The following is a 72089-nucleotide window of genomic DNA, read 5'->3' as shown; positions in this document are numbered from 1 at the left end:
AGAATGATAGTCATGCTTTGTAAGGGAATGAAGTATTCAAAAATTAGCCTTGAAGATGGTGGGGAATGCTTGCAAAATTCTTTTTATTAATATGATGACCGGGTTATTAGAGCTGAGCTTTGGGATAGCATATATTAGAGGAAAGGAACACTTATTTTTTGATGAAAAATCCAAATATCTCCAAAGTGTTACCTTAAGCCAAGTTGTCTAGGAATATCTCAAAGATCTCAACCTTTTGTATGTGGTGGGATATCTGATAAGACAACAAGATAACAGAGTAGAGGTATAAAGAGAAGATCCATTGTAGTCACTTTATCAATTGGGGACTCTAAAACTGTTAAGGAAAAAATTATGGATACTATGATTAAAATTGTTGTTCCTGCGGTTATTGTTTTCTCCCTGTGCAGTATGACTTTGTTAAGCATGAGTTTTGGAAGCACAAACTCAAGAATGCTCACTCGAGAATGATATTTCAAGTACTTGAAGGAGTATACCGTCCATCTCATAATTCTAAATGCAACATCGTTTAACTTTGGTGAAGAAAAGATCAGTGCTTGTTTGGTGGAGTTGACTACTACTGAACTCATCCATTTCCAACCTTAAGGACAAGGTTGTTATAAGGGGATGGAACGTAATAAAAGGAGATTATAGGTTAAGCTTTATTATTTATAGGTTGACCCTCATTAATTTTACCACTACAGTTTAGTCCCACTTTATAATCTATTTTCATTAGTACCCTATTAGGTTTTTATATTTTATGTAAACAGAGCATTGTAGGTCATTGTAGGTCATGAATGTTAAATGAAAATCTAATTTTTTATCTTTTAATTTCTTTTCTCTTTCTCTTAATTTCTATTTCACATTTCAAACATAGTCAAAAAATCAATAATTTCTTTGTCATATAATTTTGGACTAAAGTTAAACAATTTACACATATATAATAGGCACATATTAATAATATAAATTTAATACAGAAATATTCAAAATATTAATATAGTATTATTTTAAAATAACATGTTCAAATTATTAATGACTAAGAAGCATATAGAAATTGTATTAACACAAGAGGAAACTTGTCTCCCTGTAACTTTTTTTTTTCCTTTTCCTTTCTTGGAGAACAACTCTATTAGTAAGAAAATGAAGAACAAGGAGGGAGAAAGAAAAGTTGCACATTTATGAATTGTATTTTCGCAAAAGAAAAAGGTCTTCTTCGAGTTGATTGACAGCACATGAGAAAATTGAATCCATCCATTGTTGTAGAGAATCTTGTTCCTCTGCAGGTGCTACGTTACTTGAGGATTCAGTAGCAGCTGATACTGTTGAAAAATTGATGGATTCTTCAACTTCTAAAGAAAGTGTAGGGCTGTAACAATTGGACATAGTTTTACAACTTTTGTTCCATAAATCCACGTCAAAATTTTCACTCAACATGTTGTGGTACGCATTGTTTGACAGTGAAAAATCAGTAGCATTTTCAGTACAATTCTCTGCTTCATTGCTTTTATCATATGTCTCTGTTTTATAATGACGTATTGGTAAGTTAAGTTCCATGATTGTATCATCTGGTTCTTGTTGGTATTTTTCTTGGTCAATTGGCTTGTGAGTTAAAGGGTCTATTCCCACTTGCTTTAATTTCTTCTTAATTCGAGTATTCCAATGATTCTTGATTTCATTGTCTGTCCTCCCTGGAAAATGTGATGCTATCTTAGACCACCTGCACAAAAAATATTTAAAGGGTTAAATATGAAGAAATTTAAAAAAAAAAAAAAAGATTAGGCACGCTAGTGAATTTTGAATATCGAACGGTTAAAAGAACAAAGGTATAATTGACAAATGAATAAAGACCTGTTACCAAGACGAGCATGAAGCTGTATAATTTGGTCTTCTTCAGCTTCAGATAGTGCCCCTCTTTTGAGATCAGGTCTCAAATAATTAATCCATCTCAATCTGCAACTCTTTCCGCATCTTTGCAAACCTACAACACATTCATGACATGTAAAAAGTATCATCTTTTAGGGGCTATTATAGAGACACCTTTGAGCAGTACATAATTAAGTAATTAAAAGTATATATTGTCTAACTGCTTAAACTTTTAGATGAGATGGTCATACGGTTCAATATGTTGATAGAGGTCTTGGGTTCAAGGCTATTAGAATTACTACGTGCTTGGCTCAAGAAAACAGTTTGACCGACATATGAGGATCGAGTGTGTTGAAAATACTATTATATAAGTACTCGGTTAAAAGTGTACTATCTCTAATAGCTTATACATAAATATCTGTTTGATCAATTACCCTAATTGTGTATAACAGTTGGATTCTTAAAAATATGTGGACATATATAGAGAGAGTAGAAATATATATATAGAAATTAAACCTGCAAGCTTGGGAATGGTTCGCCAACATTGGATGCCATTATTGAGAATAAAATGGACGAGCTTATGGTCTTCTTCTATAGTCCATGGACCTCTCTTCAATCCAACTTTATCACAACAAGGCTGCCTTCCCATTTTTAACTAAAAATTCTACAACAGAAATGGAGAAGAGATGTAGTAAACGGAGGTAGAAGCTCAAACATACATATATAGGTACTAATTATATATACTTACTTTCCTCAACATATATATTAAGTACTATTATTGCAATCGTTTGTTTATATTCAAAGCAAATAAAAGATACCGACAGATAAGCGAGGGATATATAACAAAAGGGATATTCTTGCTTAAGAGGGTATAAATGCATGATTGAATGGGGAATAAAAATTGTAAAGGTAAGTGTTACATATAATTAATAAAAAGTGGCCAGCCACCATCACTATCAACATTGCTATGGCAGCTTCTTAGCTAATCATTTGTATTTAAACAATTGACAAAAGTCATCTTCTCTTTCTGCTTTTTTCTTAAAAACTCTAAGGGGTCGATTGGTTTATTGGTTTAGTTATGCATAGATTATAGTACCGTGCTTGTTTAATTATGCGATGAACAAGAATACCTAAACTGTTATGTAGAGATTGTCTAATTTAAGGTATTTTCTCTTTAAATACTCTTATCCACGTAGTGTTAATATAATTTTATCCTATGTACATTCTATCTTGTACAAAATAATACATTATTCTTGTATAAGTTACATCAAAATTAATTAGTAATAAAATGTAATTGGTAATTAAATTTCATATATCTTAAGCGGAGTTTAGCGTCGAAAATCAAATGATGTACTCCATTAGTCTTATTGTCAGAGATTATATTAGTTGTACAGAACTGGATACCGAAAATCAAACGTCCTATACGTAAATACAAAATTTTATAGGGAATTTACATTTTCTTATTGTCACAACCCAAAATCTCAACCTGTCGTGATGACGCCTATCTCGATACTAGGCAAACCGATAATCTCAATAAACCCAAACTTCTCTTTAAGGTTGAAAATATAATATTTAAATACAATACAGACACTCCCCAAAACTTGGTGTCACTGAGTACATAAGCATCTAATATGAATACAAGTCTGAAAAATATAGTCTATAATAGTCTGAGACCAAATACAGTAAAACAAAGAGATAGAGAAGGAGAGACGAGATCTGCGGAACATGGCAGCTACCTCAAAATTTCCTGAAAATCAACCGCGCGAAAGGATCAACACCCACTATGTCCGGGAACACCTGGATCTGCACACGAAGTGAAGGGTGTAGTATGAGTACAACCAACTCAGCAAGTAACAATAATAAATAAGGAGCTGAAGATAGTAACGAGCTACATAGTTATGGTTCATTTCCAGTAATTCCAGCAAAGAATAGACATGCTATCAAATCTGGCAGTTTAATGTCAAATCAATTTTTATACAGTTCTTGTTCATGTAATCCGTATATCAACAATTTTTCAGAGATTTCACAACAATGACAGATAGCAACTAAGTGCAACAATAAATAAAAATCAAGTACAACCTCTTAGGACAATAATCACTCCCTGGGCTCCCAGCCCGCATCACTCACTCTCAATGGGTACCCGCTTGTACAGACTCCGGAGGGGCTCCTACAGCCCAAGCGCTATAATCTGTACGGACAACTCACGTGCTATAAATATAAATATCTGGATCCACACGGCCAACTCACGTGCTATTGCTATAGTATAATATAAGGATCTACACGGCCAACTCACGTGCTACACGGACAACTCACGTGCTATAGTATCAATATCTCACAATCAGGCCCTCGGCCTCACTCAGTCATAAATCTCTCCAGTCTCTCGGGCTCTCAATAATCATGAAATCAGCCCAAACAACAATGATATGATGTATCAATAATAATAACAAAGACTGAGATAAAATGTGTAAGTAAAAACTAAGACTGAGTATATATAGCATTTAGCAGGCAATTCAACAAGTACGCAACCTCTCTGGGTCCCAACAGTACTATCACATAACCTAAACATGATTTCTAACATGATTTACAGTCAAATTTTATCAACACATAGAGAGCATATAGCTAACAACAAATTATTCAACTTTACAGTTTTCCGGGACGGACCAAGTCACAATCCACTCGATGCACGCCCACATGCCCGTCACCTAACTTGTGCGTCACCTCCAAAATATTCGCATGATATCAAAATCCGGGGTTTCATACCCTCAGGACCAGATTTAAAACTGTTACTTACTTCAAGCCGTGAAATTCTTATTCTGCAATGTCCTTTCCTCGTGAATTGGTCTCCAAACGCCTCGAATCTGGTCATAATTAATTCGTTTCAGTCAATAAAATTCATTGGAATTAATTCCATAAGAAAATAATGATCTTTCATAAAAATCCGAAAATTAGCTCAAAAATCGCCCGTGGGGCCCACGTCTCGGAACTCGATAAAAGTTACAAAATCCGAAAACCCATTCAACCACGAATCTAACCATACCAATTTTACCAAAATTCGACCCCAACTCAACCCTCAAATCTTCAATTTAAACCAAGAGGGTTTTCAAATTTTCCCAACTCAATTCACCAATTAAATGATAAAAACAACCATGGATTCGAGTAATTTAATCAATATTGAGTTAAGAACACTTACCCTGTTGTTTCCTCTGAAAATCACCCAAACATTGCCTCAATCCTAGCTCCAAATCGTCAAAAACTAAAAATGGGACGAAGTCCCATTTTCAAAACTTAAACTCTCTGCCCAGACATTTGCCCTACGCGATCGCGAACATTCCCACGCGATCGCGAAGAATAATTTTCCATCGCCCAGATTTTACTCTACGCGATCACGGACTTTCCCACGCGATCGCGATGCACAACATCACAGACATACACGATCGCGGACTAGTCTACGCGATCGCGTAGCACAAAACGCGTGACTTCTACTCCGTTCCACTTACTCTACGCGAACGCTACCTTTGTCACGCGTTCGCGAGTCACAAAATTCCAGAGCTACGCGATCGCATCCCGCTTCACGCGATCACGAAGAACAAAATATCACTGCCTCATATTAACCCTACGCGATCGCAGATATCGGCACGCGATCGCGTAGAACAAAAACCCCCACTGACCAAATAAGCCTACGCGATCGCAAACGCATTCACGCGATCGCGTAGAAGGAAAACATTATCAGATATCAGAAAATTTCAGCAGCTATTCAAGTCCAAATTTTTAATCTGTTAACCATCCAAAACTCACCCGAGCCCCTCGGGACCTCGATCAAATATACCAACAAGTCCTAAAATATCATACGGGAACCCTCAAATCACCTCAAACAACGCTAAAATCATGAATTACACCCCAATTCAAGCATAATGAACTTTGAAATTTCTAATTTCTACAAACGACTCCGGAACCTATCAACTCACGTCCGATTGACCTCAAATTTTGCACACAAGTCATAAATGACATAACAAAGGTATTTCAATTTTCAGAATCGGATTCCGACCCCAATATCAAAAAGTCAACTCCCCGGTCAAACTTCTCAAAAATTAAACTTTCGACATTTCAAGCTTAATTCCTCTACGGACTTCCACATAATATTCCGGACACGCTCCTAAGCCCAAAATTACCATACGGAGCTATTGGAATCATCAAAATTCAAATCCGAGGTCGTTTACACATAGGTGCATATCCGGTCCACTTTTCTAACTTAAATTTTCCATTATGAGAATAAGTGTCTCATTTTACTTCGAGTTCCTTCCGGACCCGAATCAACTAACCCGATAAGTCATAAATCAATTACAAGACATAAATTGAGCAGTAAATGGGGGAACGGGGTTATAATATTTAAAACGACCGGTCGAATCGTTACACTTATATCTCAAATTAAACCAAATAAACCCTAATTAAGGGAAAGCAATCTACCATAATATCAACAGGTGTAGGTCACTCCGATTTCATATTTAGAAATTTCTAGGCGTATATATCAACTGCCAAAGTTTTTTCTTAACTAAAGTATCTTTTATTTTAATACTCAAGTGGAAGAGATGCCCCTGGTCCCTTAAAAGCTGGCTAGTTTTGTCGTTGAGGCCAACTCCTTTTTCCGTCCATCCAATATAATTCAACGTACTCGTACTAAAGGTGAAGATACAGAAGATACACCATATAATCATTGCAATTATTATGTTTAATGCTTTTGTTAGTTAGGAATTTATTATGGTCTGTTAATTTTTTATGAACTTCAATCCTTGACTCTCGAAAATAAACAAATCCAAACATTAGGGGTGTAAAACAAAATTGATAAATCGCACAAAATCAATAATCCGAGTCAAACTGGAGAAAAAAAATCCAATGTGATTTGATTTGGTATTGAAAAATAAAACCCGACCATAATTGGTTTGATTTAGTTTTAACTAAAAAAGTCAAATCGAAATCAAATCAATTCGATAGTACATTTATTTTATACATATAAATATTGTTCTTTATAATGAAAATGCATAACTTAGTTTATCGTTTTCTTTAGTCTTAGTTATGTAATTAATATTAGTACTTATTAGCTATACTTATTTTAGCATGATCTATATAATATTGTTAGATTATGTTAATTTTTATTATGACTTATTAATAAGCAATATTTTTTTTATATAATTTTATTATTTTATCTTTGTTATTGAATATTTTAGTATAATGCTATGACTTATCTCATATTATTGTGTTAGTTTCTTGGAAAACACATTATATAGTTGTATTTTACTAGGATTTAAAAAATATTTGGAGCACAATTTACATATTTTATGCTATGAAGATTTTACCGAAAAACAAAACCCAAAACCCGAAAAAATCCGAGAAAAACCGAGATTGAAAAACCCAACTTTATCGATTTGGTTTGGTTTATAAATTTAAAAACTAGACACCATTGATTTGATTTGATAATTGAAAAATCTGAACCAACTCGACTTATGTACACCCATATATCAAACATGACACGTAAAGTGGAAGTGAATATGCCTTCCCAAATACGATAAGCACCAGTGACAATTCTCGGCGCTGGTTCGGAGTTCAAATAAGAACTTAGACAACGTAACTAAGGAATCTTGTATAATGTGGAATTTCTTGTTCACTTAAATTGACTAATATAATGATCGTTTTCATCTATTAACCATAAATGCGGGAACCATTTTTGATAAATGAATTGATCCAAAAATTGAAGTGGAGTTCAGTTTACATTAGATTGTCTAATTAAAATTTTACACTAGCAGTGAAGATTAATAGGTTGGAGCAAACAATTTGCTTGATTTTGTAGGTAATCCACATTTGCTATAAATAATTATTTTAATTTGCTTATAAGTGGATTAATAGTGTAATTACACGTCAATACATTAAATTTAAACCCAGAAAATAATGATATAATTATTGCATGCGACAGAAGGGTATTGCCGCTAAAGTAGAAGATGAGGAGAAGATAAAATAGAACGGCTGAAAACTTGACTTTACTTTTTTTTTTTTTTTTTTGACTTTACTAAAGTTAATGCTACGCATACGGAGGAAAAATCATAAGGAACAGAACCTGGTGGGCTACAAAGAAAATTATTTTTCCCCCTGTTTTAACTTCTATATTTTTCATTTGTTTATCAAGAAAATAGAAATTTTCCTACCTTTCAATTTTCTATCCTTCTTTTCCCTATATATTTGCCTATTAAGAGTGTAGACGGTCGAAATAGATTTCGGCTTTCGTGTGATTGATCGAGGTCAAAACGTAATAGATCGGAGTAAGACTTCGAGATGGGTTCCGAAGATGGTACAAACAAGCTTCGAGCCTGAGGGACCGATCAATGTCGAGCTCGATATAATTATCAAGCTCGAATCCAAATCGAACTATGATGCAAAGTAAAGTTATCGAGCTTATGATTCAGAGACCGACCAACACTGACCCCGAATCAATGCAAGGATCCGAGTCAGAATCGAGCTCAAGTCAAGATCGAGAGCTCGAGTCAAGACCGAAAACTCGAGTCAATATCGAGCTCATATACAAGAGCCGTTGCAATCCCACTAGAGGAGAGAACCCTTACAAGAATTATGAAAAAACTAATTTATCATGGATCTCCCACTATATATTTTTAATTATATCTAAAGTAAGATCTCTCTACTATAAAAGGGGATGGTTATTATTTCTCTAAGGACCAAGTTTTTGCTTACATTGTAATTCAAACATCATATTCTCCTATAGTGAAGAGTTGTTCTTTTAAGCTTCATAAATTGATTCAACCCGTTCAGTCCTAAAAATCATCTTCTTTGCAACCTTGTTTACTTTGCACTCTTTGCAATCCATATTTGATATTTCTATTTATCCTTACGGTTTATATTAAGCTATACCACATATCCTTAGAACTATGTACAAATATAACTCTATTTATTTTTCGGGTAAACAGTTTGACGTCCACCGTGGGGCTAAGGATAACAGTGGTTATCTCATACGAATCTGCAAAAAATATACCGTTTTGCGCTTGTTTCCGAAAGTATCTCGGTTTCAGATTAGCAACGACTAACTACCAATCAAATGGCCTTACCTATCGACAACGAAGCTGGTCTTCAAGATGAGAACAACAACTTGATACCCAGTGCCAAAAGACCACTTGTTAACGCTGTTGGAGCTCGAATCGGAGTACCGATAGATATCAATTCATATGTGACCATTGAGGCGAACGTACATTCTGAACCTGAAATTCATGGTGGCACTCGGTCTGCAGCTCGAAACACCCATAACGTCGAGGAAAACGGTGTCAGCTTGCGCATGATTTTCGAAATATTGCAAACTCAACAGGCAGCGATAGCTCAGTTACAGAGCCAAACCTAGCTACCGAGCAGGCCGGAGCCCAATCCACTTCGAGAAATCGCTCACAGAACGGAGCCATCCATAGTGAGGTCAAATGAGCAAGAATCGGGGACTACTTCCGAAATTGCTAAAATGCTCGAGGAGCTTACAAAGCGAATCGAAGCCAACGATAAGAAAGTAGAAAAGTATAACTCCAGGGTCGATCAGATCCCGGGAGCTCCACCAATGATAAAAGGGTTGGATTCCAAAAAATTCATGCAAAAATCTTTTCCCTCGAGCGCAGCCCCAAAACCAATCCCCGAAAAATTCCGTATGCCCGAAATTCTCCAATATAACGGAAAAATCGACCCCAACGAGCACGTCACTTCTTATACGTGTGACATCAAGGGCAATGATTTGGAAGACGATGAAATCGAATCTGTGTTGTTAAAAAAAATTGGAGAGACCCTCTCGAAGGGAGCAATGATTTGTTATTACAACCTACCACCAAATTGCATCGACTAATTTGCCATGTTAGTAGATTCTTTTATAAAAGCACACGATGGCGCCATAAAAGTCACAACAAGGAAATCAGACCTTTTCAAGATAAGGCAAAAGGATAACGAGATGCTGAGGGAGTTCGTATCTCGTTTTCAAATAGAACGAATGAATCTGCCACCAGTCACAGACGATTGAGTTGTTCAGGCTTTCACTCAAGGTTTGAACGAAAAAAGTTCGACGGCTTCACGGAGGTTGAAGCATAACCTGATCGAATACCCAGCCATCACGTGGGCCGATGTGCACAATCGGTACCAATCAAAGATTAGGGTCGAAGATGATCAATTGGGGTTTGAACCCGCTGCTCGAAGGGATATTAATCGAGATACTGACCGTATAACGGAAATCATAGAATCAGTGAATTGATACATAACCTCGGACAAAATAACAAAAGAAGTGATCGAGGTCAAGGGTCCCGGGGGCTAATGATCAAAAGTAGGTTTAACAGGCCTGTCGGATCTAAGGAAGCGCCTCGGTTATCGGAGTATAACTTCAGCATCGACGCATCCGCCATCGTGTCGGCTAACGGACACATCAAAGACACTAAATGGCCTCGACCAATGCAGACTGATCCTGCCCAGAGGAATCCCAATCAAATGTGCGAATATCATGGCACCCATGGCCACAGAACGGAAGATTGCAGGCAACTAAGAGAGGAGGTAGCCCGGCTATTCAAAAAAGGGCACCTTCAAGAATTTTTAAGCGACAGGGTGAAGAACCATTTCAAAAACAGGGATTTCGACAAGCAGAACAAACAAGAAGAATCACAACACGTCATTCACATGATCATCGGCGGTGTCGATACCCCTCAAGGGTCGGTGCTTAAACGCACTAAGACATCGATCGTAAGAGAAAAGCGATCTCGAACTCAGGATTAAGCACCCATAGGAACTTTGTCCTTCAATGATGAAGATGCAGAAGGAGTCATACAACCTCATAACGATGCACTGGTAATATCCGTACTTATGAATAAAACTAAAGTTAAGCGTGTGTTAATTGATCCAGGTAGCTCGGCCAACATCATTAGATTGAAGGTCGTAGAACAGCTCGGTTTACGGGACCAGGTCGTACCTACAACCCTGGTTCTAAATAGATTCAATATGGCATGTGAAACCACTAAAGGCGAGATAGTTCTACCGATAAACGTGGTCGGAACCATCCAAGAAACTAAGTTCCATGTAATCGTAGGCGACATGACGTACAACGCCCTTTTTGGAAGGCCATGGATCCACAACATGAGAGTTGTACCTTCGACCGTACACCAGGTCCTTAAATTCCCAACATCGAGAGGAGTCAAAACAGTGTACGGAGAACAACCTGCCGCAAGAGAAATGTTTGCCTTCGAGGAAGCGAATCCAATATCCTCGCCTTCGCCAGTAAAGGGATCGGGCTCAAAAGGGGAACGAAATACCAAATAGCAATCACAGACATTGACCTTAACCCGACCAGATAATCAGAAGATCGATGAAGATGATGATCAAAGGATCCCCCGATCCTTCGTGATTCCTGATGATTCCGATGCTACCAAATCAACGATTGAGGAATTGGAGCAAATCACACTAATCGAGAACTGGCCCGAACGGAAGGTATACCTCAGAACGGGATTGACCCCCGAACTCAGGAAAAAACTTATTCAATTTCTTATCGATAACATTGATTGCTTTGCCTGGTCTCATTTAGATATAAGAGGGATCTCAACGGACATAACGACACATCGGCTAAGCTTGGACCCTAGGTTCAGACCGGTGAAGAAAAAGAGAAGACCCCAGTCCGAAGTAAAGCACGCATTCATAAAGGACAAGGTAACCAAATTTCTCAAGATAGGGTCCATTAGGGAGGTAAAATATTCCGAATGGTTAGCCAATGTAGTTGTAGTGCCTAAAAGAGGGAACACACTTAGAATGTGTGTAGATTATAAGGATTTGAACGAAGCATGCCCCAAAGATTCCTTTCCGCTGCCCAACATCGATCGCATGATCGATGCCACGGCCGGCCATAAGATCCTTACTTTTCTCGATGCCTATTCCGGATATAATCAAATTCAGATGAACCCGGAAGACCAGGAAAAGACTTCGTTTGTAACCAAATATGAAACATATTGTTATAATGTGATGCCCTTCGGGCTAAAAAATGCAGGAGCTACTTACCTACGCCTAATAAATAAAATGTTCGAAGAACAAATAGGTAAATCAATGGAAGTTTATATTGATGACATGCTAGTTAAGTCCCTGCGCGCAGAGGACCATTTGACCCATTTGCAGAAAATGTTCGAGATTTTAAGGAAATACAACATGAAGCTCAATCCCGAGAAATGTATTTTCGGGGTCGATTCGGGTAAGTTCCTCGGTTTAATGGTGTCAAATCGGGGGATCGAGATTAACCCCGATAAAATCAAGGTCATCGAAGATATCACCATAGTGGACAGCGTGAACGTAGTACAGAGGCTAACGGGATGGACAGCGTGAAAGCCGTACAGAGGCTAACTTAAATTGACTAATATAATGATCGTTTTCATCTATTAACCATAAATGCGGGAACCATTTTTGATAAATGAATTGATCCAAAAATTGAAGTGGAGTTCAGTTTACATTAGATTGTCTAATTAAAATTTTACACTAGCAGTGAAGATTAATAGGTTGGAGCAAACAATTTGCTTGATTTTGTAGGTAATCCACATTTGCTATAAATAATTATTTTAATTTGCTTATAAGTGGATTAATAGTGTAATTACACGTCAATACATTAAATTTAAACCCAGAAAATAATGATATAATTATTGCATGCGACAGAAGGGTATTGCCGCTAAAGTAGAAGATGCGGAGAAGATAAAATAGAACGGCTGAAAACTTGACTTTACTTTTTTTTTTTTTTTTTTGACTTTACTAAAGTTAATGCTACGCATACGGAGGAAAAATTATAAGGAACAGAACCTGGTGGGCTACAAAGAAAATTATTTTTTCCCCTGTTTTAACTTCTATATTTTTCATTTGTTTATCAAGAAAATAGAAATTTTCCTACCTTTCAATTTTCTATCCTTCTTTTCCCTCTATATTTGCCTATTAAGAGTGTAGACGGTCAAAATAGATTTTGGCCTTAGTACGATTGATCGAGGTCAAAACGTAATAGATCGGAGTAAGACTTCGAGATGGGTTCCGAAGATGGTACAAACAAGCTTCGAGTCTGAGGGACCGATCAATGTCGAGCTTGATATTATTATCAAGCTCGAATCCAAATCGAACTATGATGCAAAGTAAAGTTATCGAGCTTATGATTCATAGACCGACCAACACTAACCCCGAATCAATGCAAGGATCCGAGTCAGAATCGAACTCAAGTCAAGATCGAGAGCTCGAGTCAAGACCGAAAACTCGAGTAAATATCGAGCTCATAGACAAGAGCCGTTGCAATCCCACTAGAGGAGAGAACCCTAATAGAAATTATGAAAAACTGATTTATAATGGGTCTCCCACTATATATTTTTAATTATATCTAAAGTAAGATCCCTCTACTATAAAGGGGATGGTTATTATTTCTATAAGGATCAAGTTTTTGCTTACATTGTAATTCAAACACCATATTCTCCTATAGTGAAGAGTTGTTCTTTTAAGCTTCCTAAATTGATTCAACCGTTCAGTCCTAAAAATCATCTTCTTTGCAACCTTGTTTACTTTGCACTCTTTGCAATCCATATTTGATATTTCTATTTATCCTTACGGTTTGTATTAAGCTATACCACATATCCTTAGAACTATGTAAAAATTTAACTCTATCCATTTTTTGGGTAAACAGTTTGACGCCCACCGTGGGGCTAAGGATAACAGTGGTTATCTCATACGAATCCGCAAAAAATACACCGTTTTGCGCTTGTTTCCGAAAGTATCTCGGGTTTCAGATTAGCAACGACTAACTACCAATCAAATGGCCTTACATATCGACAACGAAGCTGGTCTTCAAGATGAGAACAACAACTTGATACCCAGTGCCAAAAGACCACTTGTTAACGCCGTTGGAGCTCGGATCGGAGTACCGATAGATATCAATTCACATGTGGCCATTAAGGCGAACGTACATTCTGAACCTGAAATTCATGGTGGCACTCGGTCTGCAGCTCGAAACACCCATAACGTCGAGGAAAGCGGCGTCAACTTGCGCATGATTTTCGAAATATTGCAAATTCAACAGGCAGTGATAGCTCAGTTGCAGAGCCAAACCCAGTTACCGAGCAGGCCAGAGCCCGATCCACTTTGAGAAATCGCTCACAGAACGGAGCCATCCATAGTGAGGTCATATGAGCAAGAATCGGGGACTACTTCCGAAATTGCTAAAATGCTCGAGGAGCTTACAAAGCGAATCGAAGCCAACAATAAGAAAGTAGAAACGTATAACTCCAGGGTCGATCAGATCCCGGGAGCTCCACCAATGATAAAAGGGTTGGATTCCAAAAATTCGTGCAAAAACCTTTTCCCTCGAGCGCAGCTCCAAAACCAATCCCCGAAAAATTCTGTATGCCCGAAATTCTCAAATATAACGGAACTACCGACCCCAACGAGCACGTCACTTCTTACACGTGTGCCATCAAGGGCAATGATTTGGAAGACGATGAAATCGAATCTGTGTTGTTAAAAAAATTCGGAGAGACCATCTCGAAGGGAGCAATGATTTGGTATCACAACCTACCACCAAATTGCATCGACTCATTTGCCATGTTAGTAGATTGTTTTGTGAAAGCACATGCTGGCGCCATAAAAGTCGCAACAAGGAAATCTGACCTTTTCAAGGTAAGGCAAAAGGATAACGAGATGCTGAGGGAGTTCGTATCTCATTTTCAAATAGAACGAATGGATCTGCCACCAGTCACAGACGATTGGGTTGTTCAGGCTTTCACTCAAGGTTTGAACGAACAAAGTTCGACGGCTTCACGGCGGTTGAAGCATAACCTGATCGAATACCCAGCCATCACGTAAGCCGACGTGCACAATCGGTACCAATCAAAAATTAGGGTCGAAGATGATCAATTGGGGTATGAACCCGCTACTCGAAGGGATATTAATCGAGATACCGAACGTATAACGGAAACCGCAGAATCAGTGAATCGATACATAACCTCGGACAAAATAACAAAAAAGTGATCAAGGTCAAGGGTCCCGGGGGCTAATGAACAGAAGTAGGTTCGACAGGCCTGTCGGATCTAAGGAAGCACATCGGTTATCGGAGTATAACTTCAGCATCGACGCATCCTCCATCGTGTCGGCTATCGGACGCATCAAAGACACTAAATGGCCTCGACCCATGCAGACTGATCCTACCCAGAGGAATCCCAATCAAATGTGCGAATATCATGGCACCCATAGCCACAGAACCGAAGATTGCAGGCAACTAAGAGAGGAGGTAGCCTGGTTATTCAACAAAGGGCACCTTCGAGAATTTTTAAGCGACAGGGCGAAGAACCATTTCAAAACCAGGGATTTCGACAAGCAGAACGAATAAGAAGAACCATAACACGTCATTCACATGATCATCGGCGGTGTCGATACCCCTCAAGGGTCGGTGCTTAAATGCACTAAGACATCGATTGTGAGAGAAAAGCGATCTCGAACTCCGGATTACGCACCCATAGGAACTTTATCTTTCAATGATGAAGATGCAGAAGGAGCCATACAACCTCATAACGATACACTGGTAATATCCGTACTTATGAATAAAACTAAAGTTAAGCGTGTGTTAATTGATCCAGGTAGTTCGGCCAACATCATTAGATTGAAGGTCATAGAATAGCTCGGTTTACGGGACCAGGTCGTACCTGCAACCCTGGTTCTAAATGGATTCAATATGGCATGTGAAACCACTAAAGGCGAGATAGTTCTACCGACAAACGTGGTCGGAACCATCCAAGAAATGAAGTTCCATGTAATCGTAGGCGACATGAGGTACAACGCCCTTTTTGGAAGGCCATGGATCCACAATATGAGAGTTGTACCTTCGACCGTACACCAGGTCCTTAAATTCCCAACATCGAGAGGAGTCAAAACAGTGTACGGAAAACAACCTGCCGCAAAAGAAATGTTTGCCTTCGAGGAAGCGACTCCAATATCCTCGCCTTCGCCAGTAAAGGGATCGGGGTCAAAAGGGGAACGAGATAACAAATAGCAATCACAGACATCGGCCTTAACCCGACCAGATAATCAGAAGATCGATGAAGATGATGTTCAAAGGATCCCCCGATCCTTCGTGATTCCTGATGATTCTGGCGCTACCAAATCAACGATTGAGGAATTGGAGCAAATCACATTAATCGATAACTGGCCCGAACGGAAGGTATACCTGGGAACGGGATTGACCCCCGAACTCAGGAAAAAACTTATTCAATTTCTTATCGATAACATTGATTGCTTTACCTGGTCCCATTTAGATATAAGAGGGATCTCACCGGACATAACGGCGCATCGGCTAAGCTTGGACCCTAGGTTCAGACCAGTAAAGAAAAAGAGAAGACCCCAGTCCAAGGTAAAGCACGCATTCATAAAGGACGAGTTAACCAAACTTCTCAAGATAGGGTCCATTAGGGAGGTGAAATATCCGAATGGTCAGCCAATGTAGTTGTAGTGCCAAAAAGAGGGAACAAACTTAGAATGTGTGTAGATTCTAAGGATTTGAACAAAGTATGCCCCAAAGATTCCTTTCCGCTGCCCAACATCGATCGCATGATCGATGCCACGGCCGGCCATAAGATCCTTACTTTTCTCGATGCCTATTCCGGATATAATCAAATTCAGATGAACCCGGAAGACCAGGAAAAGACTTCGTTTGTAACCAAATATGAAACATATTGTTATAATGTGATGCCCTTCGGGCTAAAAAATGCAGGAGCTACTTACCTACGCCTAATAAATAAAATGTTCGAAGAACAAATAGGTAAATCAATGGAAGTTTATATTGATGACATGCTAGTTAAGTCCCTACGCGCATAGGACCATTTGACCCATTTGCAGGTAATATTCAAGATTTTAAGGAAATACAACATGAAGCTCAACCCCGAAAAATGTGCTTTCGGGGTCGGTTCAGACAAGTTCCTCGGTTTAATCAAGGCCATCGAAGACATCACCATCGTGGACAGCATGAAAGCGGTACAGAGGCTAAAGGGATGGATTGCAGCCTTAGGCCGATTCATTTCTAGATCGTCAGATCGAAGTCACAATTTTTTCTCTCTACTCAAAAAGAAGAACGATATCGCTTGGACCCCGGAATGCCAACAAGCATTAGAGGAATTAAAACGATATTTATCGAGCCCACCACTACTTCATACTCCAAAAATAGATGAAAAAATTTCTTGTACTTGGCAGTATCGGAAATCGCGGTAAGCGGTGTCCTAGTTCGAGAAGAGCAAGGTACGTAATTTCCCGTTTATTATATAAGTCGAACCTTTGGAGAAGCGGAAACTAGATATCCGCACCTAGAAAAATTGGCACTTGCACTGATAAGCATCTCTAGGAAGTTAAGATCGTACTTTCAATGTTACCTCATATGCGTATTAACTATTTACCCGCTTCGTAATATTTTGCACAAGCCCGAACTATCAGATTGATTGGCCAAATGGGCCGTCAAACTCAGTGGGTACGATATCGAATATCAACCCGGTATGGCCATCAAGTCTCAAATTTTAGCAGATTTCATGGCCGATTTCACGCCAACCCTCGTACCCGAAGTCAAAAAAGAACTCTTATTGAAATCGAGTACGTCATCGAGGGTATGGACCATTTTTACGGACGGGGCTTCGAACGTGAAAGGGTCCGGGCTAGGCATCATTTTAAAGCCACCCACGGGTAACACTATTAGGCAATCTATCAAAACTACCAGGTTGACTAACAACGAGGTTGAGTACGAGGCCATGATTGCAGGTCTCGACCTAGCTAAAAGCTTGGGAGCAGAAGTCATTGAAGCCAAGTGTGACTCTTTGCTGGTGGTAAATCAAGTAAACAAAACCTTCAAAGTTTGAGAAGATAGAATGCAAAGGTATTTGGACAAACTACAGGTCACTTTGCACCATTTCAAAGAATGGAATTTACATCATGTTCCACGAGAGAAAAATAGTGAGGCCAATGCACTTGCAAATTTGGGATCATCGGTCAAGGAAGTTGAGTTAAGCTCGGGGACTGTCGTTCAATTCTCGAGATCTGTGATCAAAGAAGGTCACGCCAAGATAAATTCTACGAGCTTAACCTGGGATTGGAGAAATAAGTATATTGAATACTTAAAGAATGGAAAGCTCTTATCGGACCCTAAAGATTCGAGGGCCCTACGAACCAATGTTGCTCGATTCACGTTAACTACAGATGGAACGCTATACCAAAAGACATTCGATGGACCATTGGCAGTATGCTTAAGTCCAGGAGACACCAATTACATCCTAAGTGAGGTGCACGAGGGCACTTGTGGGAATCATTCCGGTGCCGATTCATTAGTCTGAAAAATAATCAGGGCAAGGTATTATTGGATTGATATGGGCAAAGATGCAAAGGAGTTTGTTCGAAAATGTGACAAATGTCAAAGGTTTGCACCAATGATCCATCAACCCGGAGAGCAACTTCACTCAGTCCTATCCCCATGGCCATTCATGAAATGGGGAATGGATATCGTCGGCCCTCTGCCATCGACCCCAGGTAAAGCTAAACTCATTTTATTTATGACTGACTATTTCTCTAAATGGGTTGAAGCACAGGCTTTCGTGAAAGTAAGAGAGAAAGAGGTTATAGACTTTATCTCGGATTATATCGTATTTCGATTCGGGATACCCGCCGAAATAGTGTGTGACAATGGGAAACAGTTTGTCGGCAGCAAAGTGATGAAATTCCTCGAAGACAACAAAATAAAGAGGATATAATCAACACAGTATCACCCCAGTGGGAACGGACAAGCTGAATCAATAAACAAAACTATCATTCAAAATCTAAAGAAGAGGTTGAACGACGCTAAAGGAAAATGGAGAGAAATCCTACCCGAAGTTCTTTGGGCATATCGAACAACATCAAAATCTAGTACGGGGGCGACCCCGTTCTCCTTAGTATATGGCTCTGAAGCCTTGATTCCAGTCGAAGTCGGGGAACCCAGTGCCAGGTTTCGGTATGCAACAGAAGAGTCAAATAACGAGGCAATAAACACTAGCCTCGAATTATCGGATGAAAAATGAGAAGCTTCTCTCGTCCAATTGGCCGCCCAAAATCAGCGAATCGAAAGATACTATAATTGAAGAACCAAGTTTCGCCATTTTAAACTCGGGGACTTAGTGCTAAGGAAAGTCACCCTCAGTACCCGAAATCCAAACGAAGGAAAACTAGGACCGAACTGGGAAGGACCGTATCAGGTTCTCGAAAACATCGGAAAAGGATCATACAAGCTCGGCATTATAAACGGCAAATAACTATCAAGCAATTGGAATGTGTCGCACCTAAAACGATACTACTGCTAAGGTACAACCCTCCCATATTCATTTACATTTCGAAACTAACCCCTGTAGGAGTCCGATCAGGAGCTAGGATGGATCCTTCAACACGAAGCCCTAGGTTTGAAAGCATGCGTTGCACTCTTTTTCCCTTTGACCGGTTTTATCCCAAATAGGTTTTTCGGCAAGGTTTTTAATGAGGCAACCAGTGATCGTGCTTAACTTAGAAACCATTCGACAGTATCCAAGGCCTCTTTACAATCAACCTCGAATAGTTCGAATCATTCACTCGACTACTAAGCCTACGGGCTACTTTTATTTCGAGTTCGAGCAAGCACTCACTCGACCATTACGCCTACGGGCTATATTACTTCGAGTTCGAATCATTCACTCAACTACTAAGCCTATGGGCTACTTTTATTTCGAGTTCGAGCAAAGCACTCACTCGACCATTACGCCTACGGGCTACATTACTTCGAGTTCGAATCATTCACTCGATTACTAAGCCTACGTGCTACTTTTACTTCGAGTTCGAGCAAGCATTCATTCGACCATTACGCCTACGGGCTACATCACTTCGAGTTTGAATCATTCACTCGACTACTAAGCCTACAGGATACTTTTATTTCAAGTTCGATCAAGCACTCACTCGACCATTATGCCTACGGGCTACATTACTTCGAGTTCGAATCATTCACTCGACTACTAAGCCTACGGGCTACTTTTATTTCGAGTTCGAGCAAGCATTCACTTGACCATTACGCCTACGGGCTACATCACTTCGAGTTCGAATCATTCACTCGACTACTAAGCCTACGAGCTACTTTTATTTTGAGTTCGAGCAAGCACTCACTCGACCATTACGCCTTCAGGCTACATTACTTCGAGTTCGAATCATTCACTCGACTACTAAGTCTAAGGGCTACATCACTTCAAGTTTGAGTAAGCGCCCACTCGATTATAAAGGCTATGAAGTCCAAATTTGATCAAGCTTCCTAAATCCTTGTGAAAATATTCATAAGGTATGAATAAAAGCATCAGAAGACAGGAAACAGAATCGGCTTCGAGTTCTTTGGCCCTTTTAATCTCTTCAACGAGGTCGAAACCTGGAGCATGGATCTCCTCGAGGGTCTCCCTCCGAGATCGGCACTTAGCAATTTCAGCAACCCAATGTGCTCAAGTATCGGCGGTCTCGGCTGCCTCTCTTGCTTGGACCTGGGCAGCTTCAGCATCGGCCCGATAGACGGCCACGAGTGCATCCGCATCGGCCTTTGCCTTTTCGGGGTCAGATTCGGCCTTGGCAAGTTCAAAGGCCAACCGAGCCTTGAGCTCCTCTATTCTTCTTGCTTGGACCGAGCCTTTCTCCTTTATTTTTTGAAGTTGGTTTTCGGCCGATGACAATTGGGCTCGAGCAGTTTCTTTCTCTGCAGCAAAGCGGTCCATTCCTTCTTTCCACTTCAAAGACTCCACTTTTATCACATCGATTTCCTCACGGAGTTTTTTGATCATCTCAATTTTCTGCTGCAGCTGTGAGACCAAAAAATTAGCCATCATTCTGGTATCGAGCCTATAGGCTTTTAAAAGTATTATTACCTGCTCGGACAAATCGATCTGATCTTAGTAAGCCTTGGCCAACTCAGCTCGGAGGTCTTTTATTTCTTCCCCCCTTTGGCCTAAGAGGAGTTTTAGGGAGTTCCTCTCCTCCGTAACCCGTTGAAGATCGGCCTCGTAACGACGCAGCTCGGTTCGGGACCGAGAACATGATTCTCTGTTGCAGCCTGCAAAGAAAGAAGAAACGAAGTTAGAAAAGAAAAGCAAACTTAAAGGTAACACCATATAATTTAAGGCTTACCTGATTCAAAGCTTGCTGCACTCCGTGAAAAAGATTTGATGCGTCACTTATACTGGTAGTGTCCTCGACACCAATAAACAGGTCACGAAAAGGATCCTCTCCATCATGAGGCCTATCCAATTCGAGAGCCCCCAAAGCTTGGGCCTCCCGAATCGCCCATGCGGGAAAAGCAGGGAAAGGTGGGCGAGTCTTCGATTGCTACTGCCCCAAGTGAATCACCTAGGTCATTCTCTTCGGTTCGAAAAGATTCAAGAAGAGCCCTTTCAGGCATATCCCCCATCCATTGGCTTCGATGAGAAATGTCTTAGATCTCCAACAACTCGGGGACTCTGCCCGAATCTTTCTCCAATATATCCTCAATTCGAGGCGGAGCCTTATGAACCACCATCGATCCAGCTGCCTGTGGAATGTCGGTGGTCTTCTTCGTTCGGGCCACCAGTGTAGACCCATCGTTCTCTTCTTCTTCTTCTTCATCCCTCACACGAAGAACTGATTCTACGGTCAAAGGAATGATATTCTTGTTCGGCTTACAAGCCGTCCTCTTCTTCGATTTTTTATCTTCGAGGACGGAGGCTCTTTTCCTCTTATTATCTTTCACCGGCATTGGGACAGAGGCCGAAGCCTCTTCCTCGACGGATGAGGGCCTCAAAACTGCATCTTTACCCACACCTACACACAAAATTTTTTATTAAAGTGTGTGAAAAGCATCTTATTCAAATTATCAAAAGATACGAGAAAGGTGCTTACCGTGATGTTTGGCCTCCCATCGGCCCTTCGAAAAGTCGTGCCATGAGCGCTCGGCGTAGGAGGAGGTCGAAATCAGATCACATACCCAGTTCTTGAGATCGGGCACTGCGCCGGGTATCCAGGAAACCGCTGCATCACAAAAGGGGAATATTGGTGAAGGAAATGAAAGGATAAAATAGTAGGAGATAACAGGAGAATTACACTTACGCTTCATGTTCCACTCCTCGGGAAAAGGCATTTTTTCAGTCGGAATCAGGTCCGAATCATTACTCAAACGAATCTGCCCATCCAACCTTGATCCTTATCCTTGTCTATACTCGAGAACAGAGCCTTGATAGCTCGACGTTGGAGTTTTATTAACCCTCCTCGAAAAGGGCGAGGACGGTATAATCGAACAAGATGATCGAGGGTGAAAGGCATCCCCTCGATTTTACTCACAAAATATCGGATCAAAATAACGATCCACCAAAATGAAGGATGTGTCTGGCCTAGGGTTATTAGGTATTTACAAAAAAAAAATCTATGATAACGGGGTCGAGGGGACCTAATGTGAAAGGGTAAGTATACACGCTTAAAAACCCTCACACGTGAGTAGTAATATCCTCTTCGGGAGACGGCACTACCACTTTTTTGTTCTTCCAGTTACAATCTTTTTTTATCTGCTCGATATGCTCCCGTGTTATCGAACAAATATATCTCGATACGGGCTCACATCGGCCAGGAACCGGCGAATCTTTATCGAGTTTGAAATCGGAGGTAAGAACACACGCCGCCAGAACACACTCCTCAGGCCGTGGATCCACCGGTGTTTTGTCGGCGGCAGATTGGGAAGAAGAAGCTTTTTTTTTTTGGGGGACGGTTTTTGATGTCTTCACCATTTTGGATTTAAAGAAGGTGACAAAGATTTGGTGGTTTACAAGAAGAATCTTGCAAAGAAGAATCACAGATTTGCGAATAAACTCAGAGAGTACGAAAAAGAACTTGGGAAATTTGGAAGATTGAAGATGTAAAAGTGGTAAATGATAAAAGGAAGGGCTATTTATAGATTAAAGGAATAGCGGTTCAGTATCAGCGGTGGCCGACCACCGTCTGACATGCATTAAATGCCTTGAAAGACTAAATCGACGGGACAGCTATCACATGCGTCATGGTCGAGCCCAATGTAAATATCAGCTTATAATCCGATCGAGCCGTTAAAAAATTATATCGTTTATCACCACATCCTTCCCGAGAAACGAGGAGATTATCTGTATACGGTCAAAATAGATTTCGGCCTTCGTACGATTGATCGAGGTCAAAACATAATAGATCGGAGTAAGACTTTGAGATGGGTTCCGAAGATGGTACAAACAAGTTTCAAGCCTGAGGGACCGATCAATGTCGAGCTCGTTATCATTATCAAGCTCGAATCCAAATCGAACTATGATGCAAAGTAAAGTTATCGAGCTTTTGATTCAGAGACCGACCAACACTGACCCCGAATCAATACAAGGATCCGAGTCAGAATCGAGCTCAAGTCAAGATCGAGAGCTCGAGTCAAGACCGAAAACTCGAGTCAATATCGAGCTCATAAACAAGAGTCGTTGCAATCCCACTAGAGGAGAGAACCCTTACAGGAATTATGAAAAAGCTGATTTATCATGGGTCCCCCACTATATATTTTTAATTATATCTAAAATAAGATCCTTCTACTATAAAGGGGATGGTTATTATTTCTGTAAGGACCAAGTTTTTGCTTACATTGTAATTCAAGCACCTATTCTCCTATAGTGAAGAGTTGTTCTTTTAAGCTTCATAAATTGATTCAACGTGTTCATTCCTAAAAATTATCTTCTTTACAACCTTGTTTACTTTGCTCTCTTTGCAATCCATATTTGATATTTCTATTTATCCTTACGGTTTGAATTAAGTTATACCATATATCCTTAGAATTGTGTACAAATTTAACTCTATCCGTTTTTCGGGTAAACAAAGAGAATGTAATTTTGAATTTTGTACCAGTTAGCTGCTCGTCAGAGCAAAGGAAGAGCAGAATTTCCAATCAAAGTTTTGCATGTATTGCTTTTCTTGGTTGACATAGCTTGACATATATAAGGGTCCAATGACTTATTTTTTGATCGAAATGAATATATGTACTTAAATATATAATCAAATATAAGGAATCAAAAAAATAATATTTCAAGAGAAACTATCAAGAGAAAAACTTCCATTCCTTTTATAAAGTGAATTTGAGTTCATGTACTGAGTCTTTAATTTGCAAGTTATATGCATATTCCCTATAATGACAATGAATAACTCACAGAGCGTTCATAAGGAATATGAGATATTGCATAATATAAAATTTAAAATTTGAAAGTTGCTCCAAAATCATGGGAACAAAGTATTTGCTCTAAAATTGAAATTACATTTACCCCGTGGTTAGTTATTAGGAGTAGTAGCTAAAATCAATGTAACTGTTATACCAAAAAAACTGGCATATTATTTATCATATAGAATGGGGAATTATAGTTTCGGAATTATAATTCCGATAAGTAAAACCTCAAAATATCCTTATTCCGAACGAACGGCGCAAACAGCTTTACACCTCTATTGACAAATTCGAGATTCAGAGTTAACGAATAGATGAATTTAATTTATAATATAGATTTTATTAAATTTAATTTAAATATGTATAATTAATTCATATAAAAAGTTATGAGTTTAGTTGAACTCAGTCTAGATCTCATCCTTTGCTTGCAATGGATATTGTCCTTTTTTGTTATATATGGATTGATTAACGATAGTACTGACTAGTGAAAACCCATGTTGAGATTTTGGTAATGACATAGAAATGAAATGATGCTAATTGAAAAACAGTTACAATATACACTCGATTATGGATCCTCTTTTGGGTAAATTGTATTGATGGAAAAAAGGCGTCACACGTAGAATCTTACTAAGTTGACAAAGAATGATATGTGGAATAATAGTGAAGTAACAACTGGTGTATTCCATTAATGAAATTAATGGAGCAAGGAAGATGTGGAGTAAACACCCACGAGACAGTAAAGAATAAATGACCGAGCCTAAACAGTTGCTGAAGAGGCGCGGGCGGAATGAATCAAGACCAAAAAGAAGGAAGATTCATGAACCAGCAGTAAATAAGGAAAGGGAACCGGAGTCGTTACAAGGCCTTTACAGTTACGAATGTGTCAGTTATGATTATCAACCATAACGAGCAATTAATACCATTAATGCTCATAATGAATTCGTCATAAATAGGGAAAAACGTTATAATTGGATACTCCTATATAAGGATATAGAATCTCACTTGTAAGGACAAGTTTCGAGCACTATTGAAATGTACTTACATTTTTCTTGCTTCAAAAAAGCTTTCTACGTAATTTCAGGGATAGATTATCATTCCATTCCTTATCTCTTTTTTGCTAATTCCCATTGCTATTTTTATTTCTTTTCAAGCGAATTGTTGAGGAAGTAAGGTATTATTTGGTTATCAGTAGCCCGATTTCTTCTAAATATAGGCTTTGACCAAAGATCCTATTTTTTGGTTAAACAAATTGGTTCTGTTACCGGGAATATGATAATCTTTTTACTTTCCAAATCCTTCTTTCTCACAACTAAATTATGTCAACTGGTAACGAAAATAACCAACTGAACCTTCAAGAGGGAACATCACCACATCACTCTCCAACAGAATCACCTCGCCAGTCCCAAGGAGGATCACCTGAGAGATCCACGTCACACGCTAATGATCAACAAGGGGATGAACAAACCGTAGAACAAGACGTTCTAAAGCAGTTGATTGTGGAACACGTGAATAATGCTCTTCAGGCCTTTGTTAGGTGGTTGCCTAACATGCCGCAAACCCTTCCACCAGCCAATACGGCGACTTTTGAAAACTCACGCTCGGGGATCGATAATTTTGGAAGTGGAGGAGTTCCTAATGAATCCCGTGATGGGAGGTGAGGTATACCTAATAACTCAGATTTACAAAGTTTGGTACTAACTTTGCAGAAACAGTTGAAAGAGCAGAACAATCGCATAGAGCAAATACCAGGCGTACCTCCCGTAATATAAGGTGTGGATATTGATAAGTATTCGCAGCAACCTTAGAAGCCGAGTGCGGCTCCTCTGCCAATTCCTAAAAAGTTCAAAATACCTCATATTCTAAAATATGATGGGACAACCGACCCATAAGATTATGTAACTGCGTTTATAACTGGCGTAAAGGGCAATGATTTAACCAAGAAGGAAATTGAATCAGTTTTGGTCAAAATATTTGGAGAAACACTCATGAAAGGGACATTAACATGGTATTCTCTTTTACCTGAAAACTCTATTAATTCTTTTGCTGAACTTGCAGATTCATTCATAAAAGCACATTGGGGAGCTCAGAATATTGATAAAAGGATGGAAGACATCTTTAAGGTAAAATAAGGAGATACAGAGTTACTCAGGGAATTTGTGGATAGATTTCAACGTGAAAGGATGATGCTACCACAAGTACCAGATAATTGGGTAGTTATGGCGTTCGCAAGCAATTTAAATGAAAAAAGTTCAGAAGCCACGAGAAGACTTAAGAAAAGTTTGCGAGAATTTCCTGCTACAACATGGAATGATGTGTACAACAGGTATAACACAAAGCTGCGGATAGAAGAAGACACGGTTACACAGTCAAGGGTCGATGAAAGAACAAGTTTGAGACGTTCAGAATCTGAAAAAAGGTCCGAAAAAAATAGGTACGAACCTTACATGGGACCTGCGGGACGAGATTTGTGGTCTAAACAGGAAAACATACGGTCTGATCCTAGATCAAGGCACAAAGATGCGGGTTCATCATCCAGGTTCAGAAAAGGATGAGATGCGCGAGGTAGTGATTCTGACACAGACGTAAGGATTGGAGATTACAGTTTCAATGTTAGCACTTTCAAGTTGGTAGCCATTTTAAGAAGTAAGGGAGAGAAGGTACGGTGGCCTAAAGAAATGAGATCAAACCCGAGCAAAAGAAATTCAGATTTCTGGTGTGAGTTTCACAACGATCATGGCCATAAAACAGCAGATTGTAGATTATTACAAGGTGAAGTTGAGCATTTATTAAAGCAGGGTTATTTAACTGACGTGTTCAGTGATAAAGGAAAGCAATCCTATATGAAGAATAGACAAGAGCCTCCAAAACCTCCATCTCCAAAGTGAACCGTCAATGTGATAAGCGGGGGAGAAGAGGTCAATGGTGTGACATATATAGCTGCAAAAAAGATGTCGAAAGTCACGGTTAATCATGGAAAGCGAGTTTGCCATATTTTGGATGAAGACAGTATAACGTTTGATGATGTAGATGCGGATGGCTTGTTAATTCCTCACAATGATGCACTGGTAATATCTTTACTTGTACATGATACTAATGTAAAACGAGTTTTGATTGATCCAGGTAGCTCCGTAAATATTATTCTTCTAAGGGTGGTGAATGAAATGCAAGTTCACGACAAGGTGGTACCAAAAGCACGATCTTTGTCTGGATTTGATAATTCAAGTGTTATCATGAAAGGGGAAATAGTGCTTACTACATTTGCAGAAGGAGTTATCAAGGATACGAAATTCCAGGTGATAGACACTGACATGGCTTATAATATAATTCTTGAAAGGCTGTGGATTCATGATATGGATGTTGTACCGTCTACCTTACATCAAGTTATTATGTTTCCTTCACAATGGGGGATTCGACAAATCCGTGGAGATCAGCAGGCTTCTTAAATTATCACTTTAGTGGCGGATTCAAGCACAACAAATGATATTACAAATGAGAAATAGCAACTACAGAATTCAGTGGAGGATATAATAATACAAACCTCAGCTGAAAGCGTTTCAGGATAGACGGATGTAGATTCAAAACCCGATGTTATTCAAGAACCAGAAGAGAATGAACATATCAAAACAACAATTGAAGAACTCGAGGCTATCATACTATTCAAGCACTGGCCAAATAGAAAAGTTTACATCGGAGCGAAACTGAACCCGGAAATGAAAGGTAAGTTAGTCAAATTTTTAGAAGCTAATACAAATTGCTTTTCTTGGTCGCATTCAGATATGACAGGTATACCACCGGAGGTGATGACCCATAAACTGAATGAAGATCCATTGTACCCCCCAGTCAAGTAAAAGAAAAGGAAGCAAGGGTCCTTCAAAAATAAAGTGATTAAGGATGAGGTACAAAAACTTTTAAAAATCGGATCAATACGAGAGGTAAAGTTCCCAAACTGGTTAGATAATACTGTGGTAGTTCTAAAAAAGAATGAAAAATGGCGGGTTTGCGTAGATTATACTGATCTAAATAAAGCTTGTCCAAAAGATTCGTTTTCTTTACCGCATATAGATCAATTAATTGATTCTATTGCAGGTCATGAGTTGTTAAGTTTTTTAGATGCATATTCAGGTTATAATCAAATAAATATGGATCCTCTAGATGAAAAAATTTTATTTATTACAGACAGGGGGACTTATTGTTACAAAGTCATACCCTTTGGTTTAAAAAATGCTGGGGCCACGTATCAAAGATTGGTGACTAAAATATTTTAAGAACACCTGGGAAAGACTATGGAAGTCTACATTGACAATATGTTATTCAAGTCAACACAAGCAGGGGATCATTTTCAACACATTTCAAGCACTTTTGAAATTCTCCACAAATACAATATGAAGCTAAATCCAGAAAAATATGCTTTTGGCGTGGCTTCTGGTAAATTTTTAGGCTTTCTTGTTTCTAATATGGGCATTGAAGTGAATCCTGTACATATCAAAGCCATTGAGGAGATACCTGACATACTCACGAGCAAAAAGAGGTGTAGAGGTTAACAGGGAGGATAGCAGCTTTGGGAAGATTTATTTTCAAATCTTCAGAGAAAAGTTTTAAATTCTTTTCAGTATTGAAAAAGCAAAATCAATTTGAGTGGACTGACGAATGCCAACAAGCTCTCAAAAATCTAAAATCATATTTGTCAAATCCACCCCTACTAGCTAAACCGAAGGATGGAGAAAGGCTACTCATTTATCTTGCCGTATCAGAAACGGCGGTAAGTGCGGTATTGGTGAGAGAAGATAGAGGTAAACAATCTCCAATTTATTATGTTAGCAAATCTTTGCGGATGCTGAAACACGATATCCTCACTTGGAAAAACTTGCTTTAGCATTAATTATGGCATCTAGAAAGTTGAGACCTTATTTTCAATGTCATCCTATCTCTGTAGTAACTGCTTTTCCTCTAAGGAATATATTGCATAAACAAGAACTATCCGGTAGGTTATCTAAATGGGCGATAGAACTCAATGAATATGATATCATATACCAGCCTAGAACTGCAATAAAATCACAAGTTTTAGCAGATTTTGTGGCAAATTTCAGCACAAATATAGTTCCTGAAGCAGAAAAATAACTACAGGTATTTACCGGATCTAATTCGGGGACTTGGATCTTATTTACCGATGGATCCTCGAATGTTAAAGGAGAGGATTTAGTTATTGTTTTAATCCCACCCTCGGGGAAAATCATAAGACAAGCAATAAAATGCTATCCCATTACTAACAATGAAGCGGAGTACGAGGCTGTGATTGTAGGTTTGGAACTAGCACGAGAACTCGGTATAGAATAAATTATAATCAAAAGTGATTCACAACTAGTAGTTAACGAGATGCATGGGACTTATATAGCAAGAGAGGCACGAATGCAATAATACTTGGAAAAGGCACGGGAATTGATCAGACAGTTTCAGTCATGAAAAATCGTGCAAATGCCCAAGGAGAAAAATGTAGAAGCGGATGCATTAGCTAACCTCGCGTCTGTAGCGGAAATAACAAATGTAAAAAATGCTATAGTAATACATTTGTTTCATTCGGCGCTCGAGCAAGATAAAAATGAGGTAAATTTTAACAATTTGACTTGGGATTGGAGAAACAAATTTGTTAACTTTTTGCAGTACGGAATTTTACCTGAAAACAATAAAAAGTCTCAGTTACTTCGCCGAAAAGCTTCCTAGTACTGTCTGAGTCGTAGAAATCTATATCGAAAGATATTTGGAGGACCTTTAGCAAGATGTCTCAGACCTTCTCAAACGGAATATGTGATGAGAGAAGTACATGAGGGATATTATGGCAATCACGCTAGAGGAAGATCATTGGTGAAAACTCTAATAAGAGCAGGATACTATTGGCCAAAATGGAAGAAGATGTGCAAAGTTTTGTGGCCAAATGTGATAAATGCCAATGATATGGCAACAATATGCATCGCCCAGCGGAGCTATTACATTTGGTTATTTCGCCATGGCCTTTCATGAAGTGGGGAATGGATCATGGGTCCCTTACCTCAAGCTAAAGGAAAGGTACGGTTTTTATTAGTATTGATAGATTATCTTTCAAAATGGGTAGAGGCAGGAGCTTTTAAACAGGTGAGAGAAAAAGAATTCATGGACTTTATTTGGCAAAACACTATCTGCCGGTTCAGAGTTCCAAAAGAAATCGTGTATGATAATGTCCCACAATTCATAAGCACGAAAATCACAGAATATTTTCAGAGTTGGCAAATTAAACGGATAAGGTCCTCACCTCACTACTATGTGGCCAATGGGCAAGCTGAGTCAACAAAAAAGTTATTATTAATAATTTAAAGAAGATATTAAAAGAGTCGAAAGGAAAATGGACCGAAGTGCTACCAGGAGTTTTATAGGCTTATCGAACGACAGAAAACAGGCACAGGAGAGACTCTGCTTTCACTTGTTTATAGTGTTGAAGCCTTAATTCCAGTTGATATAGGTGAACCAAGTACAATGTATACACAAGCAACCGAGGAATCAAATGAGGAAGAGATGCGAATGAATTTAGATTTACTAGAAGAAAGGAGAGAAGCAACACTAATAAGAATGGCGGCTCAGAAACAAATGATTGAGCGATACTACAACAGGAAAGCTAATCTGCAATACTTCAAGATTGAGGACTTCGTCCTCAAAAATGTGTTTCAATCAACAAAATCAGCTAATGTAGGAAAATTGATTCCAAATTGGGAAGGCCCCTATAGAATTCGAGGCATCGCTGGAAAGGGAGTATATGAATTGGAAACCATGGATGGCAAGATACTACCATCAAATTGGAATGATGTTCTTCTGAAGAAGTATTACTTTTAGAAGAAGAAAGTACCCACAGACAAGTATCACTCAATTACAAATTTATTTTTTTCTTTTGAATTATACTAACAATTTTAGATGATAGGCAAACAGCTAGCCCGTGCCAAATGATGATATTAGAACCGAAAGACGCGCGGAATACTAAATAAATTCCCGGTCTAGGTTACAACCTATCTGATGGAAAAAGAGGTTATGTAGTCATCATCTAAACATATGTCTCCGAGTCCCGTTTTTATTTTCCTTTTCAGGAAATGGACCACAAGCAAGGAGTAATCCAGTATTCGAAATTTCATACTTCAAAGCTCCAACACTAGGGGGACTACACATATAGAAGCCTGAAACTTTGAAGAAAACTTGGAAAGGCATAAGCTTGCAAAAAAGGACATGAATTATGAGTTTTAGGCTAAAAATTAATTACAGGATAATAGACCCGATTTTGAATTTCAAAAATCTGTTACAAAGAAAGCAGTTATGAAAGTGTTGTATGCATAAATGTTTTACAAAGTGTTATGTGCATAAATAAAAAATGATGTATGAAATTTGAAAGTTTAAAGCATAAAACTTCCTCAAATTATTTCTTTTTCATGTTTGCTTCGTTTTTCATATATTTACACCAATATGAAGATGAGACGTCATCTTCATCAGTATCGTTAATATAAAAGGGCCCTCTTTTATGAATATCTGTATTTATTAAAGTCACTGACTGTTTAAGCATTTTTAAGTGCAAATAAAAAGCTCAAATATCAAAGAGCAAAATAAACGGTAAAAACAATCGAAACATATATTAAACCTTGGGGAAACAAAGGTATTAGTTTATCATTAAAACCCTAAAACAAGATAGGGGTAACCAAAAAACAAAACAACCTTTCCCAGAAACTTTCCACCAAAAAGTTGTGAACAAAACAACCAAATAAAAAACAGAAAAAACTAAGGAGCATCATCTAAAGGGGCATCATCCACGGAAACATCATCAATGGAAAAATAAGGATTAATTTGAGAAGAGGAGGCTTGAACATCAGCTTCATCAGGAACGAGTCCATCACCTCTGAGATCTTCAAATTCAGGGTCTCGAGGCGTGTATTCACAAAAGCCTAACTCACATCTAGTGTCAGCATATCCTCGAGAATCTCATAATCCTTCTCCCACTGGTTAATCTCGGCTCTCAATTCTTCTTTGTCTGCTTCAGAGGCATCATAGGCTGTCTTCAGAGGAGCAAGTGATCTTTCTAAGAACTGAATCTTATCAGTAGAGGCGCAAAGATCTTCCTGAGTTTGAGTAAGAGTTTGAACCAACCCTCCCGCATAAACCTCTTTTTGATTAAGAAGTTATTTCAAACTCCTTATTTATTCAGTTACCTCAGAAAGTTGTTCAGCAAAGGAGGACTCAAGGATATCCTTATCCTTACCAACTTGACTAGAAGAAGCTTTCTCAATCGCTAATTCAGCGGCAATCATTTTCATTTGTTGCTCTAAATCATTCTTCTCCTCTGCCAAAACTTCTTTCTCCAATTGAAGACCCTCAAATTGTCCTTTCCAATTATCAGCCTCGGTGCAGTATTCAACAACCTGTTGATCCTCATGAACAACCCTTTTCATGAGTTCTGTACTGATCAAGCTGATTTGCAAAGAAAGAGAAGGAGTTATGGATAGACAAAAAGAAGAGAAAAAGGAAATATAATTAAACTCGTACCTTCAAATAAGAATGAATAATATCATTCATCAAGGTCAACGAGCTATGACTTTCCAACTTTGGCTTCTCCACAAGATCTAACAAAGGTTTCAATCACACATCGGCTTGACCCGATTTCCTCAATAAGCTCTCACCTTCACGAATCTCAACAACAATTTTCTTCATTGGCTTCTTGCTACTGGAAGTTTCAACTTCTACATGAGGAGTAGTAGCCACGGGGATGGCAGATGAGGTAGAAGCAGCCACGGGGGTAGCATTATAAGTAACTTCAGGTAAGGGCACGCGAGGATTAATGGGGACTGATATTGGAAAGGAGGCGAGGGGCAATTCCTCAAAAACAGGGCCAAAAGCTTCATCACCTTCGAAGCCACGAGAAAATAATTTTTCAACAGAATCTTGGGGGGATCATTAACTTCTTCATCAGAGATCACCAACAGGGCACTCACTGGCTCATTTGTGAGACTGAAGGGAATTGAACTTGGTAAAGGTTCATGAGAAGGAGTATTTTCATCATCAGAAATCATGCGTCTATGGGCACGTGGCCTTCGCTCCAAAGATCCCTCTATAATGTCTTCTTCACCATCAGAGCCACGGGCTCCATCAATCTTTCTTTTTGAAGAAGAGATCAAAATTCTTTCCTGAGCAAGAGTCACGGAAAGCCTTGTGGATGAAACAGATGCGGGACTAATACCACGAATGGGAAATCCTAGCAAAGAAAAAAGGCAAGATAAGAAACTCTTGAATCAATAAGGGAAAGGAGAGGAAAGATAGTAAGCGAAAAAAGCACCGTATGTCTTCACTTTCCAACCAAATCTCTGTGAAAAGTATTTCCAAGATCTTTTCTCCATAGGAGAAACAATTAACAACGTATCTACCCAAGCACGGAATTTAGGAATTTCCTCAAAAACTTCCATAGTTGCTGAAAAAGTAGGGACGATCACATGAGTTTCTTTTAAAAAATAAAAAAATAAGGGGGAAAAACTTACGTGTAAAATTCTATTTTTCTGGAAAAGGCATACCTACCAGAGCACTAGTGGAAGCAGCAACAAAACGGGCATACCAGCCATGGTCTCCGTCATCTTTAGGGCTAACCAATACCCTCTTATTTCTAGCCACAAGGGAAAAAACTCCTTCATAAAATAGTTTAGGAGAGTAAAGATGAAGCAAGTGCCGGAAAGTAAAAGGCATAGAAGCCAGATCTGATAAATAACGAAAGCATGCAACAACCCTCAAAACAATGGGGCCAATTTGTCCAAGACACACATTGAAGTAACGGTAGAAGTCTATGAGTATTGGATCGATAGGTGATTTAAACCTTAAAGTAAAGGGGTAAGTGTAAACGAAAGAATAACCAGCTTGGTATGAAGTTATTCTCTGGTTGGAACCGAGAACTAAGACTGGAAAATCTGATTTCCAATTACATTCTCTTCGAACCAGGGAAATAAGACTAGTGGTAATCAAGGTAGGATAAAGGTCAGCAGGATTAAGGGAAGTTATGGATGAAACTTGATTTCTCATGGATTCACAATCGGATGAAAAAGAAAATTCATGGGGAATAATCTCTGCAACTGTTGGTTCACGCACTGGTTCACTCGAGTCTCTATTCCTAGAGGAAGATCTAGGAGTTAAAGGAGCCCTAGGTTTAGAAGAGGAAGGTTTAGCAGCATTGTCATGAGAAGAGGAACCGTGGTTAGACAACGAGCCTAAACTACGGAGTCTACCACCTCTCCTACTTCTAGTAGGGACCGTAGAAAGAGCGAGCTCATCGACAATAACAACCTTGCGAGGGTCTGGTGTAGAAGAAGACATGATTATATGGAGAACTAACAAAGAGTAGATGCAGAAGTAAGAAGGAAGGGTAATATAGAGAATACTGTAGAAGAGGGACTTCGAGAAATCAAAGAAGAATGAAGTATTTATAAGAAGACACAATCATCATTAAAAGAAGGTCATTATGAAGCATCATAATGAAACTGTCACTTCGTGACTGACGCAGCTGCTGTAAAACTCTAAAAAGCGCTGAAAACTTGCAGAACCAATCGTCAAGAGCCACGTGGCATATGCATTGAATAGACGTGACATACGAAGAAAACGCAATGATACTCGAAAAGCAGCGGCAAAGAATTTCCGTCATAAATACTTACCACTTCCCGAATATTCAATTGAAGAATATTCAGAAAGTGGGGGGACTATCTGTATTGGTGGAAAAAAGGTGTCACACGTGAAACCTTACTGAGCTGACAAAGCATGATACGTGGAACAATGGTGAAGTGACAACTGGCGTATTCCATTAATGAAATTAATGGAGTAAGAAAGATGCGGAGTAAACACCCACGAGACAGTAAAGAACAAATGACCGAACCTAAACAGTTGTTGAAGAGGCACAAGCGGAATGAATCAAGACCAAAATGAAGGAAGATTCATGAACCAGCCGTAAATAAGGAAAGGGAATCAGAGTCGTTACAAGGCCTTTACAGTTACGAATGTATCAGTTATGATTATCAACCATAACGAGCAATTAATTAATACCATTAATGTTCATAATGAATTCGTCATAAATAGGGGGGAAATACTCCTATATAAGGATATAGAATCTCACTTGTAAGGACAAGTTCCGAGCACTATTGAAATATACTTACATTTTTCTTGCTTCAAAAAAGCCTTCTACGTAATTTGAAGGATAGATTATCATTCCATTCCTTATCTCTTTTTTGCTAATTCACATTGCTATTTTTATTTCTTTTCAAGCGGATTGTTGAGGAAGTAAGGTATTATTTGATTATAATTAGCACGATTTCTTTTAAATATAGGCTTTGATCAAAGATCCTATTTTTTAGTTAAACATAAATAATCTTGCGTTTAATTAAGACAAAAATAGGACGGGACGAACCAGTTGACGAGACGCCTGTTTTGTCCAGTGTATTCTTTTCCAGGTCAAAATGACACGTCTTCAGGATAATCGTGCATACTCCATCCATTCATGTCATACAGCATAACGTCAAAATAAGATGAGCAAAAATATTCTATATGTACAGCTGCAGACGATAAATTTTGCCCAACTTTTTAAGAACTGTTCGATAATGAAGTTGATTCTCAACAACTTTGAGAAAACAGTAATAGGAATTATGAGACAATTGCTTTGTTAAAAATGCATGATTACTTATTTCTAGCATATTAACTAGTTATGTGGAAGGGAGGAAACTGGTAATATAGGCAGGAATGTATGGGAACTAAAGAAATACTATAAAGTAAAATGAAGACATAATAGAGACATTGAGACTACGAGAAGATGTTTTCTTTTTATTCTTGGTAGGGAGAAAATTACTTTTTTCCTATCTCAATAAAGAAAAAAAGAAAAAAGAAAGAAACATTGGCCTAGAATATGGACTATTGACTATCAAGAAATGGTAAATTCCCACTCAAATTTGCAGTTTAAGAGACGAAGGCGGCTTCGGTGTTTGCTTAAATGTCAAACTTGTTAATCAAGTGGAGTTGATTTTGGGCAACCCATTTCATGAGTCTAGCAGCTGCCTTAAGCATATCCTATATGTTGCTCGAGTCCAACAAATTGTTCTTGGTTTAAATGACTTAAGTTATATATAGATACATTGTAATGCTCCTTTTCACGAACCTTAACTTGTTGTTGGAAAACTAATTCAAAGTTGTAGTAGGAAACCTTAGTTATTTAGGATTTAATTTATTTAATTCACATCTAAATAAAATTTGTAGTCAGAATTAACATAGGAATAGGTTTTCATGTTTCTAGTTGACATAGATTTAGTACTATTATAAATAGGTTTACTATTTATTATACAAATTTATCTATATTTACTTTGTAATCGACCTCATCTTTTAGTACTTTGGGATTTGGCTACAAACCTGTACGTCCTTGAAGAATTAACTAAATAGCTGCCGACTCAACCACTTTAACAAAAAATTGTGTATGATATATATATATATACAAAAATAATATACGTCTAATCAGTATATAATCTATGTATATTGATTGAAAAAATAAGCCGTGAATTGGACGGGCTCTTTGTATAAAGATCTCACGTTTTTCAAACGTAGTTTGGGCTTTTATCACAAGGCCCATCTTGAGAGACCCAAAATGCTACTCCCTATCCTTTTATCAAAACAATCATGACTCAGCAGAAGTAACTTGCATGGATCAGCCGCCACGAATTAAGTGCCGGCGGCCGGCTTCTTTTTGGCTACAATTCGACAGGATGAAAGCCTTAAACCGTCAAAAGTGGCTCTGTCTTTTTTTCTTCTTTGTTGCTTCTAGACAACCTAATCATAATCATGACACGTGTTTCCCCAATCACAATTACTTAATGCTTATCAATTTAGTTTTTGATAATGACACATCTAAACTTGTAGCTTAAATAAACCAAACATTTTTACTCTGATTTTTCTACTTTTAAGATATTATCCAGCATGTGAAAGCATTTTCAAAAAAATCTAGTTGGTGTGAAAAAGTAGGCAAAAGTCAATTTTCACCCCAAGGGCGAGGTTTTAATGAAATGAAATAATTAGAATCCTTCTATTATTAACCAAAAGTTTTATTCGAGCACTAAACTAAAACCTTTCTTTATGGGGAGTGTTTTACAGCTCCTAAATGAATCTACCCGACACAAAATTCGAATTTGTATTAAATTTGTTTTTAATTTGTAAGTTGATGTATCATATATATTATTCTTAGAGATAGAGATTTTATGTATTTAGTTTGAATGTAAATATGCAAAAGTTTCTCTTAATCCAAAGAAGGAAGCTACGACAAGCGTTCCAATAAATTTCTAAGTCCCTGTCAAAGGGGATTTGTCAATTTCCGATAGGGCGTATCTGGTTTAGTTTTTCTTTTGCCTACCTTATTAGCTAGTTGATCAAATCAGTTATAAAATCATAAACGACGTTTAGAAAAAGACCTGTTAACCAATAACTAAATACAACATTGAGGATACTGATTAATTATCTAATAATCTCTTAACTAAGAAACTAGAAATAGAATTAGAATCCAAACCAAACAGGCTTTGATGAAGTCAAGCTTCAAAAAAAAGAAAAAGAAGAAAAGCCTATGTTATTCTAAACAAAACAAAACCAGAAAAAAGAAGATGCAATTGAAATATAAAAAATTTCCTGCCAAAGCACCCTGTAATTCTTTTTTAAAAATAAATCTTATTAAGGTATCCACTTTATTGTTTGTTATTGCTGGGTAGAATTTAGGAATATCCACTAGCTAAACTAGTCCAATAAGCAAGCCTGTCGTTTTCGTCATATTAATTTATTGGTTTTGATTATGTTATTTTTCAACCACGAAAGAATGGTCAATGAGGAATTATGTGTCGCACTTGTCTACGCTTTTTAATAGACAAAAGAGCCCATGGAAATGAAATTTGATCTAAGACAATGAAAGAAACAACTGGGGTGGTAGTTGATGCCGTTCCTTTTTTCTCTTTTTTTTTCTTTCTATTTTAGAAAAAAGGTCGAAAATTATCACCCCATTAAAAATTGTTCAATTTTACATTTTGTTATACTTTGAGTTCACTTATGTCTTACTGCTAGTAAATTGGTTCGTATATGTCTCTACTATTAATGCAGTAGCAGCATAATATATAAATTTCACATGTCAAAATATTTGGAGAAAAAAAAATTGGGTATATCCTCTACTTTTGTTTACCGTTCAAGTTGGGGCTCGTTAGTGGTCAAAAGCAAAAAAATGAAACTTTTCTAATACTGAATTTGGATGGTTGTTATATATCGTTTTAATATAAAGTACAATATCTTGATAGATTGTATTGTATTTCGTCGTTTGGTGATGGCATATACTAACAAATGAAGAATAAACTTGTAATATTATAAAGAAAAAGTAAGGTACAAGGTAAAATTATTATATAAAAAGGTAGGGTACATGATAAAATGGGATTATTTACTAATAAGGAATGGTAAAATGAGAGGAAAAAATAAGGTAGCGATGTGACCACACCAAATCAATAAAGTGACACTTTTAACGATGAATTTGACGATACAATATAATAAAATTTAAGTAAAAATTAAAATAAATATTATATTTAAAATAACTATACGATGCAATATAACATGTAAACCATCCAAACAAGCTGTAAGATTAGACCCAAAATTGTTCAATTTTGACCAGTGAAGGAGTAAATTTGACCTTTTTTTCTTTTTCCGTTCAACGTTATCCCATGTTCTTTTCTTCTCTAAAATTGGGCAAGTCTTTAACTTTCTCTTCTGGGGGAGGCTTATAGTAAAGCATAAAAACTGAACAGGAAAAGAGAAGTTTTATTAAAGAATAGTATATGAGGAATTATGTGTCTCAATTATCAACAGTTTTTATTGCACAAAAAATCCCACGAAAATGGAATTTGACACAAGACAGTGAAAGAAACAACTAGCGTAGGCGTGGTGATTTGAATTTTCAATGCTGAAATAAAATAAAGCAAAAAAAGAAAGAAGTTGGAAGAAAGTGGGAGACCTTATACTAACTTGTTTCTTATTTGGCAAAAGAAATTAACGAATTTGACATTTTGACCAAGTATAAGTCTGCTACTAATATGCTGTCCTACAGAATCTACACAGAAAACCAAAAAACCGAAAAGAAAAAGCTGATGATCAAAATGATCATCACTATCTTTGCTCAGAAACAGAGTTTTAGCAACAGGGGTTTGTGATTTTGAAGAATTCACATCGTGGGTATGGCTCAAATTCCTGTCTTTAATATGAAACATCGTAAAAAACGTACGGTTTTGGCAGCCATCCAAATTCCTAGGAGATTTTTGTTCTGGTGTACTCTTCTTCTTGTCTGCTTCGCTGGATTCACTTTCTCTTCTGTTCGTCTTCTTTTTCGAGGTATTACTGCTAATTCTCTTTTAATTCAAGTGCTTTAAACTACTCTTATGTTAATTTCAGTTCCAAATACTGCTCTCTTTTTTTTGCTTTTTCATAGCAATAAATACTGCTCAAAATTTAAATTTTATGTTTTGGTCACTGTACCAATTGCACTTAATTACAGTTTCAGAACATAATATTTGTTGCAATTTAAGTGATATTCCACCTATATAACTATGCTCCACGTAACCATTGAGTTTATGCTTCATCTGCCCTTGTATTTTGTTGCCTATTCTTTTCCTTAATTCAGTTTCGATATTTTGATTATTTGCTTAATTGTATGTTTTGACCTAGTTCTTATGATAGGAGCGGTTAATATTTTTGAAATATGATGATTGATTAACCTTTCTAAATATGGTAATTTGATTAAAGTATCAAAGTTAGATAATTAGTACCTTTCCATTTTCGAACTACAGGGTTCCATCCATGGCGGCTGGCGGCGAAGACAGCGATCTCCGGTGTTTTACCGGAATTCTCAATTATAGAAACCGTCGAATTCCCAGATGAGACGCTTGTTTTCCTAAAATACCCTCCTTTAACTCCCTTATTTACCAAACATGGCATCGACTGTCTCTACCTTACTCCTAATAATTCTTCTCAATCTCCACACTCAGTTGAAAATGATGAATTTTTTAGCCAACAAATAATCCGCTGTCCTCTGATTAAGCCACGTGGCATGCTGACGTCACTTTCCGTCAAGCCTACTGGTCACACTTTCCCGATTGGGCCCACACGCCGGTGGCATTCTTTGGCCTATGAGGCCATGATTGATCACGATAACACAACTATCGTTTTTGTCAAAGGCTTTAATCTTCGGGGCGGAAAACAATCCGACCCGTCAAAATTCAAGTGTGTTTATGGTTGGGATATTAAGAAGCCCAAGTTATTGTTACAATCAGATGTCATATCCATTGCTCAAGAAATTGTTAGATGTGAAACCCCATTGAGCATTTTGAATAGTCCACAGAGGTTTATTTCTAGTAACATGAATCAGCCCATTAAGATTTCTGTTAGAATGGTTGGTAAAGAGCCTTTAGAGTCCATAGCGAGTCCTAAACGTCGTCTTCAACTTAACTTGCCAGGTGAAAAACAGCATCAAATGTGTGTGTGCACAATGTTAAGGAACCAGGCAAGTTTTTTGCAAGAATGGATCATGTACCATAGCAAAATCGGAGTACAACGTTGGTTCATTTATGACAATAACAGTTTGGATGACATTGAAGATGTCGTTAAGGTATTATCAGTGGATCAGAAAATAAACGTGACACGACATGTTTGGCCTTGGATCAAGACTCAGGAAGCTGGTTTTGCTCATTGTGCGTTACGAGCAAGGGATGTTTGTGAGTGGGTTGGTTTTATGGACGTGGACGAGTTCTTCCACTTGCCTACTCGTCTGTCATTACTTGTCATATTGAGAAATCAATCCCAGAATTCTAACAGTAATGTTGCTGAGTTGCGGGTCTCGTGCCATAATTTTGGACCGTCGAGTCTCAAACATGTCCCGACACAAGGGGTGACAATGGGTTACAATTGCAGGATGATTGCACCAGAGAGACACAAGAGTATAGTGAAACCAGAAGCATTAAATTCAACACTAATCAATGTAGTTCACCATTTTCATTTGAAGTCTGGGTTTAAGTATGCCAATATGGATAGAAATGTGATGGTGATTAACCATTACAAGTACCAAGTTTGGGATGTGTTCAAGGAGAAATTCTACAGGAGGGTAGCTACTTATGTGTCTGATTGGCAACAAGACAGAAATATTGAGTCCAAAGATCGTGCCCCGGGTTTAGGGACACGAGCTGTTGAACCACTGGATTGGTCTAGTCGATTCTGTGAAGTTATTGACACTGGCCTAAGAGATCGAGTAGCAGAGATGTTCACAGACCCAAACACAGGCAATTTACCCTGGCAAAAGTCACTGACATGATCTGAAGTTTTTGACTTTGTGGATATAGGGAGTGCTCATTTCTTTTTGTATTATTTGTACATGAAATAGTTGACATATTCTTTTTGTACATGAATATTTACGTCATACCCCAAAGATAATTTGACAATGAAAGTCGAATGTTCAATGTACCTGTACTTGTATCTGGTGAAAGTCAAAAGTCAAAACTCATTTTTAGCATCTTATGACGTGTATTTCTTTGTGATTCTGATCATGAAGCCAATAATTGAGCAACAATAGAATGTGTTCTGTAACATGAGATGACCTATATCCTCATATTATATGCATTTCTATACATTCACTCAACATTCTCTCATATTCCTCTCTGGAGACACCAAAAAACAAAACATGACTCAGCTACAAGAATATTTCATGTCCCAGATTATAATATTTCATGGCTCACCATCAATGTAACGGATCCTTTGACTTCATTAACAAGATGATGGCGTAAACAACAGCTATCATTCGTATGATCATAATCTAAAAAAGAGAAGGAATAACAAAACAAAACATACACACACACACACACACAAACATATTTACTAAGCGTCAATAAGTTCTTCAAACTGCGTATTGTCCTTTTAAGCTTGTTATAGAGATTAGTCCTTTTAAAATGTCAAGAAACAAGGCCTGACAAAGAAGCTTGCAACAGAGGCATTTGTTTTTCAAAACATTCCATTAGATTACAACTCACAGTCACAGGATTCACCCTACATCAGATTCTTTTACTATTTCCCCCCAGCGGAACCGCTTGTTATATAAACTTGCTTAGACTGGGATACCAAGAAAGCATCAATAGGAGCAAACGAGTTGTTTAATTCTAAAGTTCAACTATTAAAGACTTTAGTTTCAAGTTTCAAGCATCAGAACTCGATTAAAAAGTTACAACTAAATGGCTTATGGTACACCTCAGGTGTTCCAAGTGCAATGGAAAATATTATACAAAATTTATGTTCCACGGCCTCCTCTAACACGAATGTTAATGGCTCTTGATGCCATGGCCCTCAAATTTGCTCTGGCTAAAGCGAGCGAGCTCCTGTACTGCTCATCAGCAGAACTCCTTGTCCTAAAGGATTCCATGAACTCCTCTCTCTGCATTCTCAATGCCAGTGCAGCATCCTCGTCTTGGCTTGGTAACTCCCTCCTCGAGTTAATCTCTTGATTTCTGTTTGGTATTACAGAAGCTCGGACACTTTGTCTTCTCATGGAGCGAGAATTCCTTCTTTCTTGACTACTAGGACCAGATTCTGGACTGTTAAGCGCGAACACTCGTGATATTCTGCTGCTAGAGATGTTAGAATTAGCTGTAGCAGATCTTACTGGACTTTTGCGTCGAGCTTCTCTACTGTTCAAAGCTCCAGCAGCTTTTCTTGCTTCTATTTCTTTAGGAAAAAGAAGCTGAATTGTATTCCAAAGTACTGTGTTTACAGTGCAAGATCTTCCATTGCTGCAAATATCAAGTTTAACAGGAATATATCATACTTGAAACAATTGAAACACCAACTGAAATCCTTTTTAAGCTCCTCTAATTACATTTAAATAAAATATCATCCTAAGTTGTACCTTATAAGCTGCCTGCACTTGGGACATTTCTTTCCACATTTATCAGCAGCAGATCTCAGACACTTCTTGCAAAAACTAAAGACATAAAATTAACAAAATAGTCAGAGTCAATTAATTTATGAATGAATGTAACTTGATGAGAATGTCATTTAGATTCTACCTGTGACCACAAGGAGTGGTACTAGGTTCAAAACATATCTCCAAACAAATCTGCAAAAATTCAAAGAAATTATTTCTAAAATGAAATAAGAAATGCAATAAAAAAACACCCCTCTATCGATAAATGAAAAGGCACATCAAGGTTCAAGAATGGATTGACTCTTACAGCGCAAGAAAGCTCTTCACGAAGTCGATCAATGCATGGAAATGCCGATGAAGAAGAGGCTGAAACAGAACATCCCTGTTCTTCCAATCCTGCACCTCCTTTCTTCTCTGCTTTCTGAATAGATTTTGATTCTATATTCTTATCAGAAGATGAAGCAGAACATCTTGGTTCTTCTGATGCCTCAGCTCGTTTCTTATCTAAATTCTCAATGGATTTTGATTCTGCCTCCTTTTTCTCGCTTTCTACAGAGAACAACAACATCAGGAAACTATCCAATAGTCATCACTCTAATTCAAATCAGGGACTCATAATTTACCTTGTTTTGCAGTGTCATCCTCTTCATCCAGATCAAGAACAGTCACAGGTATGGACTCAGGGCTCCTCTTCTGAACCCTTCTTTTCCTGAAAAGATGCACAATTTTTTAACATTTCCCAATACCCCACAAAAAAAAGTGACTAATAATATAATCAGACTAGGTTTGATCCAAATCTGAATCCTGACATATAAGCAGTGATTGCACTATTTAGGCTTGGACTATATACATATAAATTACAACAACAACAACACCTCAGTTCCAAACAACTTGGGGTCGGGCAGTGGCGGAACCAGAACTTTTATCAATGAGATTCAAAATATAAAAAAGTAAACACATGGACAAATTAAGGGGATTCAACATCTATTACATATCATACAAAATAATTTTAATCTTGTGTATACAATGTAATTCTTTGGCAAAGTGGATTGATCCCCTGGTTCCGCCCCAAGAGGTCGGCTATATAAATTCTCACTGACCATGTTTTACTTCATTCAAATCATTTCATGCCAATACTATGCACTATATACATATATAAATTTATTTTAAAAATTTACTGATATGTCTATACATATAAATAGTGCAAAGTACCTTCTGGAATTTGTTGGGGGAGTCTTGAAATGCAGCAAATCGGAACGTTTCTTTTGTTTAGGAAGGCGATCGGGAGTGTCTTCAACGACAAGACTGGCAATGAGAAGAGCTTCTTCGTCCCAACCAGCCATAGCAGCCACTGATCTAAAATTTGGGCTAAACATAGAATCAACTCTTTCTCCATTTTTGGGTTCTTCAGGTTGTTTCGTAGGGTCGCTTTTAGTGTTGAGGGGACTCTTGATTGAATCTTCGTTCACCATTCTATTTTTTCCTCCTACTCCCTCTGTGATGACGTTCAGAGAAAGAATAAAGAAAGGCTCTAGGGTTTAACGGTCATTTTTCTTTTGAATGAGATTCTGTAACGGTTATATTTGCGCCGATCGGGTGTGTTATGGTACATGCAGTATGCTGCACTCTTCCTTTTTCTTTTATTTATTTATTTATTTTTCCAGGAGGCTTTTGCTTATTTTTATTTTTATTTTGCTCCTTTGAAAAGGAAAAATATCCATTTAGGTCCATAGATTGTACCGAATTTCTTGTGCACACCTAAAAAAAACCATAGATATTAAAAAAGGGCAACCCGGTGCACTAAGCTATGCGTGGGATGGGGTCCGGGAAAGGGCCGGACCACAAAAAAACCAAAGATACTATCTTAGTAAAATGATCTATTGTACAGTAGCATTAAAAAGGAGTAAATACATATTATAACGGAAAAACTTTGAAGAAAAGTTAAAAGCCTGTTGTAGCATAATATAAGAACCTTTGCAGAAGGGAACTATTAAGCTATCCTAGCAATAGCATCACTCAGCAAACCATCTTTCGCAGTAGAACAGGCAAAGTGATTTATGCTGAATAGTGTGAACGTGTTAATAGATAACAGTGAGACCAAAAGTCTGTCCATTTTGAAATCATATTGAATCGTCTCATCTAAAAACTTAAATTATTAAAAAGCAACATTTTTTAATAATCCGTTAGATATCTGCAATGCATATAGTGATTTAATCGCATAAAAGCCAGAACTATCAATACAACCTGATGAAGATATCCTCAAAATTGTGGCATACTACACATTCAGCAACTGATAAAAGAAATCCTCAAAATTGTGGCACCAAAGCCATGTTCAATTAGTACAATCTCACTGAACATCCTGTACGTGGCAATATTGTACAACAATGGATTCTGTTCGAAAAATCATTGCTTACATGAGAATATTTTTTCAGTGTTTATGAGAGTGTTTTCTATGGCGAAGGTATATTTCCCCCTTTTCCCTACTTCTCTTCTCTATGATCCTAAAAGCACATGAAATAAATCCAATGGCAGCCATGGGATAAAATGTTCTGTAAGGAGCCAAGGCTAAGCCAGAAATAAAAGAAAAGTATCCAGCTAGAAGATAGGCAAAGCTCAGGTTTATCTCCCATCCTCGGATGCCCGGCAAAGGAAACAAGAAGAAGTTGAACTCGGGCTTTGAATCACATATACCGTGCAGCAAAACACCAACGCAAAGTACAGAATCCACAAACCATGGCAAGCTCTGACTGATTCCCATTCTCTGTGTGCACGCATACACCAAAAAAGAATGTTACAGTACTTCCAATTATTTCGAGCAACCAACAGTTTTGAGCCATAGAGATAGAGGTTCGACAATGACAAAAAAAAAATGTAAGGTAGCAAAAACCTCTTGCTCCTAAAGAAAGATAAAAAATACCTGGAGCCATGCTATAAGTGAAGGGACAAACATAAGTGTCGCAAGAAAGTGTAATACAAGCAAACCATGCCGATGGTTGAAGATCTCTAGTTGGGTTTCACCATAGCTTTTTACTGAGTCCAGACTATTAGAATTATTCTCCTGAGTGAAATGCTTGTTGATTTCACCATCATATCGGGGTATGAATTGCTCAGATCCACTCTGACTTCCGTTCCCAGATTCTATTAACTCCTTAGTCTGGGTATGGCTGCGAAATGAAGCCATCAAAAAACTGTTTACAGACAAGAAGAATTGGTTTTAGACTACCTTTGTCATAACAAAATATCAAAAATATTAGCAGGCAACAAGTAAATGTAGAGCAATTGTGAAAATTAATGTGTAATGCTGCATCTTTCATTTATGAAGATAAATGTACTTAGAAAAAGCAGTACAAGCACAGAATTTATGGCTTCTGCTTTCTTTTTGAATATACATCTCATTATTCCCAATTTATTTCTTTCCTTATACTTTTCTTTCCAGGGTGATTAATTAGATCACCCCTCTGTTCTAGTGGAACTTATTGTACCTACCTTTAGTTTGTGAAATATCTTATACCTCCACTCTATTTTTGTATGTCACCTTCCCGACACCACCCTCTTTTTCGGTTGAGTTATTACACAGACCTTCCCTTACAAGACCTTTCCTATCATTTTAGGGCCTCATAAGCAATGATAACTTGTCTACCCAACATCTTGCCACCAATTTTATTGTATTTACCTAAAACTTACGGGAAGATAAAAAGAGAAATTTGGATAAGTTTAATTACTGAAAGTGAATACTGAATAGAGACTGAGGCATTGGTTTTGTTGTATTATACCAATTAGTTAAAGTTGCTAAAAGATTCATTATACAATAGGGCCATTTTGGTAAAAGTACGCCAGAAATTAATGCAAGGAACTTCTATCATTAACAACGGGAGGGTCTATGATAATTCTAAAACTAGAAGGAAGGTCTGTTAAGTTTTGCTAAACTGAAGAGGTCAAAGTAATGACTTTTTCTTTTTTCACTTTGTCATCTTTTTACCCAACCAACTAGCACACTTCATGGCTTTTTGTCTGGTTGCCTTCAGCTTTGGACCATTTCCTCCCACTATCAATTTTGATGGGCAAAATTCTTATTTAGTAGAAGGACGTTTACGCTTTTGGCTCTAATAAAGTCACTTCTCCTCCACAACGCTTTCCCATGAAAAGGAAGAAGTATTTTCTTTTCAATTTGTTATTTATTTTGTTCAATGACTTGTGGCCAAATGTTTTATCTATTCAAAAGTTCTGAATAGGTCAGAATTCAGTTAGGAGTCAGCACACAATATTGGATATGGAGAAAAGCTTTCGGCTGGACAGGAGGGCCACGATATCAATAGTCAAGAAATGGTCCCTAGTTCTACAGCTCCAACTGAACAGAATTTTAATTTCTGGAGAATCCAGCCAAATTAATACTCCCTTTGTTTCAATTTATGTGAACCTATTTCCTTTTTAGTTCGTGCCAAAAATAATGACCACTTTACTTATTTGGAAACAATTTACCTTTTTGCAATGATTTATAGCCACACAAAATATATGTGCCTCATTTTACACAAGTTCAAAAGTCTTCTCTCTTTTCTTAAACTTCGTGCACAGTCAAATGGGTTCACATTAATTGAAACGGAGGGAGTACACAGTATAAGACCACCACAGAAAGTGGAGAAAGGGTGATATAGTTAGCACTGTACCTGGACAGAGCATTGTGGCAACACACAACATGAGAAAAGAGCAACAAAAGAAGACCCAATGCTGGATGAGTGAAGCACATTAAGGTGAAAGAGGCCAGTGTCATAACAAATAATGGATTGAATCTTATGATCCTGACAACCTGTTTCAATAGTGAAAACTTATATTAAGAAAACAAGCACAATGCCAAAAATTTAATTAAATATTGGAATTTCGACAACCACTAAGATTAGAGGACAAGGAATGCAGAATACATTCAATTTCATTTCCGAAATATAAGTACAAAGACAGCCTTCTACAAACTTATGCTTTTGCAAGTAGCAACTAAACTTACCTTGGATGATAGGAAGGCAGCGGAAAGATTAAGAAACCAATGGCCAAATAGAAAAGAGAAATTATTTCCCCGAGTTTGCGACCTGCAAAACATTATATTGCCGTTAGCCATCACATGCGGAACTAACCGTTTCTTGAAATTTCAGGTAACCATTTATATGAAAGTCTTTAACAACATAAATGCGGTATATATATTTAAGAGAGGAGCTAACCGTTTCTTGATGAATACATGTAAAGATGCACTAACGTAGAATAACAATTGGGAGGCTGATATCACCACAACCACCACTCCATTTGCACAGAAGTAACAGATTGTTGAGACAATGATGAAGCTTATGGCTGGAGGAAGGGGTAGAGAAATGAGGCAGGAAAGTACTAGAGCAAATAAGATAGGTAGCAGAGCAAAACAGAGAAAGGGCAATGGCATCCTCAAATTTGATTCCACAGCTGAAATGAGTGAAGGTATAGGCTGGTCGAGCTCCCATTGCCGTGCTTGCCGCATTAAAGCAAAAAGGACAACAGCAATTGCGAAACCAGTAATCTGCACAGGCCCATGACAGCAAATAACAATGAGCCCAATAATCAGAAAATGCACAAAGAAGCAATACCTGGACAGAGGATCATGCTGAAAAGATCAACACCAATTGTAAGAACTACATAGACATCCAGCAAACAAATAAACCTGATTCACACTACAAAAGATGGGGGCATGGAGTAACTGAACCACTGATAATACTTTGATATATCAGTCAGGAAACATGCACGGACCAGACTTCGGATGATCATAGAATCATATTTATCTGAAGAAAAGGAATATATGATTCGTTATTCCATTTACTCAGTGCAAATAAGTTTTGCGCTACATGCTTGACTATTTGACGAAGGATCGTAGACGACACCATACTTCATTCTTCCTTCATTTTTTGATAAGGTCATTCTTCCTTCATAAATGAACCATGTAACAAAGTGCTCAAGAGTTTGGGAAACAAACCACTATTGAATGAAAAATCAAAGGCATCCTAAATCCATGAAGCTTTACGGTTTCCGTTTTCAAGTTTGGCATTATGTATGTAAATGAGTAATTTAAAGTATATTATACCTTCGGCGTTTTAATTGTCCTGAGATTGAGTAGCCACAAGAAAGATTTGCAGTGGAGTATATATGAAATTTATCACTGGATGTCTGCGGGTAAATTTTAGTTTGATAGAGGAAGGTCATGCCACAGCCTAAATCTGAAACCTTGAAACTTGTGAAAGGTTTACCGATCAGTTTCATTTGTAAGTGCCGAAGAAGGTTTTAACTTAAATCCACACAGACAGAGAGTTATAAATAGCTCAAACAGCAAGGAAGGAGGACTGTTGAGGACTAGACTTTTGAGGTATAACGGTAGAATGTAGCTTAACTGAATGGAACATAGAAGAATCTCTTAAACATGAAATATTTAAATTGTTGGGCGTGACAATCAAATGGGAGATTCTGTGCCACCATCAGTATCCTCAAATGGTATTAAAGCAAAGTCGCCAGTGAAATGCAAGAATTATATGCATGAAAAGCAAAGTCTCTGGCTGCATGGTATAAAAAACTTCCAGACCCAATGAGATGGAATTAAATTTGCATTCACCTCTGAGAAATATAGAAGCAAAAATCTTTGAGCTGCAGCAGTGACATTAACACCAATGCTTGTTTTGTATGAACAATGTGGATCAATCTGTACATAAGATGGAAAAATATTAAAATAAAGTCATGACAGAGCTAAGAACAGAGCAGCAGTCTATATCAACTTTCTGAGGGAACAAGAAACTAACGGGTTTGTTATAATACCAGCAACAAAACGTTGGTCTTTTCTGAACCTAGGCTGGAACTCCAGAGTGCTGGAGAGGAATCCACAAGAATCGTTTCCGAGAATAGATTAGGAAAAACATGGAGACCAGATGTGACATCCCAAGCAAGTGCTACAGGAGGGAAACAGCGAAGTTTACACAGCCCTACATCCAAAAGAATAAGTTACATTAGCAGCACAAATAAATAACAGTAACTGAGACATTAAATCTTCTATAAGAAACTCATTGGGTTAGATTAAAACTCAGCTGAATAAACTAAAGGGATACTTTTGACTTGGTTACTTCGTCTGCAATTATATATGAAGGTGGCAAGTTGAAAGTGTGCCGGATACATGTGATTTACCAGTTATTATACAACAATTTCTATTCAAAGATCTCTTAAATGGGGAAGATTGAATAGCAGTTAAAGGGAGGTGAGAAAACATAAACCTCCTTACATTGGTATTGCATTTACTTAGAAAAGGTGTGGAATTCAAACATAAAATTCCCTCCTAGAAATTCCTCATACATCAATTCCACCAATAATTACAGGAATTAGGAGGGACTGGTGGAAGACTGGAAAGTAACAGAACACCAAGTAAAAGAGTACAAAATGCTTTACTGGTTAAAAGAAACAGTACAAGATGCGTTTTGCTAAAAGGAAGAAAATCTTACTGTCAATTTCCATCTCTCCAGATTCATCAGAAGTGAACTCTGACTTTCTTATTCCACAACCAGTTGTTTTGACTGACAACGTCACAGGCATGAGGCCCAAGCTAACAGAGAAAGACAGATTAAGTGCAAGAGGGTGATCCTCCTTCAACATCATCTCCTGCAAATTTTGAACCCAAAAAAAAAATGTATTCAAAGGTAAATATAATTCGAACTTTCCTTGACCCTTTTTAGTAAGTAAGATGCACCCATACAAACCTTTGAAAAATACATAGCCTGAATCAAGGACTGAGAAGATAAGATTGTGTCCCCATCCTCTGGATTGAAAAATTGCCCAACTCCCATGGAAGTGGCCGGTGGAGGCCTTCCTGAAACAGCCTGAAAATCATAAAGTCATCATGAGAATGTTGCTCGAACTAATCAGTCAAATTAGCAACCCAGGAGCTAAGCACAATTAACAGTCAACAGAAAGAGAAACAGAACTTTCCATCTGAAATTTTTATTCCAAGACCAAATTTGCACATTGCACTGCAAAAGCTCATGAATATGTATAAAATACTGCAAAAAGGATCTGTCGGCAACTATACCATAAAAGGAAGAAGACAAGTGTAATTTTCTGTTTAAAACACATTGAGAGAAAAAGACGGTTCCCTCCCTGTATTCTACATCTTTTTCAACATTTAGTATGCGTCTCTCTGCAGTATTTGCCCCGTTACCAATGTGATTAGCAAATATCCTTAAAAAACTAGAAGTGGATAGACTAGCAAGAAGAAAGCCAGAGAGTAGTGACTCATGACCGCAATAACCAATCATTTGTACAGAAAATATTTTATTCAGAAAAGTGATAAAAAATGGAAGTACAAGCAACTATTTCACTGAGTATCTCCAGTTAAAAAAAGCAATCATTCAAACAACTAACTTAAAGGGTGAAGCTATGCAGTTCTGAAAGTTAATGCTTTGTCAAACCGGTCGCAGAAGATTATACACCAAAAAAATGTTTAATATGGTTATTGACAATTTGAACTCTGTATTTGCAACAGAACCTTCTAGCTTCTTTTTACCATTACAAGTAATGTAACTAGCATCAAAAGATTGAAGACTGGTTTAAAAACCCGAAAAAAACAGAGATCCGAAGCTCCTTGTATTACTCAGTAATCAGTTCCAGGGGCTAAACAACAAACAGGAAGAAGGAAAGGCATGAACTTCAACACCATTGATTCTCTCACGACATCAATTTTGTTTTTCCAGATGCACTCCACCATATAATAAAATACAAAAATCTTTATGGTTTTCAATAAAAGCCTCTCATGTAAGTGGCAAGGCAACCTGAAATCATGCATAAGCTCACTCGTCGACGACAGAACCTGCATCTTAAGAAGATACTGATTTTTTTGCCCATTTTTTAATAGTAAAAACCTACTACATGGAGCAGTTATCACGAAGGGAAGAAAAGAGGGAGGTCTGAAAAAGGTTTGGCACAACAAGCCTCTAGAAGTAGCTTTGTCGCTTCGTGTGCAAGCGGAATGCTATCTCCAAAGGTAGATAATTTAAGAAAAAGGAGAATATCTGCTAGTTGGTGTTGCATGCGAAGATTTAGAGAATACTAATCATCTCTTATTGCATTGCAAGTTGGCTTCACAGATCTAGGCCCTTGTTTTCTCATGTGTGCTATCAAGAACAGTGAAGGAACCAACCATGAGGTGGAGAATGCAGAGATTGGAAGTGAAAAAAAAGCAACTGGTATACATTACCATTGTGTCTCTTTAGCATATGGAATGAACGAAATAGAAATTTGTTTTAAAATAGTGAGAACAAGTAGAAAACATTAAAGATCTTCCTTGTTTCATTAGTATTTTTTGGTCTAAGGAGAGAATTCCATGCTGTATACAGTGGACAAACTGGTCATGAAGAAATGCTGAATAAGACACTTCTGGAAAGGAAAGACGAAAGTTAAATGTACGGAAAAGGCCTAAAAATGCCACTCAACTAACATGAATGGCCTATCTATGCCATCCGTTAAAAGGTCGCCCTATTCATGCCACTAACGTTATACTTTTGGCCTATTTATGCCACTAGCGATATACTTTTGGCCTATTTATGCCATTGTCTACTAACAGTTCCAAAAGGCAATGGCATAAATAGGCCAAAAGTATAACGTTAGTGGCATAAATAGGCCAAAAGTATAACGTTAGTGGCATGAATAGGGCGACCTTTTAACGGATGGCATAGATAGGCCATTTATGTTAGTTGAGTGGCATTTTTAGGCCTTTTCCGTTAAATGTATAAAGCATTTCTGGAGCGGACATTGTGAACTGAAATCTTAGGCCGCATAACATGGCGCTAGAAAGTGAAGTTCCTTTAACCTTTATTGGTAAAGTACAGAAAGTAAAGTCCTATCTCACATTATAAAGATGTGACGGGAAATAACTTCTAACAGATACGAACACCTACAAAGATTTCCCAAGATAGCAGGTCTCATGACTAAACAGAATCTAAAGCATATCTGAAACCCTGTGAACAAGTACCAGGCGAGATGCCACTGAGATGGTCAGAAATCTGAAGCCACGCATATCCTTTGGATGCAGCCAAAATACAGCAGAAGGAGGTGCCTGCTCAGTCTGAGTACCTGGTTCAACCTATTGAAAAGACACCACCCTTTAGGAAAAATTTCAATCAAACTAGCTCATAATAACATCACAGAGCATTTGGAAGACAGTGTACATAACCAAGTACCTGCCTTGGAGCTGGTCCAGATGGAATTTGCACCATCTTTGATGTAACTTCTAAAACCCGTTTATTAGTCGGTAACGTGGAAACTGAAGATCCTTTCTCGGGCCAAAGGTGCAGTCGTACACCGGAACATGGAGAAAGATTTGTGACAAAAACAAAGTGGTTTTTGCCATTAGATCCCTGAGTATGCAAGTAAGTTATGTTATAAACTGGACAAGAAGCATCAAATTTTATGCTACACATTCTTGGTTGCTGCATCCAAGCTATCAAAGCAAGTTAAGGAGTCCCTCAAATAATTTACATTTGACCTTTTCCCAGAAGAGTACAAGCATTTGTCTTGAAGATAGAAAACACAACGTAAGCAAGCACCCTATGAAAGATATGAACAGCGTGAACTTTTTATAAATGATAAAAGGAAGCTGACCAACTTCTCAATATCCAACCACCGCCTCCTCCCATCCATTGCTAAAACTGTAACAGTGGTTGTCTCGATGTATAAATCTCTTTCAAGTGCATCATCACTCCAATGAATGCTACGGGGGCAAGCATACATGCTGTGCGCCTGAGATCCTGCACCACAATCCACCCAAATTGTTGCCCAGATACAAGAACACATGTAAGCATGTAAATGCATCTTTATATATTTTAACACTATATAAGGATCTGTTCCTCTGAATAAAGTAGATATAGAGAGTTGGTCTGAGAATACCAGATTCAGCTTCTCCAGTTTCGATTGGTATATGGGGCAGCTGCGGTTGCTTTAACCAATTAAAATTTGGAGGTATTCCACTGTGAAGCATTTTTGTGAAGATTGTCAGCCTCGTCCGAACATCAGATATAGGCTGACCGGTCTCCTGGTCTATCAGGCTAAGAAGAGTATGTGATACCTGAAAAAGTTGATGTTGAAATTCAAAGCTATTCTATTACAAATTTAATTGGGGACTCTTGGGAAAAATTTCACTTACTTGGACCACGAGCTGATTACACCACAAAATAACCTGGTGTTCCATTGATAACCACACATTTTTCATGCCCGTGCTACTAATCATAAGGCCATGGGTAGGAGGCACAATACCATCAAGTGATTGTAACTTTGACCGAACCTAAAAATGAAAAGTTATTGAAGCTAATGGTAAATATTTAGTCAAGTAATACGTAACTGTTAGCTCACATAAAGGGCATTGGTGGGGCAAGAGAAAGTACAACATCCAAAGACCAAAATACACAAATATCAGCCGGAGATACTATCTGGCTCATTGAAATAAAGTATACTTAAATCATTATAAGGGTCTATCCGTTTAAATAAAGTATGCTTTAATCGTCATATGGAGACAAAGGTTAAGGATAAGTCAAAAGTGAAAGTTAGCAAACGTAGAACCATTAGAAAGAACAAAACTCTACTATAAGTTAACATTAGTCCAAGATGGAGAATAAGTTCTAGAGCTACTTCTCTTTACAAGCTAATAGAGCAGTGCATTCAACAGCAATAGCATGGCAGTTACTAAGTTAAACCCCTGAACATAAAAATATTTTGTTTACCAATCAAAAAGAATTTTATGTTTAGTCAGTTTCCTCTAAAAGTAACCAACAACCATTCACTTCAAAAATATTTGATTGAAGATCAATAACTGCGGTTTCCTACTGGAATTGCATGGAACGGAAAGAAGGGAAATGAAATTATACCCGTTGTAAGCCTTACATTTTTATTTGCCAATTATATTTCAGATTTTCACCATCATGTACTTGAAACGTAAAAAATCAAATAGAAGAAGTACCTGGTAATCATGATAACCACCAGAAACTGAGACGACAACAACATGAGAAAGTGCTGGATCAGACAGATAATGTCCTGATCGAGAAGTTTGGACCTCATATCCTTTCCTCCATGCGTAATTTACAAGTGCATAATACTGACCAAGTGATGGCTGCAAAGCCAGAGGAGGCGACCTGGATAAGGCACAAAAAAGAATTAGTCATTTATAGCATAGAAGTGTAACGATATAATAGCCTTCCAAGAGTAGAGCAATTTACTGGTGCGGAGAAGAAAGTGTCAGAACAGTTTCAACAGCAAATTTCCTCAAATGTGGGTGGACAATCGCAGCTCTAGCAACAAAACCACCCATTGAATGACCAACCAATATTACACTTCTCGGAGGACTCCTAGACGCAGCAGCACCTTCCTTAACTCGTGCATCGTAGGACTCTTTATAGTGATCCAAAATCTAAAAGCAGGAAGATGTAAATAGAAACACAGACATGAAAAATTCAAGGCGATAAAAGGGGACTGAGAGCAAAAGAGGAGCAGGAAGGAAGTAGAGAGGAATATAAAACGTAGAACTGTAAGTCTTCAATCTTCACTGAATTTATTAAACAACAATAACCATGCATATAAAAGATCTAGACTAGTAGAATGCACCCAAAAGGGTAGAAAATGACGACGCTTTCCAAAAGATGGCAAAATCAATTCAAATGAGGAAGTTCTAAAACTTCCAATATTAAGGAACAAACTCAAATAAAGCTCCCCATCACTTAAAAAATCTTTTTTGATCTCTTGCCTCACCCACCAGACATGTATGTGTAACGGAAGCCCCTGCTTAATACTAGAGTACCAGAGGTGTCAAACAGTCCAAGACTAGATTAATCTACATTACTGGCAAATAAATTAGTAAATGACAATAAAACCAAGTCAAGTAACCTGACACAAAATATTTTCCAAAAATAACTTCCATCTGGACAGCACTTCCAAGCATGTTTATCAGTATCAAGTTTGAGCTATATGCTATTACTGGTGTTTCCATTGTCTGAGGCATTAAAGTTGTAAACATATATGTTTAACATTGGATCTATCTGGTTAAATGAGCTATAATCTGTCTTTGCTTATCATCTAGTCATTGTTCCAATGAGGATAGGAAAAGCATAAACTTCATAGGTATTATCATATTGATATATTCCTCAATTTTCACTTTTGATGCTTTATGCAGCTTTACCTTAGCAAGGATTCGTGAAATTCTAGACGGCATTTCTAGATTCTTATATTAGTTCTTTTTCTTTCGTTTTCCCTGCTAAATAGTTATACAGACCCGCAAAAATAATGGTTTCTCTTTCTCAATGGAAGCACTTGAATAATAACTTATAGACTTGCAACTCTAAGAAAACTGTCTCAGCACTTCCAATCTGAAAGGACAGCATATTTTTTTTCATTAATGTATTCCCAGTAAGTTATGTCCTTTTTCTCCAGACTTGCTTATTAGCAAATGTAAGTATCATCATCCATGCTTAGTGGTTAGTGTTACTGTTAATAAGCAACCAGAAGGTAAGACTAAGCACGTAGATTCTAGTTTCTCTCGTTTTATGGGAAATCTAACCATGCATCATCAATCTATAAGAACCCACAGACTTGCAGATATCCTTTAAAAAGTTCTTTAAGATTGTCACTGTCAACATCAAATAATCCAGTCTATTTCCTACAGAAAGAAAACCATAGTAAAACGCACAAAAAGAAAACGGTGAATCATATTAACTTAAGCAAATTGGTATTTTACATTCAACTTTTAATTATATCTTCTCCCTTTTCCAGGAAAGCATCCTGTATTCATCTCTGTGTTACATTGGATAAACTATGGAATCACGCAACAAAGATTGTCAACACATTCCCTCAAATTAATGCCAATAAAGAGACACTCTACTTGAGCAAGAAAAGCTATACCCTGTGAATGGCATATACAACATAATCAGTGTGTTCTTCAAGAATTCGGCCATCCATTGCAGAATGTTCACCTTCAAGATCCACGGTAAACCAGTCAAGCATGGATGTATATTGATAGGGCAAAGGAGTGTTGGTGACATCAGAATCTACTCCCTCTCCGAGACTTAGAGAGGCTTCTTGGTAAAAACTACGTTCAAGAGGACCTCCTTGATAAGCCCTATCAGATTCTGCAGCCACAGATCTCACCTGTAAAAGTGTTTAAAAAGGATTAGAAGCAAAGCCAATAAAACGAGAACAAGTAATGCATTAACATGTCTTGCACTCATCTTATGATGCCACATACATTCACATAACAAATAGACCAATACCCCCCCCCCCGATCCCCCCCCCCACCCCCCCCCACCCACACACACACACACACACTCTAGTGAAAAAGCACAGGTGCAACCTCCACATCAGATTTTCTAGAATAAGTCAATCAATCAGCAGTTGTCGCAGTAAGAACAGTAGAGAGAAGGATGAAAGGTGGAAACGAACGAAGAGTAAATTAGGGGTTTTCTTTCAAAAAAGGTAATTCAAAATTACAAACAATATTAGGAATAAAATAATAAGAATCTTGGTCAAACCAAAAGTGCTTATAAGCTGAAACGCCACCCTGATTTTGGCTTATAAGCATTTTTGGTGCTTACCTTGGTATCAACTGATTGATGTCAGCCCCCAACAGAAAGGGAAGATCCATAACTTGTTAGCTATTTCCACTATTATAATCTTTTACTTGTACGTGAAACAAGATGTTCAATTGGTTCACACATATATATACCATTTACTTAGACTTCATTAATTACTACTTCTTTCTGGTTTAATTTGATGCAGTCACAACTCGCAGAGAAAACAAATATAACGTTTTAACATCACTTTTGTTGTCTTTAAGACAAGTAGAATTACTTTTTATAGTATATAGTTTTAGCATCCGTGAATCAAAGTTGACTTGTGTTATGCTTTCAAAGTGCCAGAAGCATATGAGAAAACAGTTCCAAGGATATAAGATTTTTCTTGTGTTTTCAACATTTTATGTTCTGTATCTGCTCATCTGTCATGAGTCATTACTAAATGCACACATATGACACCTCGTTCGATCTAAATGGAATTGGTAATGCACTAATAACATTCCCAGATGGAAAATTTGACGCAAAAAAAGCTAATAAGAATAGATACTACACTTGATCTAAGCCAAAAGACCAAACAAGGTATAGATTTGACAATAAACATAGGCATATGATGGAAATACTGTTTTGAAACATTTGAGGTCATAAATAAGAAACTTGCCTGTTTGTAGCTACCACCATTGCCAGGGATAAAAAGAACAGGAACCCCAGTAAGCTTCTTAAGATGATCGTTGAAATCAATCTTTCTCCATCCTTCATGGTACAGATGTAATCCGTACTTTGTGGACGACACATTTGCCGGTGTAGGTATAGGTATGTAAGTAGGATACATGTATGTCATGGTACAACCATTAGATATGGGTTTTATCATGCCATAAAGACCAGCTAGACCTATCCATAACGCAAGTAGAACCATCGCAGCCACTCTGAATTTCGCCCTAAAACCTTCCATGCTTTGGCTCACACTCCCCCCCATCCACTTCATCTTGATCCTTCAATATCCTACCAAATAAATTAGCACATTGACCAGAAAACTTAGTATTCTTAAAGAGTTTAAGCTCTATGTGTTAACGGTATAAAAAATATTTGCACAATCAGCTCACTTAAAAGTTAATTACAGGTAACTCTAGTTAATAGCATTGATTGGTAAGCTAGAATAAATGGACAATAAGCTACTATAACAGGTTGAGTTACACTATGGTGTAAAAATCATTGCACTGTACATAACTCAAATCCATTCTCAAATTGTACAAGATATAACGACTTACTCCATTACACAGATCTTTCACCAAGAAAGTAAAAGGTTTGAATTGGGTCTTGGGGGTTTTAGTCTTTGAGAACAACTTACAAACATGATATGTGCATTGAAGCTTTCTACAGTGCAAAGAAGAAGAAAGGTACTAAGATGTACCTGATTGGAGATCTACAGTTTCAAGCGTTGGACTCTTTACAAACTCGAGCGAACAAGAATCAACACACACGGTACAGAATGAGTGTGAAGTAATAGAAAAGTCTGCTTTATTTACCTTCCCAGAAAAGGAGATAAAATCCAATTTTAGGAAAGGCGTGTGTACTGGTCTCACTGTATGTAACTGGATGAAACTACTGGAGTCTTCACTTGAACTTCCTTATGTCCATTTATTTCATGTACAGGAAAATCAGCTCATCCGATTGGATCTTGCCATAACAAGAACCAGATCGGGAGAGAGGGAAGAAGATTTAAAAACCCACAAAGAAAATGGAAAGGGGTTAGAAAAGAAAGTGGAGTGAATTGGAAAGGGGTTTAAAAAGGAAAGTATCTAATGATTGTAATTTCAGATACTGCGGGTATTTTTTGTACTAGCTCTTTTGCTTTTTCGGAGATAAAGATAACGATAATAATAATAATAATAATAATAATAATAATAATAATAATAATAATAATAATAATAATAATAATAATAATAGGAGCAGAAAGATGAAACAAGAGATTTTAAAGACATTATCATTTCACATCATTACTTTGTGATGTTTTACCATTTTCGTCCTGTCCTGGAATATTATTTATGTTATCTTAATTACTCTTTCGGCCTTAATTTATTTAATACTTTTTACTTAATTATTTTTTCGTCTTAATTTATTTGACACTTTTTAGTTATTGAATATAATCTAACTAATATTTGCAGCTAAATTAAACTAGATAAAACTTACTTTTCTAAGTTAAGAAGATGTTTAGAAAAAAAAAAAAAAAAGTTCCGTGTCCATTAGTCGTTATTTTCCTCACATCAAATTGGCAAATAACATATTTTTAAATTTTAGTTAAAATTTATTTAATTTGAATCTTGAAAATAAAAAAATAAAAAAATGCGGATAAATTCTTCTATCTAATAAGAGAAAGTTAGCAGGCAACCGGACGACATGACTGCTTGCTGAACAGGGGTAAAATTGAAATTTTCTCTTTAACATGCTGCAATTATGGTACCCTCCAATAGGGAATACTTTGAATTCCCTATACGGCGCATCACCTTACATTGTGAAAATGCTTTTTGTAACTTGTGGCCCCATTGATCTATTTTGACACACCAGCACATCAATGTTCTACCTTTGTGTTAGAATATGTGACTGCCACGTTTTTGTAAGATGGTTTATATTTGTTAAATAGCCATAGATATCACAGAAAAAATTGAAACAGAAAAACATTACTTCATGACATATTTCTTTTGTGAGCAAATTTTTTTGCCAAAATATTTTTTTACGTATATTGAAACTGCACTCCTTTTGCCAACTATTTTTCACGTGTATCGCAATACTGCACTCCTTTTTATTTATTTATGTATTTTTAAGTTTGATTTGGTATAACTTATATATATGCATAATTGTAAGGATAACATACTGCATCAGATAAAATTCTCAATATTATATTTTTACAAATTAATATACTGCATCGGATTAAATCTTCAATATTATAATTTTACAAGTTAATTTATTTAAAGCCAAATTAAATTCAAATTATGCAACTAAACTTATACAAATTTACGTAGCTTTTTTTTAGGAAAAACTGATGGAGTTATAGAGATTAAAAAAGAAAATAAAAAAGGTTAAAATATATGCGTTAATGTTCAATTTAAAACAATTTTAATTTTGAGGGGTTATTCTCATTAATTAAAAATATAACACAAACTCCTAAATATGCTCTGAAGAATAACTATTAGTTAGATTATCTAATATGGTAAATGATTGCAAGTAAAGATAAAGAAATTATGAAGAAATAAAATTCTATCCTACAAAACTACATGACCAACCCGACAGATGAGGTGAGAACTTGCATGGTTAGTTACTTGATTAATATTATTGAAGTGTAGATGCTTGAATATTATACAAAATTTGTAGTGCTTTTAGACCATTTTTTGGCAACTTGGAGTATATTTCAAGGATAATAGCAAATGTATCATAACTTTACAATCTTATAATTTTAAATTTTAAATTTATTTTAATTGGAGCATAGACAGTTGGTGGATACTCTCGATAACTTTGATCTTGTTAATCTTTTACGCTCTAAAGTCTGAATTTACACCATATAAAATATGAATAGTGTAAGCCTAAATTCTCTTATACTTATAATTCTTTTAGTCTTCTTTGTATTCCCTATGGATTTTTTTTTTTTTTATCTTGACCTGTTAAATATTCGACTTTTGATTCAATAATTATGTATTAGGGTAGAGTTGATAACTCAGGAAGACGTGTACAATTCAGAACGACTTGAAAAATTTCCGTGTAGTAAAATATTTTTCTTTTAATGAGACGTCAAATTAAAAATATTAATTTAGGATATTCAGAAAAATACTTGACATAATTTTTGTCACAAATTTTGATGGAGCATAAAAAAATTTCAATATTATGATTGAAAAAATTGGTGATTGTAAGAATTTTTTGGTGGCGTGAGCCTATTTTCACAAAATATAAACGGTGGTTTAGAAAAAGTCCATCGTACATAATTTCTTGCTATTAGTAAGGGATAAAAACATACTTGCATATTGGGCACGTGCTGGCACGGGTAATCCATCATCTAGTATTTTTAGAAAGAAGAGTAGTTAGTGTGCGTTATCCCGACAATGAATGCAAACATTCATTTCTTTAGTTTTTGTTAATTGGTTGGAATGTTAAATCAAATTCAATGATATTGAAAATAACTAAAAACACATCATCGGGAACATCGATCTCCTTTCTTCACACCAACAGAAACCAATTAAGTATACGAATGCTACGTCAAGCTTCATAGTTTAAAGTAAAAATGTCAAATACACCCATTTATTTTTATATATTATTTATATTTAAACTCTTTTATACTATCGTACCAAATTTACCTTTATCGCTATACTATCAGGTCAAATTTACCCCTACAATCAGTAAACTTTTAAAAATATCCTTTCATTTGTTAAGTAATCCAAAATCTCCTAAATGCCTTTTGTTTAAATCACTCGATCTTCTTCTTGGTCCACTATTTTTGAATTAATTGACATTTACCTGCTTTCTGAATTAGAGAAAAAAATAAGATTAAAAAATATTAAATAATACAATCGAATAAACAAAGTATAGTAAATTAAAAAATCTAAATTATGTAGCTTTTCTAAATTCTAAAAGTATTTACAACACCCCGAATTTTAATGAATTTGTTGCACCAAATGTATGGAGACTTTGCAAGTATTAGTGAGTGAAGTTGAAGTTTCTTAGAGACTTTACATTGTCTAATTCAACTTTGCTTTAATTAAATGTCATATATTTTGCACTCTTAAGTTAGTCGATCGAACTCTATACTAACCAGGCAATGACAAAATATATTTGAATATACATGATGATCAGCTACATATCATACACAATAAATAGACCCACTAAATTCTACGCTATGTATATGATTGAAAAATAAATAAAATTTTAAACCAATTTTATTTATTACAAAAAGAGGAATGGGTGCATTGATAATAAAAAAAAATTATGAATAATTTGTATAATCTAGTAATTTTAGCATTCACATCAATAGTAATTTTTAAAATTAAAATAGTGGACCAAGAAGAACAACAAGTGATTTAAATAAAAGGAATTTGGGAGATTTTGGATTACTTAACAGATCAATGGGTATTTTTAAAAATTCGCTGATTGTAGGGGTAAATTTAGCACGATAGTATAATGGTAGGGATAAATTTGGTCTGATAGTATAACGGAGGTTAAATACAGACAATATATGAAAGTAGAGGGGTATATTTGGCCCTTTTCCCTAATTTAAATGAAAATTGGGAACTCATTTGACTGAGCACGCCATAGTTTAAATGCTACGTCAATTTATGTAAACCCATTTGACTGAGCACAGAGTTTAAGGAAAAAGAAAAAACTTTTGAACTTGTGGTGTAAAATGAGACACATATATTTTGTGTGACTATAAATCATTGCATAAAGATAATTGTCTCCAAATAAGGAAAGAGATCGTTCTTTTTGATAAATACTAAAAAGTAAATAGGTTCACATAAATTGAAACGGACGGAGTATTTATTACATATAATGGTTTTACCTCGTTGACAAGGCTATATTATATATAATCCATCTCCTCAAGCTTTGGGACACAATCTCTCAATGGCCACAAGTAAAAGACAACGTAAACATATGCTTGAATACGAAGATTAAAAAACAAAAAAAATAAAAATAAATAAATAAATAAAACATTACCTCCGATTAAACTCCTGCTTTCAGAACTATCTCCTTGACAATACAGACTCATCAAGAACTTGTTAATACACAGTCAAAAGTTCCTTAAATCCAAATACTGCTGAAGTCCAACCATACAATATAAAGGGTAACGCTAAGCAGAATACGTCTCTTCCTTTATCTACTAATAACAGAGAGAAAAATGTTTACAAGGATAACATACATGCTCAAATAAGAGGAATTCGTGGCTCAAAACTCAGCTAAACCCTAATTTCTGGCAAGTGACATCTATTTTACAAAAGAAACATCCCAAGGAAAAAAGAATGTGCGATGGAACTTGAAGGCCATATATGGTGAACCTCAAACCGCAAGGATCGTTTGTCACAAAGATGCTGCTATACAAGACCATCTGTCCAACTCAATACGAAAACTCGTGACCTCGAAGTGAAATGTACTTCTTAACCCAGATAGCAATATCCTCAGCACAAGCCTGAGACTGAGGGGTCTTGAGAAGCATGTCAAGAGTAGCAAACTCATGAACAGCATCCTTGTACTCAAGAACAGGAGCATCAACATTTACTTTCCGGAGTTCTTCTGAATAAGCAATAGCCCGATCTCTCATCCAGTCATGCTCTGCTACAATTGTTAAAGTTGGGGGCATTCGCTTTAAGGGAGGTCCTCCTCTCCCAGGAACTAGTGGGTTAGCAGCAGGGTGATCCAAGTCAAACTCTCCTTCAGGTAAAAATAATTTCCACGCAAGTATGCACATAGCCTTGTCATAGAAATAGGAATTTGCTAGCTTTATCTCGGAATGAGTTGGAACATTTCCAATGAAAAAAGGATACATCAAGACCTGTGCCACCACCTTGACTGGATCCAAAAGCTTACCTGCTTCTACTGCCTTCCGGGCTACATAATCAGCTATATTTCCTCCACAACTCACTCCAAGGAGAACACACCTAGTTGAACATATAAAAACAAACAAAAAAATTTTAAAAAGGGAAGTTATTAATTAGTATATCTAACATCGCAGAGAAACAAGGTGGCGGAGGAGATCTAGCCTATCATGGTAAAAGCATAAGAAAGTAGTATTTAGGCATGTAGGGTAACTATATAGAACCAGAACATGAGAAAGCGACTTCATTCAACTACGGATGTCAAGACGTCCAGCACAAGTTACTCATCAAGCAAACACAAATCTACCAGCTGTATCCACCTCATTCTGTGACACATGGAACTTAATAACCATGTGACTTATAGCCTCGTCCCGCCCCAAAGAATTAGCTCTTGGCTCCTTGCAGACTCCTGCTCCATTTATACCCCATGAGGCATGCTACATTACCCTCTAAGGTTCGAAGGAATAACCTCTTTCTGGAAGATGCCAAGGGGTGCCCCCTCCCCTTTTTGATAAGGGAAGTCAAGAGGTGCCATGTCATTTGATCTTAATGGAAAACAGGGTTTCTCTAACTAGACCACTTGCAGGCTTAAGGACAGACACTAGCCTCATCACTATGAAACATAGAAACAGAAAAAGGAGGAAGATCTGGCAGATCTGCCCTAAATAGCAGGGATGCAAACATGAAGAGATATATCTAAAAGTTTGGGAACGTGAGAATACCATCCAAAGAGAGCATCTTACTTTAGACTATAGTGGTCAAACTGATACTCTCCAATACAGCATTGACTGCAATAAGTTGTAACAAGAATAGTAAAATGTAGGGAATATTGCTAATTTGGTCCCTTAATTATTGGCAAAGTCTAGTTTTAGTACCTGTGAATTGTGATATCCTAATGAACATATTTAACCTTCAATTAATGGAGTGGGAACGTGTTCAGTTATACAATTGTCTCACATGAGTTGTTTAAGGGCTTTCAAAACAGTCTAGAAAGGTCTTGTACTACTCCATCCATTGGTTTGGGCTTTGGATTTGGATGCTCAAATTCTTTTTTACACGGTAATAGAACCAACATTTGGCAAGCCCATTTCTCAGATTAGAAACTCTACTTTCAAGTCCACCTGTGAGCCAAAAGATCTAGTTACATGTGCTAGAAGGAGTTGAGTTATATAATTGCCCCACATGGATTGTGCAAGGATTCTAAAGGAGATTATATCTAGAGAGGTTATATAAGGTTCTGGGTTACTCCACTCATTAAATCTTAAATTGGATAATAAGTTCTTTCACAAATGGATTTTACATCAAATTCAATAAAGTACACAGCGTTAGCTTAATTCAATATAAATTTATCATTTTAGGATGGCTGAAAGAATATAGGTCATTTATGTTGGGACTCAAGATAGCATGACCAAAGAATAAGACCATAATAAGCTAATTTCATCAATGTTGTAGATTTAGAAATAACAAAATCAGGCAACATTTTTAAAACATATAAAAAATGAGAAACGTTCACAAAGCATTCAAAACAAGTCCGAAAGACACAAACCCGAACCAACATCAAAAACACTTCTATTCACAAACTAAATTTGGCAGTCGTATCTAACATAATCAGTAGATCACAGGAAAAATCAGCACAAGAACACCCTCTACTAAACTGTTTTCCCTGCCAGGAAAGGATCTAGCTATTTAGCATTGAATCTCCTAATATTGCCCAGAGGACTGTCGGAAAAATGACCCATTTATAAAACACATTGCACCTGTCTATCTATGGAATTCAACTTGTAACCACATTATATCATAAAGAAAAAGTAAGAAATTTACCAGGTAAAAATCCCACTAGTCGTAACAATAAAAAAAAAATCCCACTAGTCATGAGACCCAAAACTAAGCATTTGTATTAAAAATAAAGGTGTGCATTTGTATTAAAAAAAAAAGGTGTTGCTTTGCCCTTCCTAGTCACTGCACCTACTTCGAACAGATAGAATCGCAATGTCCAAGCCTAATAATATGGATTTCCCCTCCATTATACAAAATCATATTTTCTGCTATATTAACTTTTCATTCTTCACAACTACACTTGTGACCACATTTCAGATTGTTGAAGATATAATTCACTAAATAACAAAATGTGTTCTCTTTGATAGCTTAAGCTTTTAGATGAGATGCTCCCACACTTCAAGACAAATCAACCAATTACTGAAACATGTAATTATCCACATCTAAAACTTCCTCATCTAAACTAAAACTAAGGCAACAACTATTGAATAAGACAATAAGACCAAAACCAACCTCGACGGATCTCCATGAGCAGCCAACCAAGGCTCCACCATTGATGCTCCAAAGGCATCCGCTATGTGCCCGTGACTATCAGATTTCTTCATATCCCCACCTCCACCACGTCTGTTCCCCAACGACTTACTACATTCGGCCAAATTAGCCTGCTTCGCCAGCCAATGTAGCACCTTCAACCCATCCTCAAACGCTGCTGGGTACCGATCCTCAGGCGCTAACCTGTATCCAACTGCTATTACAATAACATCACAGAGCTTCGCGATTCTTCTACAGAAGAAATCATTCGAAGCAGAATCATTACTCCCACTCACAAATCCCCCACCGTGAAACTGTAACATCACAGGCAACTTTCTACAATTTTTACTAGACGGAGAATATCCTCTATAAACTCCATTTTCAGATTTCAAAGCAAGATCATCCGCATTACATCCATAGCTATTTCTCCTATGATTGAAACTATGGCCATTTTTATAATGCGTGTCGGTTACATTATCAGTGGTAGCAGCACCATAGCTGTTTCGACGTGGATCGGATCCTGAATCAGGTAATCGGGTCGAAGGCTTAACCCTAGATTTAGATTGTGCCCTTAAATCGGAATCGGGCGAGCCGAGACAAGTCTCGGGAAGGAAGATTCGGATAGAAACGGAGGTGGTGGGATCTATATGTAGGTCCTTGGTGGCAACGCCGTCGGTGAAAACAGGATTTGAAGCAGCAACTGATTCCTCATCGGGACGCGATGTGACGCCGTAAGAGCTTCCGCCGGCATTGGTTCGGTTTTGCAACCGATGCTTTAACATGAATTTGAAGAACACGCTGTATAATTTCACAGCCACGCTTGGCATTTCCCCCCTAACTCCCTCCCCCTCGCTCGAAGATTTCTAGGGTTCCGTCTACCTCCGCCACCTCCGCCCCTTTGTTTAAGTGACAATTTGTTGATTTAATTAAAACTGATTTGAAGTCACAAAACTACGTCGATATTCAGCTGAGATTTGAATTTTTAAAGGGAATAAAATGGATTTCATTCTTTATCTTTAGGGTTTTTGGGGGGGATGGATTGAGATTGAGGAAAAGGTAGACGGAGATTAGATTGCTTGAATTAGAGGAAGGGGGAGAGGTGAAAAAAAGAGCAAAATGCCTGATTTCGAAATACTGTAGTAGTCAGTAAATATGTTGGAAATTGAAAGAGGAGAAGGGGAGCAGCAAATATGTTGGATGTACGGTTTGATTAGGTGGAGCTAGTGGCGTTTCTAGAAAATTGGGACAAATCAATTGTGGCGCCTACCAGCCTACAGTAGATTTGTCTCATAGCCTACTAATTTTAATTTTATTTTCTCCTTGCTTTTAAAACTAGCTAAATGTTGAGAAGTGTTATGAATATATTATATTATGGATGTTAATTTAGTACTTTATTATAAATAATGAGATTCCGTCGTAAATATGTTTATCTATTTAGTAGTTTATTGAAAATAAGCCTTCTGAAAAAACTTATACTTTCGGTACTCCGTTATGAATAAACATAACCCCGTAGAAAATTATCTATATTTGGTACAGTGAGCTTATCCTTTTGGTACCCCGTTATGGATAAACATCACCCCCGATAGAAGATTATCTATATCTGATACAATGAGCTTATCCTTCTGTACTCCTTTATGGATAAACATCACCCTCGGTAGAAGATTATCTATATCTGGTACAGTAGCAGCTTACAAGCAGTTTACACAGCAGCTTGTAGAAACAGCTTACACAACATCTTCATTTCTTCTATAAATAGAGGAGATTTCAGTTCATTATGTACATAAATTTGAAGTTGAATAATATATCAGTTTTCTCTTTATACTTGTCTTTACTTTACAGTCTTTAGTTTATAACACGTTATCAACACGAGACTCTGCCATCTCGAGCAAATACTTTAAAAGTATCATAGGTACGAACTTTTTTTTTCTAAATAATGTCAAATCTTTCTAAACTTGAATTTGTAGCCCTGGATATATTAGGCAAAAGCTACATGTCTTGGGTGCTTGATGCTTAAATTCATCTTGATGCGATGGGTCTGGCAGACACCATCAAGGATAAAAATTAAGCATCAAACCAAGACCGTGCCAAAGCAATGATATTCATGCGTCATCACCTTGATGAAGGTTTGAAAATGGAATATCTCACTATTAAAGATCCAGTCATAGTGTGGAATAATTTGAAAGATAGATATGACCACCTGAAGATGGTCGTTCTTCCACACGCATGTTATGATTGGACTCATTTAACGCTACAAGATTTTAAATCTATCAGTGAGTATAATTCTGCTATGTTCAGAATAATTTTCCAATTGAAATTATGTGGTGATAATATTACCGATCATGATATGTTGGAGAAAACTTCCACCACTTTTCATGCCTCAAATATGCTCCTGCAGCGGCAATATCGAGAGATGGGATTCAAATAGTATTCTGAACTTATTTCACATGTTCTTGTAGCCGAGCAACATAATGGGCTATTAATGAAAAATCATGAAAGTCGGCCTAATGGTTCTTGTCCATTTCATGAAGTGAAGGAGACGAACTTCCACCAAGCTAAGCGTGGAAGAGGTCGTGGCCCCAATCGTGGTCATGGTCGTGGTCGGGGAAGAAACTCTAATTATGGTAATAATAATGCACCAAATAACCCTCATCACCACCAGCAGTGGAAAGAAAGGAATAAAAGCATGAAGCGGTGCAAGCAGCAAAGGCAGAAAATGCATGTTATAGATGTGGAGGAAAAGGGCACTGATCACGTACTTGTCGTACGCCAAAGCACTTGGTTGAGCTGTATCAAGCCTCCTTGAAGAACACAGATAAAAATGCTGAAGTAAATTTTATTTCTGAAGATAATTAGACTTCATGCATTTGGATGTAGCTGATTACTTTGCACTCCCGGAAGGAGAAACAGGTCATGTGATCGGTGATGAATTTGTAGAAATATAAATATTTTAATTTTTGTTGTTTGTAGTAGATAATATGGTTATGTAATTGTTGTACATAAATAAAAGTTATGCTTTGATAATGATGTTTACTATCATATTTATTTTTTATATCGTTTTTGAAGAATATGGATAATCCTTAAATTATGTTTGGATTAAAGACCAATCATGAAGATATTTGTGTAACTGATAGTGGAACAACTCATGCCATATTCAAAGATCAGAAATACTTTTCTTATTTGCATAAGAAAAAAGCAAATGTTTTAACAATTTCTGGTAATATAAGTTTAATTGAAGGCTCCGGAAGAGCCACTTATTGAGTTTTATCAATATCCGCCGAAATAGGTATCATGTTGAGACGATAGATGAAATGAATATGGAATATCTTTATATTACAAAGAATGTTCCTGGCCATAAGCGCATTGTAGAAAAGTTACCAACTTTATCTTCTGGCTTATACTATTCAAAGATTAGTACAGTTGAAGCACACTCTATCGTAAACCAGAAGTTTACTGATTCAAATATTTTTGTGCTCTGGCATGGCCATTTGGGCCATCCTGAATCAATAATGATGAGACGAATTACTGAAAATTCAAGTGGGCATCCATTAAAGAACCTGAAGATTCTTACAAATAATGAATTTTCTTATGATGCTTGTTATCAAGGCAAAATGATCACTAGACCATCACCAATGAAGGTTGGCATTGAATCCACTACCTTTTTAGAACGTATACATGGGGATATATGTGGACCTATTCACCCACCAAGAGGGATGTTTAGATATTTTATGGTCCTAATAGATGCATCTTCAAGATGGTCTCATGTGTGCCTGTTATCATCTCGCAACCTGGCGTTTGCAAAGCTATTAGCCCAAATAATTCGATTAAGGGCATAATTCCCAGATTGTCCTATAAAGGCTATTCGCCTTGATAATGTTGGCGAATTCTCATCTCAAGCTTTTGATGATTATTGTCTATCTGTTGGGATAAAAGTTGAACATCATGTAGCTTGTGTTCATACTCAAAATGGCCTTGCAGAGTCATTTATCAAACGCCTGCAATTGATAGCAAGACACTACTTATGAAAACAAAATTGCCCACTACTGTTTGGGGCCATGCTATCTTGCATGCAACATCACTTATCCGTTTCAGACCGATACATTATAATAAATATTCTCCGTCACAATTAGTTTTTGGTCATGAACCAAATATTGCTCATCTATGAATTTCGGATGTGCTGTATATGTGCAAGTAGCACCACCACAACGCAGTAAGATGGGTCCACATAGAAGGTTAGGAATATATGTTGGGTTTGAATCGCCCTATATTATTCGCTATCTTGAACCATTGACAGGAGATTTATTTACTTCTCGATTTGCAGATTGTCAGTTTGATGAAACAAATTTCTCACCATTAGGGGGAGAGAAAAAGGAAATCAAAAGAGAAATTGTGTGAAAAGTTTCATCATTAACTTATTTTGATCCATGTACCCCTATATGTAAGCAAGAGGTCCAGAAGATCATCCATTTACGAAATATAGTAAATCAAATGTCAGACGCATTTACTGATTTGAAAAGGATAACTAAGTCACATATCTCTGCAAAGAATGTGCCTATCTGAATTGATGTCCCAACAGGACAATCTACTAGCATGAGAGCTAGTGAACCTAAGGCACGCTTGAAGTGTGGTAGGCCTTCGGGTTCTAAGGATCGAAATCCTCGAAAAAAGAAAATCGACAAATGATCAAGATGATACTATAAAGGGATCTCTTGAAGAGACCCAAGATCTGATTAGTTCTGAGATTCCTGAAGAAATCAATGAACCCGAGACTCAAGTGAGCGAGGAACTTTTAATAAGTTCAACTGATGATGGGATTAATTTTAATCGATATGAAATAGCGGTGGATAATATTTTTGCATATAATGTTGCACTTAACATTATGCAAGATAGTGAGGATTTTGAACCCTGATCTGTCGAAGAATGTCGACAAAGATCTGATTGGACAAAACGGCAAGGGGCAATTCAATCAGAATTGAACGCACTTGCTAAAAGAGAGGTCTTTGGACCAGTAGTCCAAACACTTATTGGTATAAAACTAGTTGGTCATAAATGGGTTTTTGTGCGAAAAAGGAATGAAAAAATAAAGTTGAAAGATACGAGGCTCGCCTTGTCGCACAAGGATTCTCACAACAACATGGAGTCGATTATGAAAAAACATATTTACATGTTATGGATGCCGTAACATTTCGATATCTCAGCAGTTTAGCCTTACGTGAAAGACTTGAAATACATCTGATGGGTGTGGTTACAACTTATCTGTACGGGTCAATTGATAATGAGATTTACATGAATATCCCTGAAGGATTTAAAATGCCTGAAGAAAATTCAAAATCTCGAGAAATGTATTCAATCAGACTACAAAGATCTTTGTACGGTTTAAAGCAATCTGGGCGCATGTGGTATAATCGTCTTAGTGAATATTTGTTGAAAGAGGGTTACTTAAATGATGTTATTTGTCCATATATTTTTATAAAGAAAATGTCATCAGAATTTGTTATACTTGTTGTTTATGTTATTGACATAAA

At 37.2% G+C, this 72089-nt stretch overlaps 6 protein-coding genes across 12 annotated transcripts; 2 read left to right on the top strand and 4 right to left on the bottom strand.

Moving 5' to 3' along the window:
* Window positions 1-1019: 1019 nt before the first annotated feature.
* Window positions 1020-2610, bottom strand: LOC107785674 (transcription factor MYB20-like). Its single transcript, XM_016607028.2, has 3 exons — window positions 2377-2610; window positions 1846-1975; window positions 1020-1714 (listed from the first exon to the last, which is right to left on the bottom strand). Exons 1-3 carry the CDS (start codon window positions 2507-2509, stop codon window positions 1174-1176), a joined length of 804 nt encoding a protein of 267 aa, XP_016462514.1. The 5' UTR covers window positions 2510-2610; the 3' UTR covers window positions 1020-1173.
* A 24450-nt stretch (window positions 2611-27060) lies between these two features.
* LOC107819078 (uncharacterized) lies at window positions 27061-27555 on the top strand. Its single transcript, XM_016645152.2, has 2 exons — window positions 27061-27118; window positions 27233-27555. Exons 1-2 carry the CDS (start codon window positions 27061-27063, stop codon window positions 27553-27555), a joined length of 381 nt encoding a protein of 126 aa, XP_016500638.2.
* An 11571-nt stretch (window positions 27556-39126) lies between these two features.
* LOC107819079 (glycosyltransferase family 92 protein RCOM_0530710) lies at window positions 39127-41699 on the top strand. Its single transcript, XM_016645153.2, has 2 exons — window positions 39127-39529; window positions 39985-41699. Exons 1-2 carry the CDS (start codon window positions 39376-39378, stop codon window positions 41499-41501), a joined length of 1671 nt encoding a protein of 556 aa, XP_016500639.1. The 5' UTR covers window positions 39127-39375; the 3' UTR covers window positions 41502-41699.
* Window positions 41700-42337: 638 nt separating this feature from the next.
* LOC107819084 (uncharacterized) lies at window positions 42338-44667 on the bottom strand. The gene is made up of 6 exons (XM_016645166.2): window positions 44313-44667; window positions 43724-43809; window positions 43408-43649; window positions 43243-43292; window positions 43083-43157; window positions 42338-42966 (listed from the first exon to the last, which is right to left on the bottom strand). The coding sequence occupies exons 1-6, from the start codon at window positions 44570-44572 to the stop codon at window positions 42468-42470; spliced, it is 1212 nt and encodes a 403-aa protein (XP_016500652.1). The 5' UTR covers window positions 44573-44667; the 3' UTR covers window positions 42338-42467.
* Window positions 44668-45391: 724 nt separating this feature from the next.
* LOC107819080 (uncharacterized) lies at window positions 45392-59510 on the bottom strand. Of its 7 annotated transcripts, none has more exons than XM_016645156.2 (19): window positions 59100-59510; window positions 58350-58680; window positions 57024-57269; window positions 55349-55539; window positions 55093-55264; window positions 54283-54420; window positions 54027-54204; window positions 53742-53887; window positions 53321-53497; window positions 53113-53223; window positions 50846-50965; window positions 50591-50747; window positions 49917-50080; window positions 49717-49803; window positions 48308-48636; window positions 48097-48178; window positions 47765-47904; window positions 46018-46288; window positions 45392-45861 (listed from the first exon to the last, which is right to left on the bottom strand). In XM_016645156.2, the coding sequence occupies exons 2-19, from the start codon at window positions 58671-58673 to the stop codon at window positions 45529-45531; spliced, it is 3366 nt and encodes a 1121-aa protein (XP_016500642.2). In that variant the 5' UTR covers window positions 58674-58680; window positions 59100-59510; the 3' UTR covers window positions 45392-45528. The 7 variants fall into 7 exon arrangements, with proteins under 7 accessions (XP_016500642.2, XP_075090699.1, XP_016500641.2 ...); XM_075234598.1 differs by having other exon boundaries at window positions 46018-46264; XM_016645155.2 differs by having other exon boundaries at window positions 58350-58690; window positions 59100-59496.
* A 3945-nt stretch (window positions 59511-63455) lies between these two features.
* On the bottom strand, window positions 63456-67771 carry LOC107819081 (putative carboxylesterase 16). The gene is made up of 2 exons (XM_016645159.2): window positions 66550-67771; window positions 63456-64323 (listed from the first exon to the last, which is right to left on the bottom strand). Exons 1-2 carry the CDS (start codon window positions 67392-67394, stop codon window positions 63783-63785), a joined length of 1386 nt encoding a protein of 461 aa, XP_016500645.1. The 5' UTR covers window positions 67395-67771; the 3' UTR covers window positions 63456-63782.
* Window positions 67772-72089: the final 4318 nt, after the last annotated feature.

This window comes from Nicotiana tabacum, chromosome 17 (genome assembly GCF_000715075.1).
Source record: "Nicotiana tabacum cultivar K326 chromosome 17, ASM71507v2, whole genome shotgun sequence".
NCBI classification, from domain to species: Eukaryota; Viridiplantae; Streptophyta; class Magnoliopsida; order Solanales; family Solanaceae; genus Nicotiana; species Nicotiana tabacum.
This window is presented reverse-complemented; position numbering and strand designations above follow the sequence as displayed.

Coding starts and splice junctions, on each gene's coding strand:
- LOC107785674 (XM_016607028.2), bottom strand. CDS start 2,509: ATGGGAAGGCAGCCTTGTTGTGATAAAGTTGGATTGAAGAGAGGTCCA. Junction 1,976..2,376: donor AACCATTCCCAAGCTTGCAG/GTTTAATTTCTA, acceptor AATGTGTTGTAG/GTTTGCAAAGATGCGGAAAG. Junction 1,715..1,845: donor CATGCTCGTCTTGGTAACAG/GTCTTTATTCAT, acceptor TTTTTTGTGCAG/GTGGTCTAAGATAGCATCAC.
- LOC107819078 (XM_016645152.2), top strand. CDS start 27,061: ATGTCGAAAGTCACGGTTAATCATGGAAAGCGAGTTTGCCATATTTTG. Junction 27,119..27,232: donor CCATATTTTGGATGAAGACA/GTATAACGTTTG, acceptor TGATTGATCCAG/GTAGCTCCGTAAATATTATT.
- LOC107819079 (XM_016645153.2), top strand. CDS start 39,376: ATGGCTCAAATTCCTGTCTTTAATATGAAACATCGTAAAAAACGTACG. Junction 39,530..39,984: donor TGTTCGTCTTCTTTTTCGAG/GTATTACTGCTA, acceptor TTCGAACTACAG/GGTTCCATCCATGGCGGCTG.
- LOC107819084 (XM_016645166.2), bottom strand. CDS start 44,572: ATGGTGAACGAAGATTCAATCAAGAGTCCCCTCAACACTAAAAGCGAC. Junction 43,650..43,723: donor GGATGACACTGCAAAACAAG/GTAAATTATGAG, acceptor TGTTCTCTGTAG/AAAGCGAGAAAAAGGAGGCA. Junction 43,293..43,407: donor GTGAAGAGCTTTCTTGCGCT/GTAAGAGTCAAT, acceptor GAATTTTTGCAG/ATTTGTTTGGAGATATGTTT.
- LOC107819080 (XM_016645156.2), bottom strand. CDS start 58,673: ATGAAGTGGATGGGGGGGAGTGTGAGCCAAAGCATGGAAGGTTTTAGG. Junction 54,421..55,092: donor GTGGTTATCATGATTACCAG/GTACTTCTTCTA, acceptor TTTCATTTTTAG/GTTCGGTCAAAGTTACAATC. Junction 50,748..50,845: donor AGGCTATGTATTTTTCAAAG/GTTTGTATGGGT, acceptor CAAAATTTGCAG/GAGATGATGTTGAAGGAGGA.
- LOC107819081 (XM_016645159.2), bottom strand. CDS start 67,394: ATGCCAAGCGTGGCTGTGAAATTATACAGCGTGTTCTTCAAATTCATG. Junction 64,324..66,549: donor GCTCATGGAGATCCGTCGAG/GTTGGTTTTGGT, acceptor ATGTTCAACTAG/GTGTGTTCTCCTTGGAGTGA.